At 39.2% G+C, this 62,625-nt stretch overlaps 2 protein-coding genes across 5 annotated transcripts in view; both read left to right on the top strand.

The window, feature by feature from the left end:
* Positions 1-5,382: 5,382 nt before the first annotated feature.
* On the top strand, positions 5,383-28,740 carry fxyd6 (FXYD domain containing ion transport regulator 6). Its single transcript, XM_027013379.3, has 9 exons — positions 5,383-5,656; positions 19,808-19,858; positions 23,485-23,508; positions 23,958-23,993; positions 24,206-24,280; positions 24,452-24,488; positions 24,626-24,675; positions 27,283-27,326; positions 27,528-28,740. Exons 2-8 carry the CDS (start codon positions 19,813-19,815, stop codon positions 27,309-27,311), a joined length of 297 nt encoding a protein of 98 aa, XP_026869180.1. The 5' UTR covers positions 5,383-5,656; positions 19,808-19,812; the 3' UTR covers positions 27,312-27,326; positions 27,528-28,740.
* Positions 28,741-39,932: 11,192 nt separating this feature from the next.
* The window catches only part of dscaml1 (Down syndrome cell adhesion molecule like 1), a 90,952-nt gene continuing 68,259 nt past the window's right edge, over positions 39,933-62,625 (top strand). For 2 of the 4 annotated variants that reach the window (XM_081699934.1, XM_081699936.1), the window contains exons 1-3: positions 39,933-40,109; positions 50,238-50,558; positions 54,842-54,988. In XM_081699934.1, coding sequence (XP_081556060.1) covers positions 40,067-40,109; positions 50,238-50,558; positions 54,842-54,988 — 511 coding nt within the window. In that variant the 5' untranslated portion in view covers positions 39,933-40,066. The remainder of the gene's footprint in view (positions 40,110-50,237; positions 50,559-54,841; positions 54,989-62,625) is intronic. The other 2 variants (XM_027013413.3, XM_081699933.1) reach the window with 1 other exon arrangement.

Raw genomic sequence — 62,625 nt, 5'->3', positions numbered from 1 at the left:
CGTTCTTGGTGTTTCAAGTTAAGTTACTCTCTCTGTTTACTATTGTTATTCTCCTGCTAATGTTATCTTTTGTTTGGTTCCTACATGCTTTCTCTTGGTATTCAAGTTTATGTTGCCTTCTTTGTTGGTATTGCCTTCCCGGTTAATGTTCGTTAAGTTGATTCTGATCTCCTATCCACTATACGTTATTTCTGTGTACTCTCCTAAGTTTCTTTCGTCATTTATAATCCCACGTCGTAGTCTAGTCTCTTTACTCGTTGCTTTGCTCCCTTTAGATTTCTTTCCCTTTCCTTGTTTTCTACCCTGTTTGTTTGAGTGTTATGCTTCCTTGTTATCCCATAGGTTCCCCTTTTAATATTTAGTCTCCTTATTTATCCAGTGCGCACCCTCACCCTGAATGGGCTTCTTATCTTTTTATTTCTAAAATGCTTATATTTACTGTACATACAAGCTTACCCAGTACCAAAATTATGGACACCGAGTTCGAATAAAACAGTTGCACACATTTCCTTGTGAAAGGAACAGTGAATTGGTCAAGGAACTCCAGCAAAAATACATATATCCAAAACATCTGATATGTCTTGTAATATAAAGAACTTTACACTATGTTACTCCACATGTAAACATGGGCTGCAGTGCTTACATTAGGATATACCACAAAGCATGTCCACATACCATGATTGATTTCTTACAGAGAGTCATGACGGCTAATCAGACCCCACATGAATTCATTTAGGTAGATGGAGTAGGATTTAATACACATGGCCAACACACATAAGCAGAGAACAACTGCTTGTGTGCTCCTGCAGAAATGTCAGTTTTGGGGTGACCTCTACCAACAACTAGTGCCAGAAGCATAATGGGAACAGGTGGGAAGAAAAATGAGGACATTTGTGATTGCAGGGGACAATGTAGAATTCCACAATTCACATGCTATCTCAAACTGTATTGCAGCTCATCCAGTAATAGTGTCCCCATTGATTCATTTTTTTTTTTTTTTTCAGTCTGGAGGTGGAAGGTGTATGATAAAATGACTAACTGAAGGAAGTCTTCAGATGTCTCAGCTGAAGGGAATTCCACCCCTGGATGTCTTCAGACATCTCAGCTGAAGACTTCCAGGGGTGGACACCACATGCCAAGTGCTTCTATTCAAAGCTGTAGACTGTAGACTCAGGACTGAAAAGAGTCTGTTAAACAGGACTGTACAGATCATTTTGAAACAGGACTGTAAATATGACTGTAAAACAGGATTGTACAGATTACTGTAAAACAGGAATGTAGATGACTGTAAAGCATTATTGTGCAGATTAATGTAAAACAGGACTGAAGAGATGACTGTAAAACAGGACTGTACAGATGACTAATACTGGACTGTACATATAACTGTAAAACAGGACTGTACATATGACTGTAAAACTGGACAGTACAGAAGACTGTAAAACTGGACTGTACAGATTTATTATAAAACAGGACTGTACAGATTTATTGTAAAACAGGACTGTACATTTTTTGTTTTTGTTTTTCTCCCTTCTGTGTTTTTTTTTTTTTTTTTACTGTATTTGTGTATTTTAGTTTTACACCTTTGGGACCAAAGGCCTTGTGTCCCTTACTGTTATAACACTTTTACTGCACCAAGTCTGTCATGAACTCTTTTTTGTTTACAGTAAATACACAGTCATATCATTCATTCATGATACCAAAAATGCACTCATTTGACACTCAAATAAAAAAAATGTAGTGGTTTCTAGTAAAAGGACAGTGAATTATAAAAAAAACAAAACAATGGATGTTATAGTGTCTTTTGTATGCTGGCAGAATTGACACATGAAAAGTAATGCTGTCTCTGTAATCCCATCATTAGTATTTGACAGTCATTGTGCTTCGATTCTCCTCTTGGACAGAAAACATGTGCCAGTGTTTTGAGAGAATGACTTGATTTTGAGCCACGTTTGTCATGTTTTGATAGAGTTGGTGTATGTAGAGAATTTATTTTGCAGTTTGAAATGTATTTAATGAACAATTATGGTTTTGAGCAGAAACAACTATTTAGCTAATTCTGTGACGTAGGGGTGTTACTGTGTTAAGAGTTTAGAAAAAGTATACACACACACACACACACAAACATATGCACACGTGTTTGCGCACGCGCGTGTGCACATGCACACGCACAGATATTAAGATGCTAAATTAATTCCTCAAACAATGTGTTGTAGTTAATAAGGCCCTGTTAGAGTTATTATTAATATTACTATTATTATAGAAATGGAGTCATACTAAATTGTACTTGTACTCCATAGCATTCTCACATTTTGACTTTTGATTAAGCAATCCTTTATGAAGTGTTCAATCTGTGACTTTGAATGAAACATCTTTAATTTACTGGCTGTAAAATGAATGCAGCACTTTGTGAATGGCTACAAATTTGTCTGATAACATGACTTACGTTATACAGGAATATGATGTGTTCAGGTCAAACTGTAGGAAGCCTGTCATGAGTGAGTTTCCCTCTTTACTGCAGACTGTGGCAGGCCACAGTCCTCCAGAATCATAGAGGGCAGTGTGGCACAGCCTGGCAGATCAGCCTGCACTTCATGGCAGCTCACTGCTTCCCAGAGTCAGTATGCACCACTGCTCAGTAATGGCACTACACTTTTGTCTGCTCAGTGGTGGATTTTTGTGGCCACATTGTCTTCCACGTTGTTCTCCTAGCAGCTCAAACCTGTCCTGCATGGATATCAGACAGCGGCATGTGTATGCTGGCTTCATCTCCCAGAACCAGCTTCAGAAACCCTACCACATGCGGGAGATCCTACTGCACAATCGGTACAACAAAGACACCAGTGACTATGATATGTCTCGTCGGAAGGTCACGAGCTCTGTAGAGCTGTCCAGAGAGTCTCCACCTCTGACCTTATCCATGACTCAAGTCAGTTCCTCTGGCAGAGTAATATGGATATGCACATGCATGGATTAGGGCGTGTGTGGTGTGCACTAATTTTCAACTTGGAAATCCAGGCACAGTCTTCCTGCTTTTGATAAGAACATTCCTGACAGACCAAAGTGCTGGACATCATGGTTTGGGACAACAGTGGAGGATGCAAGTGGAGTACTTACAGTCTACTTGAATTTCATATGAATACTAACCCAGTCTCTGGAACCACTCTGGCATCAAAAAATATTTGAAGAGTTGTCCCATGGTTCAGTAAACAATAACTCACACTCAAAGAAACTGAATAAAAAAATCTTGTGCATATGCATGTTACAGACACTGGCTCTGTGCATGAATTACAATACTGCTTCTTTGCATACGTTACAGTCACTGGCTCTGTACATCTGTGTTAACCAACACTGTCTCTGTGCATGTGTGTTACAGACAAGGGCTCTGTGTATGTGTGTTACAGATACTGGCTCTATACAGTTGTGTTAACTGAAACTGATTCTGTGCATGTCACAAGCTTTGGGTCTGTGCATGTCTGTTACAAACAATGGCACTGTGTATGTATGTTACAGACACTGGCTTGGTGCATGTGTTTTACAGACATGGCTCTGTGCATGTTAGTTACAGGCAGTGGATCTGTGAATGTGTATCACTGTCCACTCGCTCTGTGGATCTCATGAGAGTGGAGGTGGACATCATTAACATACAGTTTTGTAACAGCAGCCATGTCTACCAGGGATGAATTTCTAACCAACATGATCTGTGCAGGTGACATATGGGGTGAACAGGACACCTGACAGGCAGGTTTTTTCGAACTTATTTCCTGGCAAATGTCTTTCCTAAGCAAGCCACTGGGTTCACTGGTCCAGTTGTTCCGAAAGCTTTGCCAAAGTCTGTTTTCCTATGACATGGTCTATTCTGGGATCTGGTGTGTTGTTCCTCTTCATCCCCTTTTCCTGTTTTCTTTAACATATAACACCATCAAAACCTGTGGAATTGAGCTTGGAACAGAGTTAAAATGTCTACTTGATTTTCAGTCAATGCTCAAAGCAAATATAAAAAGTATTAACAAATTTTGTAAAAGATAATGCACATTTTTAAAAGAGGACTCTGTTGGACTTCTGATAGTGTTAAATGCATAGAGCGGAGCAACATGTGAATGGAGCTGTGATGATCTGGTGCTTAGGGGTTAGCGGGGGTCCTGTGGTGTGCCAAGCCAGTGACTAGTGCTGATACCTGGTGGGTGTGACAAGCTGGGGGTCAGCACCAAAGACCAGATATCCTCACCAGAGTGGGCAGCCTCCTGCTCTGGACTTCCAGCATGAAGCAGGTGAGAGTCTGCTCATGAAGAAAGAGCACTAAAGCAGCTCATATTTCAGTTACATTGTGAGCTCACTAACCTGCAGATTCTAAAAGATTCGATAAATGTTTTTCAGTGTACACTATATTTAAACACACATAAAAACACACGATTTGTTGTAGTAGATAACCTTCCCAAAATATGTATGCTAAGCATTGTTTTAAATCGATTTTCTGCTATGTCTTTTACAGAAGTAAAATGACTCTATCCTGTGTGGCCTGGATTCACTCCACCCAGAAAACCATATCACAGCCCTGCTGCACTGGACAATGATCCGTAACAACCAAACAAAGCGGTGTGGTGCTGGATGTGGGACCACACAGGACAGAAACTAATAATACCACCACCCCACATTCGAATAGGACAGTGATTTTCCACTGCACTTATGACATCCACTGGGGAAATGGATGGTGACTTCCATTAATCCTACGGTGCCTTCTGGGGAGCTCTCTCGAGCTTACAGGTCTGTATTTGCAATGCTGAGTGACATGTCAAGAACCCTGTGTTTGTTGCTTGGAACTAAAATGTTTCTTCACAATCTCACTGAAAAGAACACAAATCTTTTCACAAAAGCCTTAAAAACAAATAAAAGTTTTAAAAATATTTTAATCCTGTCCTGAAGCAAAACATTAATTGAAATATTAATATTTCATTAATTATACAATAGGTCACGCAGTGTTATGAAAAATGTTTAATTCTCATATTATTATAAGGATGTGCACAAACAAACCTGTCCGACATGCAGGAACAAACCTTTCCTGCAAAAGTCCATCATAAAATTCTACGTAACTTATACTTATAAATCAATATCACAACCTTCCTATAGCAATGGTACAGAAGTTATTGTTAGCTTTTTCACACCCATTCTCACTAGTAAGACTAAGGTGACTTATGGTAATTACACTATTATGCAAATCCATATCGAGGTTCACTCACACTGACCCACTGGTGGGAACATTCAGTCTGTCTGTCTGTCTGTCTGTCTGTCTGTCTCTCTCTCTCTCTCTCTCTCTCTCTCTCTCTCTCTCTCTCTCTCTCTGTGTGTGTGTGAGAGAGAGAGAGAGAGAGAAAGAGAGATCGGGGTCGGAAAGGGGAGGGGGACATATTTGTAAGAGCCAGCTGTGTCATTCGTAGAGCTCAGAGAAACGTCGCTTGGTTGATATTCAATATTATCTGACATAAGTCTGGGGAAAATCTAGCCGTCACTTACACACCTTTTTTAATTAAATTTTTCTTGCTGTCATACAGTTCACCTACTAAATCTCCGACGAGTGTGCGCTGTGCAATCATCGTCTCTCTGTAGGAAACTGTTTTCTTCATCGTCATTTACTTCTTACACAACTAATCGGAAAACAAAGGTAAGATGTTAGATGGTTGATTGCAGTTTGTTTTTTACACTTGGTCACACATATGACTATACGTATGTTTAGGTTTTGTTATACGTTTGACGTAAATGTATGGATTAATATTTCAGTAGCTAATGAGAACCTGAGGTACTAATTTAGGTTACTACAGTAAGGAACTTATGACAGTTGGAATAAAGGTATATGATCAGTCTTGTGTACCGGCATGTAATCGTAAACATTTCCTCGCAGTTAGAAGCCATAGGTAATGCTTCAAGTCCGCGGATCTGTTTGCGACTGTACCAAGAGGGTGTGTCCGAAACGCATTGTGTGGTCGATGAAGCACCTGGTTAAGATATATTAAAACGATAGTAAAGCCCATTTTTGTAACTGGATTGTTATCAAATGGTTACAAAAGCAGTATTTATAATGGACGGAAACATTTATCAATGGCTCATGAATTGCAAAACGTAAACAGTTGCCGCCTCCTCATCGTAAACTACACTGGTTTGTAAAAATGATGGCGCGCCTGAAATACCAATTCAATTGGTCCTTGGAATAGCTGAGCTCGAGCGCACAACAGGTAGCAATCTCTTTGTGAAGCCTGTAGTTGTCACTCAGCAAAGCATCGTAGGTCAGTCCCAAAAATCGAGCATTTCTCCTGGGCAATTACATTTCGTTATTGGCCATTTCAAGGTAATAAACACTTTCACGACTTGATTTTGTCCAACCATGGGCAGGTCCCTTCAGTAGATGTGCCCCTCCCAGGATTCTGAGCACATTATCATCCGCCATTACATTGACACAAATGGTCTTCTGTTCGATTTCCACTTTCCACGCTACCATAAGATACGAGCTTTCCACCATGCTGCTGCTAGATTTGGGTAATCACCTGGCGGAAGTAGTTGCCATAGTAATAAATGAGTGAAATGCATCTGGCAGCGTGCCACTGAAAGCCTTGTTGTCATGGATACTTCATTGTTGTGATGTAGAGGTTTACGTTTAGCCCTTACTTGGCTCTGATGACATTTTTGCTCGTTGTGACATCCCAGAATCGGAAAACGCCTGACTGACAGCATGGATAAACAAACAAATAAATAAACAAACAAACAAAAACCACCCTCAATCATGCCTTCATCGGAAATAATAAAATGATAAATATTTTACTTAGTTCTTTTTTTTAAGGTTAGTTTAGGCACCTATTCTTATTTAGAATTAGAAGAGAAAGAAGGCGACTAATTTAATGAAATACTGTAGAATCCCTAAAAATGCCCGAAAGACACTTAACTGCATTTCTTTCTGTTAGCCATGTTAACCATAGCACTCTTAGTGCTACCTGAATCTATGTCAGGGGAATAACAAATTGCCCCAAGTACGAAGAGGCAGATTTAGAGCGTTGTAGAGAGGGCAGCATACAGTATGAGATGGATTACTTTGAGAAGCTGTTTGTTCTTTCATTTTTAAAAGAAAGAGCGGCTGTGTGTGTGTGTGTGTGTGTGTGTGTGTGTGTGTGTGTGTGTGTGTGTGTGTGTGTGACTGTGTGCGCGCGCGCGCGCGTGTGTGTGTGTGTGTGTGTGTGTGTGTGTGTGTGTGTGTGTGTGTGTGTGTGTGTGTGACTGTGTGTCTGTGAGTAAGTGAAAGAGAACTCAAGAGAGGCTGCCCCATTTCTAAGATTATGAATATCACACCAACACTTCCTGTGCTTGTGCTAAAACATCTAGTCATAATAGCTGTAATCACAACTCTCCTCTATTCATGCAGTCTCAGCACCAGCAAAATCTGTCACAATGAAGTCTCTGCTTTTCACATATGGCAAAACAGCCTTTCCATATGTATGTTGCTGACACTCAGTAATACATGCATTTTGGATGCCAACGAGACTGTGATATGTAAGACCTTGAGTGGGAGTTGCCCCTGATGGCATTTGCAATTGAATTAGTGGAGTGCTATCTGTCTGTATTTACATATACTAGGCATTACTCAAAAATTATATGACTAGAACATATACATGTGCTGGAATTGTCCCATTTCACCATCTTAGAGGTTAAGTAAGGCAGAGCTTTGATGAAGCCCAAAACTGGCAGACAGTGCAGCCCCAAGTGCCTTTAACAGTTGGTCACACAGCCACCTGCTGGGTCGGGCTGTTCTTATTTCAGAAGTGCAATGACGCCACAATGACAGATTGTTGTTTGGCTATTGTTGGCTCAAGAAAGAGGATTCAGAATAACACAACTGTCTCACACTCCTCTGACTGCACAGTGCTCAAGCATTTGTGCAAGGTTTGCTGCCATCCATGAACTGGAGTTTGTGATATCAGATTCTGCAGCTAAAATCAGGCGAATTCTGACAGATATGCACCAACTTGTTTTGTTAAACTCTGCTAGTGGTTAATATATTTCCTTTTCTGAAGCATTGTGTACTGTATGGGTGTGGAGATGTCTCAGATGGATACTGTGCTAGGAATGAGGGGAGACAAAAGGCTGGAGACTGGAGAATGCAGACCATCTGACTAGAGATTGGAGACTGGAGACTGGAGACCATCTGACTAGAGACTGGAGACTGGAGACCATCTGACTAGAGACTGGAGACTGGAGACCATCTGACTAGAGATTGGAGACTGGAGACTGGAGACCATCTGACTAGAGATTGGAGACTGGAGACTGGAGACCATCTGACTAGAGACTGGAGACTGATTGACGACTGAAAACTGTCTGGAAACTACAGAATGGAGACTGACTGGACACTAAAGATTGAAAACTAAAGATCTGAGGCTATCTGTTTCTGCTTGGAATAATATTACCACCATATTCTGTTTAACACACTTAAGTGTACTCATAATTGTGGCTTGCATGGTTTGTATTTATTCTGCTATCAGTGGTCAATCTTGAGTGGCTGCAAGGTTGCAGTCTTGTCTAAGGTTCAACCGCTGTGACCTTGAGTAGAACCAAATGACACCACTTCTGTATGATGCAGAATAGTCTTGTTCATCTGTAAAGACATTCATCCTATTTCTGATGTAGTTGTTGAGCCATTTAGATGTTATCTGTTATATGACACTGGTACCTCTAGAGTGAATGGCTGGCTGATGAAGCTGATGAAGCTGAAACAGCGCCAGAAATTTGGTAAGTTACACCATTAAAACAGTATGGTAGAGTTACAATGAGATAACTTGTTAGGCTGCTGACAGTGCTCATTATTGCTTGTCATCATTGCTGTTTCCATAAAAATGTATAGTGTTTTTATCCTTACACAGTCCTTATTTTATTGCATTCTATAGTTTTATTTAATAACATTCCTGACAATACCAATTTTTGTTGCACTATAAAGCCCAGTTTTTCTAAATACTGACCCTCATGCTCATATGAATGATCTTGGTCATTACATACATGTCTTTGGTCATGTATTTCCTGTAGTATATGACATTTCCTAATAGCTTGAAAGGTCATACAAGGTGCCAGTCTCCACCAGACTCCTGAGCTTACAGGTTCATTACTGGTGTTTAAAGTATTATATTGCACACAATTCTTCCAGCAAACACTGCCTTCAGTCTTTCCCTGTACCATTTCCATTAATATTTTCTATATTTAACTTAGTGATGTTGAGGAACAGACCACCAACATGGTCAAAGGGTATAAGTGCTCTGTAGAGTTTTCTCACCTCCAGTAAGCTCTTGTAATGGTCAAGACAGTAATGATTGATGACCCCATACCCCTTTAGAGTACTGCCTAATGATGACGTCAGATAAGTCCTGCCATTCTTCCTTTACCTTTCATGTCCTTTTCAATTACTTTGTATATGTGGCTAAAAGCTCTTTGTCCCCTAGATGTGATGAAAGGCTTCTATATGCTCCAGACTCCCTCACCCTCACCCCAATGCTTCACATTTTAATGTGTAGTCCACCATTACAGCCCTCATAAAACCCCATCACGCCTGTAACCAGTCCGATGAACTATAAACTCCTGCATGGACTCCATACGCTTTCTTTATCTTCATGTGAGACATGTACCCTGCCATGTTGTCATGGCTCAAACGTCCTCTATACGTCCAGCATAGTCGCCGCACTACCTAGGTCTTTGGCAGACTTACCACCAGTCACCAGCTTTTTCTCATGATTCAAACTCAAAGGTTTTAGGATCTCCATCTTTTTCTAAAAATGCATTTTTAGAAAAAGATGCCATAGGTGTGTATAAAATTTTTAGTTTACAATGACAACATAAGAAAGATGAAAACATTATCATTTCTGGGTTGCAATATTTGAATAAGACAATGACAATGATACATGAATCCCATTATGCTCCCAACAGGCAATCTTATCCATTCATGACAGATAGTAGCACAAACCCTCTATAGCGCTATGCTCTTGTGTAGAATGAATAGCCAGGATGATGAGCTTAGTTCTAGTCTTCAAATATAGTAACATATATAGCTACTGTATGGTAACATATTCTCTCTCTCTCTCTCTCTCTCTCTCTCTCTCTCTCTCTCGCTCTCTCTCTCTCTCTCTCTCGCTCTCTCTCTCTCTCTCTCTCTCGCTCTCTCTCTCGCTCTCTCTCTCTCTCTCTCTCTCTCGCTCTCTCTCTCTCTCTCTCTCTCTCGCTCTCTCTCGCTCTCTCTCGCTCTCTCTCTCTCTCTCTCTCTCTCTCTCTCTCTCTCTCTCGCTCTCTCTCTCTCTCTCTCTCTCTCTCTCTCTCGCTCTGAACACTACAGTGTTACAGCGACCTCTAGAGTCTGTCATGCAATATGGACACAGCATATTTCCCACTTTCCCATAGTTCTATCAATGCATTAGGTAACAGACCTAATTATGAACAAAATAGGTATAGACATTAACATAACTAACTCGCAATGCAAGCACATTCACAATAATTGTCTTAATGGTAGTCACACTGGAATTGGTTTAACCTTTTTTAGCGATGATTATGTTTTAACAAGATATAAGGCACCAAAGGAGTGAGATATAGAACATTCAGTGTCATCATACTTATTTACTTCCTAAACATCTGTTTGTCAATGTGTCCTGTCTGTTATCTATTATTTGTTTCATATTACATAATTGGTCAAATTAAGGGGAGGGTGTCTGACCCATCAAGGTGAGGGTGAAGTGTGAGGTAACACAGGCCCAGGCGTGTTTCTGTGTGAATGACTCGGCCCATCTGCATTTGACTTAGGTTACTCTGTTAGGGAGTGCTAATTTTGATGTGTGCCATTTTCTTTCCATTCACCAGAGTAAAAGTCCCCTGTCCTACTTGCTCTCTAATTTCTGCTGGCTATGAGAACTTAGAATGTCCTTGAGATTCATGCCATTGTAGTTTAATGCCATTGTAGTTTCTTTGGAGAACAGGTGTGTGTACGCCACATTTAGTGTCAAATTCCTTTTTCACCTTAGCTTGCTGAGTGGACACCCATTTGCACACTACATTGTCATCTCCACTGGCAGGCAGAGGAGTTAGAACATTTAGATGAGTGCTCATTGAACTACTGTTAAGCACTACAGGACTCCAATAATTAATATGGGTAATATGTGGTGTGGTTAATACAACAGTCTTGGTTGACATTTGCACTATGTCACGGGAACCCCCCAAGTCACGTGGTATGACCTGCCGCATGCAGGGGGGTTCACGCTTGTTTGTGGCCATGCCCCCGTGAGGGCACGCACCTGCATGGGGTTAATTATTTAGTCTATTTAAACCCCTATCAGTGCATACCTCACTGATGGTCATTGTTTGTTTGTCATTTATGTTAGCATCCATGTATGTCTAGCCTGTGTACATGTTACAGTCGTTGTTTGTTAGGGTTAAGTGTGTTTATGTTCTCTGTTAATATCATGTGTGAGTGCCAACGTTGTCTGTTACATGTTGTATTATTAAATGTTTCACAACGTCAAGGGAGTCTGTGCGTCCTGTTCCACACCCTGCTGACAAAATAAGAATTTAACTTGATTATTTGTTTTTACCATGTATATGGCAATCAAAATTTTGAATATTAAATCTTGAACACTAGTAGCTAAGTGAGACTTTGTTCAGTAAACATGAAGACACCAATTTACAGTGAATTTTACAGTTAGGGCTGAAGAATGGCAGATTTGATGCCGCTCTTGAGAACTTGGTGGAAGTGTTCAGTTTTCAGTTGCCCCACTGGCCGCTGGGTGGTAATGCCCAATTCCTTTCACCTTCAGGAATGCTAAAAATTAAGGAGCTGTAAACTGTAGGCCATTATCTCTGGGCTCCATGTTGATTGAAATCTGATGTAAGGAACCAATCACAATTACCCATTGCGCACTTACCAAATGCAATAGAAAACTTTGGAAATCCATTAGTGTGAGTGCGTAATGGCAGTCCCAGATAGCCATCTCAAATGGACCCACCACATGCATTGCCAACATTTTCCATGGATCATCTGGAAATGGCCTGGGACAAACTCTTTTGTATGATGACTGACACAGTCGACAGAAAGAGACCGCTGAGTCCCACTTTTGTCACAAAAAAATTCACTCAGCCATTGCTTGGTGACTGTTGTGGGTCAAAGCTGCCATGGTTTGGTGCAGTGAGAATGGTGTGGTGCAATGAGATGTGTTCCACTTCCCTTTTCACCTGGTAGAACGGAAGCAGGGGCTTTTGAAGAGTTGAAGAAAAAGGGAAGCTAAGTGTGGTCAATCTGAGCATGCAGCTCATGCACTGCAGAACAAGACCAGAAAGCAGCAGCAAGCTCATTAGATAGTATATCAGTCAGAGCTGTAGACAGCAGGGCCACGAATCCAGACTCAGTGTCCGGGTCATTCTCGGGAGAAGTAGAAGGTAGATGAAGACAGGACAAGCAATCAGTTGAGCATCATCAGCAGCATATGTTTGAACTGTGACAGGGTAGAAAATGTTATTACTGAGTCAAACAGGTAATGAATAGTGTATCCACATATCTTGACTTACTGCACTGAATGCATATGTGTGAAGTGGTAAATTGTCCAGTTTTCTGAAAAGCTTTGCACTTTGCACGAGCAACAGGGCAGTTCAGAGCATTTGTCAGATATCTGCTTGACATACAATGGTAACAAGAGTGAGCAAAGCTGAAGGGGAGCTTATGGAGGACCCAGTGAGGGGTGAGTGCTGTGTTAGAGGCTTCTGTCTATGACCTCCATCTGCTGCACTCAGTTTAGACTGCACCACAGATAGCAATCCTAGCAATCCACTTTGCTTATTCACTAGAGATATCAATCTGGGGTGCTGTTGTAAGTGCTTTAGCAAACTCTTAATTGCAGTATCAAGAAATTGGCCTATGCCTGGTTGTGCACAGCTTGATTCAGTTCAGCAGTAACCAAATTTGGTTCATTGTAACCAAATTTGTTATGCTCTTGTGTGAAATGAATAAGCAGGCAGGAAGGATGATGAACATAGCTTTATTCTTTGAACATAATAACATAAAAATACACATCTTTCCTCTCTCTCTTTCTCTTGCTGTCCAAACACTACAGTCTAACTGTGAGCTCTAGAGTCTGTTATGTAGTAGGGACACAACACAGTCACTTAGAGTGGTGACACTAAAATTAGGATCTCAACAGGAGGGTTGAGGGCTCAACAGGAACTCTTTCACTTTTTATGTATAGATGTTAAATGCTCATATTTCAGGGTTTTGTAGGGGCTAACATCACAACTGTGCTATAGCTGAGCCTCTCCGATCGCATGACATCACATGTCTGATATTGACGAAACTCTCCAATCACATCACATCTCTGATATATCCAGTCCTCTCATATGAAATTAGATCTCTGAAATATCCATGCCTTTCATATGATATCACTTCTGTAATATCTCCAGGTCTCTATGACATCATGTCTCTGATATAGCCAAGTCTCTCTGCTAATGACCTTTGCCTGTTGCTGCTCTCACATGTACTCTTAGGCAGCTATGATGAAGACAATTCTGCAAGAAGATAGGAAACTGTGAACCTGGTAAAGTGAGACAGATTTACATTTGGATTTATAGGATTTGTTCTTTATAAAGTTTCTTTCGAGTTTTGTTTCTCACCACACTAAAGTCTTTATTTATTACTTAACTACGTTCTGGAAATGCAGAGCAGGTCATAATGAGTGGGCTGATGTGTAACTGGAATTTTTTTGTTCTCTACTGGAAAAAAAAAAAAGTAAGCCTGTGGCAACTAAAAAAACAAATTAAGCGTTTAGATTTGCTCCTAAAAAAGCCCCAGGAGGATGCCCCGGAGGCCCCCACTGCAATCCTCCAATACACCCAGCAGCCTCTGAACCCCCTGATAGTTCCTGACCACCCCCCCCCCCCACCTTCTTCTTCCCCACCTATCATCCCCTGTCACACCAGACAACCTCTGATTCACTTGACATCCTCTGATATACCCAACAGCCTATGTAAACACCAGTGATGTCCTGTTTATTTTTAAGAGGCTTGCACATGACCAAATGGAAGCAATATTATCACAATTTTTGAATTTCCTGTGCAGTTCATGATCTGTAGTCCCTGTCCATGGCCAGGGGTCCATGTCCACAGGTGGTGCTATGGACGATCAAAGTAGCTGTTATTCAACATAACAGAATATACACAGTTCAGCCATAATATTAACACTACCTGCCTAATAATGTGTAGGTCCCCCTCATGCTGTCAAAACAACTCTGACCCATCAAGGAATGGACTCCCAAATCCTCTGAAGGTTTCCTGTTGTGTTTGGCACAAAGGCACTAGCAGCAGATCCTTTAAATCCATGTAAGTCAGCACATGCCTCAGATGCTCGAATGGATTGAGATCTGCGGAATTTGGAGGCCAAGTCAACACTCTTTTCATGTTCCTCAAACCAACAATTTTTGGAGTGTTGCAGGACACATTATCCTGTTAAAAGAGGCCAATTAGGGAATATCATTGCCATGAAGAGGCATACAATGTTTAGGTAGGTGGTACATGGTAAAGTAACATCCACATAAATGCCACGCCATAAGATGTGCCATTTTGGAGATACTCTGTCCCAGTCTTTTAGCCATCACAGTTTGGCCCTTGTTAAGGTCACTCATCCTTTCCCATTTTTCCTGCTTGCAACACATGAATTTCAAGAACTGACTGTTCACTTGCTGCCTAATATATCCCACCCATTGACAGGGGCCAATGTAATATGATAATCAGTGTTATACACTTCATCTGTGAGTAGTTTTAATGTGGTGGCACCTCAGTGTTCACAGAGATCATCCTTAACAATAATATAATTACAGTTTATTTGGCTTAATTAAATCATGGCAATATCCCCAAAAATTTAACTCATATATTACCAGGGTGCATAATTTTCTATATTTACAAGTTGAACAAAATAAGTCTTGATTCTGCCATAAGCTAAAACATATATTTAAACCTGTAATCAGTGAGAACTATAATTTAGTTAAATAAAGGATAACTGCTACTATGTTATCCTTCTTATCATTACTCATAACCATTATTTCCCTTTTTGTTAAAACTAAACAATTTAATAAAATCCTGCAGTATAATTTTTGCATTGAGACAGAAACTTCAAATTTTAAAAACCGAAAAGCTGATGGGTAGCTTGCTGGCTTTACTAAAATGTTGTATATAATAGCTCCGTTAACGTAAGAATCATAAAAATATCTACCTAACCTGTAGGTAAAAAAAAAAAGAAAAGAAAAAGTCTTGTTTTGGCCATAGGTGGTAGCCTGGTTAAGATACGTCCTGCTCTGAGAGTGCAATCATAACACCTCTAATTCAATGGGCTCTTTCCCACAAAACAGTTAGTGTTCAGTGTATGGTCACCTGTATATCATATCCTTAGACACTTTTTTGAGTTTTTCAATACATAGAGAGAATGTAGCTATTGTGTCCTCATGGCTATTTCTGCAGGTCACTAGACCACCGTTGCCTGGATATTTCTCCTTGGTGGTCCACTTTCAGTATTGACACATATACAAATTCCAGCAGCACTGCAGTACCTGATACACCAGCACTGCACCTATTACCATGCCAACACCATGTCAGTGTCCCTGCTGTGTTGAAAAGTTGCACCAAACCAAATATTATACAGTTTATATGCTGTCGCCAACAACTGGCTGTTGATGTATAGAATAGAGGATTGAATAGATAAGGGAAGTATGGAATAGAGGAGTGAATAGATGAGGGAAGTATGGAATAGAGGAGTGAATAGGTGAGGGAAGTATGGAATAGAGGAGTGAATAGGTAAGGGAAGTATGGAATAGAGGAGTGAATAGGTGAGGGAAGTATGGAATAGAGGAGTGAATGGGATAGAGGGAAGTATGGAATAGAGGAGTGAATAGGTGAGGGAAGTATGGAATAGAGGAGTGAATGGGATAGAGGGAAGTATGGAATAGAGGAGTGAATAGGTGAGGGAAGTATGGAATAGAGAAGTGAATAGGTGAGGGAAGTATGGAATAGAGGAGTGAATGGGATAGAGGGAAGTATGGAATAGAGAAGTGAATAGGTGAGGGAAGTATGGAATAGAGGAGTGAATGGGATAGAGGGAAGTATGGAATAGAGGAGTGAATGGGATAGAGGGAAGTATGGAATAGAGGAGTGAATAGGTGAGGGAAGTATGGAATAGAGAAGTGAATAGGTGAGGGAAGTATGGAATAGAGGAGTGAATGGGATAGAGGGAAGTATGGAATAGAGAAGTGAATAGGTGAGGGAAGTATGGAATAGAGGAGTGAATGGGATAGAGGGAAGTATGGAATAGAGGAGTGAATAGGTGAGGGAAGTATGGAATAGAGGAGTGAATAGGTGAGGGAAGTATGGAATAGAGGAGTGAATAGGTGAGGGAAGTATGGAATAGAGGAGTGAATAGGTGAGGGAAGTATGGAATAGAGGAGTGAATGGGATAGAGGGAAGTATGGAATAGAGGAGTGAATAGGTGAGGGAAGTATGGAATAGAGGAGTGAATAGAATAGAGGGAAGTATGGAATAGAGGAGTGAATGGGATAGAGGGATTTATATATATGGGGGTATATGGAATAGAGGATGAGTGACTAATTTTGCATCGCTTTATATTTTTATGGCAAAAGCTGAAGAAATGAGTAGAGAAAAAATGCAGATGCCTCCAGGTGTACCGCATGATGAAAGCATTATAGCAGCATGTATAAAAATGACTAGTTAACCTTAATTTCTGACTGAGAAAACATCAGGAAAAGATCTGAGCACCCTGTAAAGAGGTTAAAAGAGTTTCACTCAGAAAGACTGCTCTGTGTTAACTGTGTCTCAGCAGAAGCAATGACTAAAGTAATTGTGGAAGATCTGTGGGAGGGCCTTCAGTAAATAGGTTCAAAAGTGGCAATTCAGTAATGATGTTGGGGCATTGATATGACATGTAAGGAAAAACAGAAGTGCAGATGCATTTCAGGTGACTAAAAATGTCAGTGCAGTATCTGATCAATGTGTCAGAACAATCAAACAGTTACTAAACAAAGATTTTATAGTAGAGTTTCAGAACATTATCCCTCCATTAGAAATGCACATTTAAGTGTTCACTGAAGCAAGGTTCAAAGGGCTTTATTGTCATTTCAGCTATATACAAGTACACAGCAAAATGAAACAATGTTCCTCCAGGACCATGGTGCAACACAACACAAAACAAGTGCAACAGAGTACACACTACAGGAGTGCAAACTATACGATACAGTGCAAGATGTCAAACAATACAATACAGTGCAAAATGTCATACAATAAATAAATACAGGACAGGAGCAATATACAATGAACAGACAGTGCATTTGACAGTGCATTTATTTTTACCAGTACACAGTACTGGGAATATGTAAAGTGGGTTGTGTAAAGTGTATGTAAAGTGGGTTGTGTCAACATAAACAATAACCAAATAACCAAATAACCAAATAACCAAAATAACCAATAACCAAAGGTACTGCTGTATAGAGTGCATGAGACTTGCCTGAATGCTTAACCCCTACAGTGAGAGAGTGTTTGCTCTGCTATGCTGTAGGGGCATTTTACTGGCATGGTTCTGGTCTGCTTGTCACCATAGTGCGGAGAGTCACTGTAAGTCCGATATTAAGCTATTCTCTTTGGTGACCTTTATCATATATTGGCCCATTTTTGTGCTGATGTGAGTGGTCTGTTTCTGAATGACAATGCCCCTTATCCACAGGGCCAAGGGCTCACTGAATGATTTGAAGGGTATGACTATTGTGTAAGTCATACATTCTGGCTGTAACAGTCACAAGATATCAACCAGAATGAACATCTATGGGAGACTGGACTGGACTGCCGTGTTTGATAGCACTCTCCAACACCAAAACCAATTAGCGGAGTATCCTTTGGGTGACTGGTGTTCCATTTCGGCACGTCTCTGGGTCAGGGGAGAAACATAGGAGTGGCACACTTTTTACTGCTCACAAAAACAAACAGAGGCAACTGCCCCACATCTAGCTTTTTTCCTATGCTCTTCACTTTTTAACAGTTGGATTCAGTTTACTGTGCTCTCACTCTCACTCTGAAACATATCTGGTGCCCCCAATCTGAATCAGCCCCTGGATCACTCAGGGGGTCTGTCTCTCAGCCACGCAGACCATACACAGCCACCATTCTTCTACAGTTCCACAGGCTTTTAGGCTTGTCCTTTAATTTGATACTGTAACGGCCCCAGTGCCGCAGGGCACGGTGCAGGGCGCACAGACTCCCTTGACAGAGACAGACGTTTATTGACTTACAACGCAAACAATGATGGCCCTCACACATAACATGAACGGTGAACATGAATGCACATAACTAGCACAAACAACGTGACCGTTAACAACTGCAACATAAACAATGACTAACAATGATGCACAGATCAACGGGGGGTGAAATACATACAGACACACAACACTAGACCATGTGCAGGTGTGTGTTATCAAGGAGGGCGTGATTACAAACAAGACAATGTGACTTCCAAAGCACGCGGTGGGCCGTGCCACATGACCAGTGGCAAGGGGAGCATTCAGTGACAAATACCTAGCTTCAGAAACAAAAGCTCTCCACAATGATTAAAAAAAAGAAAAATGAAAAAATGTTATGAACTGCACATTAACATAAAAATTCTGAATTATATTTTGCAGCACTGCCCAAAAGCACCAACTAGAAGTATCATACATAGTTTACTTATATACATTAGATTTAAATACTGTATATTGGGGCATAGTACTGAAATTTAGTAGATGCGTAGTGCTGAAATGTAATAGATGAATAATATTTAAAGAACTGAAATGTAGAATATTGCATACTACTGAAATGTAGTAGATGAATATTTAAAGAAAATAGCTAACAGAACTGTATATAGTAACTGTCATTTTTACACACCTCCTGGTGAACCTTGTCAACACATTTCCATGTCCACAGACAGGTAAATATTGTATAGCCTAGCTGGTCTGGCTCTGGTAAATGCTGTATAGCCTACTTGATCATATCAGATATGCAGTTACATTATCAAAGAATCACACAGATATCAAATGCTCTGAGCATTAGCATTTGATATTAGAGCAAGTCAGAGGATGATTCTACCTATCATGATTCTATCAGGTTAATTATATGGATAGGAGATATTCATAACTTCTCCAGGAAATTAAATGGGGCATGTAGACAATCCTGGTACATAGACTTTCTCAGTAAATCTTGTCCATTTAGCACCAAGCCAAAGGGCATGGCAGTTTTCAGTGTCATTTTGGAACTATGTCATCTCTTGTCATATTCTCACTCTGTCACATTGAACTGAATGGATTCTTCTTTTGTTTTTCCCTCTAAGGTGGCATGAACCCTGATTTGCCTGCGGTGATATAAACTAAATGTTTCATGCTATGTTGCTATTTTATGAGTTGCCAATTTATAGTTAGGGCATGAGCAAATAGCTTTAGTAGCTCTCATCAATATGTTGCACAAGAGGTGGAAACACTGTGAGGTTAAATGGTGTTTAGATTTGGCAAAATAAGGAATCTATCCTGCTGACAATAACAGCAAATATCCCAGTCTGAGTTTTCCCTTTTTTTTTTTTTTTTTACTTTGAGTAGCCTCTGCTCATCTGTATATGCACCATTGCAGATGAGTTCTGAGTTCGTAAACATGAGTTCCACTGACAATGACTCTTACTAATATGCTTTCGTTCTCTCTCTCTCTCTCTCTCTCTCTCTCTCTCTCTCTCTCTCTCGCTCTGCAGTTGCCATGGAAACTGTTCTCTTTTTCTGTTCGCTCCTAGTCTATGTGGCTGGTAAGTGCCCCACCCACCCAATGTTGTGTGTCCATTAGGAATATGTGAGTGCACAGAAGGCAAATGAATGGGGTTCATCGTAACACTAGATACACAACGCATACACATATTAGACACATGCACACAGAGTAGCCACTAGACACTCACATTACCTATGGCCTAAAATTAGTCTTTAGCCTGTCATGGTCTTATATATAGGGGAGTTGGTGGATGTGTCTATATGCTAATCTGTGATTTATTGTGTTTGCAGAATCCTGTTTTTCTGGGGTTTTTGTGTTTTGTTTTTTTATCCATTAAATTAGTTAATGCATTTAAATATAGTACCCCACAGGGAAACATCTAACTCCCCACCCAAGTAGGACACGAATGTGCCATCTCTGCACACAATTTCCTTGCTTGCACACGGAGCCCTGTGCAGTAGCAGTAATGGAGTAACCTGACTTGAAATGAGTAAACAAACTTTGCTTCCTATAGGCACAGCGCTCTGTTGGCCTTCTGTGTCTGTAGTCCCTGCTTCCCATCCACCCCATTTCTTTTCCAGTATATTGATATGTCTCCAGAATTCTCCGGAGACCCTTCAGCACTTCCACTATTACGTCCTCTTTTCTTACCCGCTTCCCTGAGCTCTCCTTTCATTCTCTCCCTTTGTGTTCAGTTCCCGCTCCACCAAGTCTACTGAAATTGCCTGGATTGTCTGTCACTTGCCCTTAATTAGTCCCATAGATACTTTTATATAATACACACCTATGTGTCACACTAACACATACACACACATACTACTGATTCATATGAAACAAGGGTGCAAATTAATATGTGAAGAAAAGTGACTTTAAAAAACAAACAACAACAACAGCAATAATAGTAATCATCATCATCATCATCATCATCATCATCATCATCATCATCATCATTAAAAGGATACAGTGTCATAGCTATAAAGCAGTCCTGTTCTATGGTACCCCAAGGCAGGGCTGGGTGTTGCCTCCTCAGCCCAGCTGAAGGACACTGCGTAACTGAGTGGAGCATTTCTTTAGAAGGTCATTTTTCTCTTCAGAACCTGCAGATATTTTAACATGTGATTTTAGCAGCAGAACTGTAATGGCAGGTAGCTAAAAGCTCAAGGCTATTAATTCAGCATTTTGGTACATTTATTACATGTGAAACACGCACACACACCTACAAAAATAATCAGTGGAGTTGACCGTGTAGCAGTGCGCAATGACACATTACTCTAATGTTTGGCTATGCAAGATTCTAGCTGAAGAAAAAGCCAGACCCAACTATCCAAGGCAGCAACTTGTCATTGATATATCCTTACTGAATTATTAACAGTGACATTGTCAAATGATTTCCATTATCTGGGCTGTGTTAATATTTGTAGGGTGGTTTTATATGGAATGTCATGAATGCCAAATAAAGGGTAATGCATAAAAGCTTTTTTTTTTTTTTTTTTTTTTGCAAACTGTTTTTACCTTGAGCTTTTGCATGCTTTAAAATACAGTAATGGTGACAATGCTTTTCACAATTAAGTGCCTTTGCTATGATGAATTAAAAATATTTAGGTGCTGCAAATAAAACAGAAGTATGGCAAGTTTTTCATTGCACTTGGGCAGCCAGGTCACCTCACAGCATTCTGGTTGGCCAAAGATCATTCTGAATATTAGTTTTAATATGATAATTAATAAGATTAGTGGACTTACATATATGTATAGACAATTTTGCATATTTAAGTATTTGTGCGGTAAACACAGTATCTTCCACTTTTCTGTTTTTCCAGTGTGTTCGATGTGGCACAGAAACAGAAACATCTCTTTAAAAAAAAGGAAAAAAAGCCCAGATCCTTCTGATGATTTTCTGATAAAAAGAAAACATTAGTTACGTACAAATCCAAGCAGATCGATTAACAAAACAGAAGGAAGTGTCATAAGTGCATTTTTAAACAGCATACTGGTTTCTCTGAAAGTGCACCAGCATGTCTGGCAAAGGCTCTAGAAATTACAAGATCGCAATATTTCAATATAATATCTGTATTTTTATATATATATATATATATATATATATATATATATATATATATATATATATATATAAAGAAAGTATACTATCTTGACAGTTGCGCAGCATACAATTCTGAGACCCTACTCCAAGAGGCAGGCTGAAAGCTGTTTTTAAATGTTTTAAATGTTTAAGATTTATGATCTCCCCACCTTGCTCAAAGCCCTATGTGTGCCCTATGTACCCCTGCCCTACTCTAGTACAGCTTTATGAACTAAAAAAATATTATTTTCTATTTAATTTTTTTTTTTTATGATTTAGGTATGTATCTATGAGATTGAGTTGAGTTTGAAAATAAGAGATATGTTTATGAAAAGGTTAGCCTGATGGGGATTTTCAGATTTAAAATTCCAAAAGGACATGGAGTCAAATATACAGAATCTTAGAGATGTAAAAATCTGATTTTGCTGGGATTTCACAAAAAAAAAGTTGTGTGCTATAGAATCAAATGCCTTATACTGTAGATGTCTAGAAATATAAGTTTAACAGGTTTAAGAAGATCACTGCAAGTCTAGTCATTTTTTTATTATTGTTGTTAAATTATTGTCTCATATTTGTACAGATTGGGTGTAATCAATAATGGTGCATGAAAACATAAATTCCTTTACCTGGATGCAGTGCAGTTTGGCCCAACCTAACCAAAAGACTAGAAGTGAAAATATGTTCAGCATTCTTAGGGTTGGATCAATTATTGTATGGCAATGTTCTTTTTGTAATTTTTTTCTCACATTTTGGCTGCATTCGAACAAAATACAGAAAGGCAATAGCATGCACTACATTCACGTGTGTGACCTTCACTGAGTGACCTTTTTAGGAAAAAGCAATGTTACTATAATTAATGAGCAGCAAAACTAGCGTTCAAGAAAAATGATTAAGTCTACATTTTATTTTTAGTTTATTTTTAGTTGTGAGATATATATATATATATATATATATATATATATATATAATAGGAGCAGTTGCTTTCATGTATTGCTTTTAAGTTAACACTGAAAATCTTCTACACTTTTGCAACATTCTAGCCAGCTAGCTAACAATGTATGATAGCTCTTGTTTTAAACCCAGTGCTGGTGTTCTATCAGTGTTAATTTCCCCAACACATCTAATATAAATGTAAGTTTGTAAATTAGCAAATTATATCACTGGTTAGTGCCATTTTAACCAACTCAACCTTGGTGAAGTCGTTACAGTTCATGGTAGAGCACAGAATAAAAGTTTCTTTAATGATATTATGCTGATAAATTATTTACAATATGATCAGGTACATGGACTAACAGTAAAGAAGATCATTAAGATTTTAGTTTGGAGTCTTTGAAAGCTACTGCACATCTTATGTCTAATGCTGCTTCAGCAATGAGGAATAGTACGAGAGAAAAGCTGAGAGTGAATGGAATTGTAGGGGCAGAATGATATACACTACTTAGTTTCCTTACCAGCGAGGGCTACTGCTTGGAAAAAATCTATAAAGGCCTTTAACAGCATGTAATGATTCTCTGTTTTCTCTTTCTCACACTCTCATGCTCTCTCTAACTCTGTTTCACATCTTCCATCTATCTGTGTTTTTACCTTAGCTGTATCTGAAGCCGATGCACAAGGTAAAATCTATTTTAGTACTTTTATCTATTTGATTTCTTAACTATGTTTATGAAACATCTTCCAGTATCCTAGAATGCTTGGAGGAGGGTAATACCCACTAAGAGTAGTTCATAAGTCTGTGAATTGTTTTCTTTCACTTCATGTGTAGCTGTCTCACTAATGTTTAAGAGAAAAGGTCTAGAAGAGAAAAGAGCAGTGCAAGGTTCTATATCCAACATGTTCTCAACACAGCAAAGAACCACACACAGTTTAGCGTCAGCACTGCTTTTCCAGTGTGGTTTCTATCAGCTCACACTGTTGCTAGAAGGAAAAGTCAATAGTGGTGAAGGAAAATGGACAGAAGTGTGGCTCTGTACCATCTGTTTTATTTCATTTTATACGTTTATGTCTCAAAGTGAAGATATTTATATAGATGGTATTTTCAATGTGCTGTTTGTTTTTCTTTTAGATGGAAAGGAAAAGAAATTGGATCCATTTGAATATGGTAAGAGTTACATCATGGGGAATATTTGCATGATCTGTACAGGAAGTTCTCAAAATACTTACCTAGCTTTGGAAGGTTTGCCATAATGTTCTAATTGAGAACATCACACAATATGTTTTCACTCTTATAGAACATGGTACAACTTGTGATATGTTTAAGATGTTTTATTTGAGCAATTGTTTTTTATTGATGATATCCCTTATCTTTCCCAGACTATGAAAGTTTGAGGATTGGAGGTTTGGCGTTCGCCGTAGTGCTCTTCGCTCTGGGTGTCCTCCTCATCCTCAGTAAGAAATAACACTGTAGTCTAGAAGTATTTTACTTCACAAGCTGAAATCACAAATAGCATTCAGAAAGCTGGAAAGTATGACTTTGATACTTGGGAGTCTTTCTGCTAATCTATCAAATTTAGTGTGTCTGTTATAATTTAAACTTGTGTGTCTGTGTGTGAACCACAGGCCGCAGATGCCGCTGCCATTTTAACCAGAAGCCCAGGTAACTCCCACATGACTGTGGGTGTACACACTGCAAATAGGACAAAACAGTTTCCAAATGTGTTAGATGAACATGAGAGTTGGGTTGCCTAGTGTCTTATTCTGTGATGTTTAATTCTATATTTATAACTTTCCCAGGGCTCCAGGTGATGAAGAAGCACAAGCAGAAAACCTGATGGTGTCCAAGGGTGAGATTAAACAGTTTTAGTGCCAGATTGCGTCGGCCTAAGGCACTAATCAGTAAAGCAAGACTCAAAGCAACATCAAATATGGACAAACTGCTCTGGCAAAGAGGAACAGTGGGCAGAGCTCACCAACACCACACATTTGTCTGTTTCCATTTACTAAATATAGAAGGAAATGAAGGTTTATTAGAAGATTTATCTCTTGGTATAATGACCAATAATTTTGTGCCCTCAGACACATTTCTCAACATTGTGAGTGAAGATGGCAGAAATATAAGGTTTTCAGCTCAAAAAGAGCCTCTTGCCATAGCCACAACATTTTATTTTTAGAAAACCTTAAGAATGCTAGGTTCCTATTTAATGTAGCATGTAACTCAACAAGTGCTTAAATTAAGTGATTCTTCCAGACATTACTCGGGTTACTTCTGGAATTATATCAGTCATTAAGGATACCTTGACTAAATTACTTTCTCACTCAGCCTGGGCTATGTGCTGTGCTTTTGAAACATAGTAGTTGTTAAGCCTCTGCTTAAGAGAACATATCTGACCTCCCCAACATTTCCAACACACCTTTTCCATTTAAGAATTTGGAGAACATTGTTGCTCTTACGTAGGAAGGAATGGTGTTATTCACCCTGTTTTCTCTAAGCATCGCAGCACAGAATCAGAGCAGGTTAGAGTAGTCAGAACTCCTGTACCTGAGAGCAGGGCATATCAACCATGATGTGTTGCATAACTTATTGGACAGGTTTGAAAACACCAAAACCCAAAGGTCCTTGCTTGGATTAAATCCTGCTTAACAGTTTGTGTAAATGGGGAATATTCAGAGCATAAAATCCTGCAGTGGTGTTCCTTTCATTTTATTTCTTTAACAGAGACAGTGCTCATTAATCAACAGAGAGAGAATATCGAATAGAGAGAGAATAGTGTAAAGAGTCTGTTTTTAAAAAGGCGACCTAAAATAATCAAATAATTTGTCTTAGAGCTCAATGATTTTCTAATAAATCTAAAATCACTTAAATTAAACTTCTTTGGCATATTTTTACATGGGTTCTAAAAGAAAGATTAGAATCAATCCAGATACTCAGATACTTAAACAATGAAACAGGCACAATGTGCAGTGTTTGCCCTGCTATTATAATATCTGACTCTGGAGTTGAGCATGACCGCTGTGGGGAAAAAAATCTATATCAAAGGTTTTGGTTATGTTTAGCTTGAGACATGATCCGTTCAGCCATGTTGTCATATTGCTCATAGCATTGCTACATTTAAAGACATCCAGCTTCTTTGTGCTTTGTGCAGCCGGCTTCTTTGTCCATCAGCAGCAGCTGAATCTCCACATCAGGTCAAACAGAAGGCACATTATTCACATTAAAACTAAATAAAAGGGCCAGAGAACCTTGCAGGACACCATTTGTGTTAAGAGCAGTGGATTTATTAATTATTATTAAAAAGTTTATTAATAAATGTTCTTTGATTTACCATGTCAAAAGATGGCCTATTAATAGCCTGTTTTTGTTGTTTTCTCTCTTTGCACATGTATGCAACAAACATAATGTTGGCTTTTATTTTGATGCTGATGATGAACAGTTATATAATCAGTTTAGCCAGATTCAGCAACACAGCTATGTAAAATGGAGGACAGCTTGGATCACCAGATACTTCCCTCTGGTCTTTGTACAAACTCTGCTCAAAATAACATTCTCAATTTGGGGACTTTGTTATAACTCTTGATGTGTTGTTTGAGCGCCAAAGAAGTGACATTACTAACCTTATATTACACACACACACAAAAAAACTAGTTCATACCTTCATAACCTATAGAAAAGGTTATTTGTTTGTTTGGCTGGCTGCCTCTTTATGTAAACTTTAGCTAGTTGAGAATGCCACATTTGCATTCTCACCAGGAAAAGAAAGCCATAGCATATTACCCAGGTCTTACTGGAGTTGTACTGGCTGACTGTTAAATTCTGCATTAACTGCACAGTGACAGTCACACTTAGGGGCTTAAGGGCAGATCGCTGACATGGCTTTGGTGATCTTTCCATAGTCCATCTCGATCACTCTGTTGTACTAAACCGGGCCTACTGGTAGTCTCTGGTAATCTCTGGGATCACTCTATTCAGATAAAACAGGCCTATTGGTAGTCTCTGGTAATCTCTGGAATCACTCTATTCAGATAAAACAGGCCTAGTGGTAGTCTCTAGGATCACTTGCATTTCCCTGAGAGAAGTTTCTCTTGTATAGCTGCTAAACTCTGGGATAGTGTTTCACAAAGTATTGGGAGTGCAATCTCTATATGTGCTTTTAAAACCAGATTAAATAATATATCTTGTTTAGTCTGGCCTGTAACGAGTTTGTTGTGCCTCTTTGTTACATTTAATTTAATGTGATGTCATTTAATGTCAATGTAATGTTAATTTAATATCCTGCTGCAGTTTTTCTTTTAATTAATGTTTATCGTGTAACTTTATTAGTAATATATTATTTACTTTGTAAAACAAACTTTGAGATTGTGGACTAAAATGAAAGTTGTTATTATTATTATGATGATGTTATTTTTCTACCATTCTGCTAATTCCTCTTTTTCTGTTCCCTGTTTACCTAAAGCTAAGGAAACCCCAAAAGAAGAGAACTGAGACTTGTGCAGGCAGGTAAGAAAGAAGCATGTCTAATGTGCAGATACAGAGAAGAACGGTTTAACCAAATGTAGCTAATAAAGAATACATACTAGCATGGCTAATTTGAAATACTAGCTACTTGCTAAAGACAATACCTTTAAATAGTGGCTATTTATTAATTCTTTGCAACTTCTTGTCTTAAAAATATCCTTTATCATGTCTTTCACCCCACAGACTACTTGAAACAGAAACACATAGCCATGGCTGAACCACATTTTTTTGCGAGGGTGTTGGTGACGTTGATGTTGAGGTCAGTGGCTGTGGGGATGAAGATGATGACGCTGGGTGAGGAACACAGCTGGAGTTAAAGATGGGCCTGTGTCTGTATATAATCCTCTAGTCTTGTCATGTGACCAGTTCCCACATCTGTCTTTTTCCATATGTGCCCTTCTTGCACCAGTCTGTCCAGAGTGAGTTGTTGTAGAGAACCCTACCACTACTACTTGCAGGCTGTTCTTAATGCTAGTTCTCCTGCCCAGCTGAGCTCATGTGATTGGTTTAAGGGAAATCCCCTTTAGTTTTTTTTTTTATTATTATCTTTTTTAGTTGCTGTTATCAATGGTGTGTTACATGTAATGGAGATATGTTAAAAATATATTTGAATATACATACAAAATACATGTGTGTGTGTGTGTGTGTGTGCGCGTGCGTGCATGCACATGTGTCTGTATGTGTGCACATGTGTGTGTGGGGAAAAATGGAGCTTGCAAGACTATGTGCCCATGACTGAAAATGACCTGTTTCCTGACAATTGAGTGATAGTGGATGTGCGCACATACGTCCCGACAATCCGACAATTAACAGCACCCACATGTGAGAAACACAGAAACAGTACCACCACTGTGCCACAGGTGGCACCACACCACTGTTCTCTAAATCAGCTGTACCACTGCCCAGCTCTGTGCCTGCTTATGGACCTGTGATCCACTGTCGTCTAGACACCAAGGCCACAGGAGCACTTCACCTCACCATAGTGCCACTAACTTCTGTCCTCCACTCTCCCATTTCACATGTAGCAATATCCAATCTCGAAATATACATGTCTATTTACAGATGTTCTGCTGTGCAACCAGTTGGTTTTGCTGGAGACAATGTGATTTTGTGTGTGTCTGTGTTGTGCCGCAAATTATCTGTGGTAATAAGCCTGAGAGTTGTAGGCATAGTGGTCAGCTTGAAAAGAGAAAAATGTATTTACTATTTAGCACATTTATGCTGGACATATCTTGAATATATATTGAGTCAAATACATTGCTAAGTATTTTAGAAAATGCCATGTTTATTAGAAAACTAATTATAAATACATACTATGTAAATCTTTGTGCAGCTGTATTGTATGACTGGATTTTGTGCTTTTACATACCAAATAAAGTCTGTCTGTGTAAAGTCAGTCAGAAACTACTTTTTTTTATTCAACACTTTACCCAACCACCAGTGCTCGATGAGTCCTGACTCAGGAATAAGGAGTTCAAAGTCGGTTGAGGATGGCTTCCAGCTTAGGTCTTCATCCATACTTCAAAGACAGGTCACAAAATGGCTGACATTACTCCTGCACAAGAGACATGCATTGTTACATGATCGACTTGTACTTGAGTGATGCTTCTGAAGGTTGGGGAAAACTATATAACAATATAACAAGCAGTTTTATAGCAGTTTAAAGGCCATTCTTTATGGCCTAATAAACATGTGTTTGATGTGTATTGGGATTGGGAGTGCAACTAGATTTATGGCCCCTAAAGATACAAGGCAGGGAGGGTATAAAAGCACACCTTGGTCAACAAGTAGAGGAGACTTTCAAACCAATCTACACCTCCACTAGGACAGGGAGACTTTGTGACCAAGGTAAGTAGAGTGTTAAAATTTCCTACAATGCTTTTTCTGTATAGTAAACAAGTCTTTCTATTCAGCTGTATTAAAGATCTATCCTCTGCCATGTTAGCATGTCTATTCTTAGATAGGTGAAAAGCTATGTTAAATGTGGTCTGAACTAGTGACAGATGGCTGTCTCATTTCTGATACTGCATATTCTATCAAGTCTGAACATGTCACACTTGCTATATCATTCACATATTTCCTATTACTCATTTGCATCTATATATACTCATGTATCTTTGAATAAAGTCTGCATAAAGTCTGAGGAAGGACAACCAAACCAGGTGAGGCATACAGTGGGACAGGTTGGGGAAAGTGGGGAATATTTAATTACCTGGAGAATAATTATTTATACCAAAGGTATGTCAGTGCTATCCATATATCACTGATTTGTAAACTGTTGTCTGGTTGTCTGACATGTCTTGACAAAAATGCTGTACCTACTGCAGGCCTCTATAATTGTATAAATGGATTTTCACTGGAACAAAACAATAACAGCTGTAACATAATATATGAGCTTAATAGCAAAGTATTTAGAGTATAATAGTGATAGAACATGCCAGCTTATCTACATGGTTCCTCTGACTACACAGACAATGTAGCATGTTCAGACACATTATAGATAACAAATACATTACAGATTGTGAAAAGTTACTTATAAGCACGATAACCGCTAAGGTAGAGATACAAATTGCAGCAATATTTAACTTTAAAATGCTATATTCTGTTCAGACAAGTATATGTGTGCTGACAAATTTATTTTCAAACATATAGTTGTAGATTTTTTGGAGTTCAAGGTCTGTACAAAACTCAATTACACAATTGCAAAACACAATTGCCCTCATTAACATTACAGACAAGTGCTGAAAAATATTTTAGACTTTGTGTGTGTGTGTGTGTGTGTGTGTGTGTGTGTGTGTGTGTGTGTGTGTGTGTGTGTGTATGCAAGCATTTCGGTTGTAGGGGTACCTTAGATTTTTTCACACATATAGAGTATATATAATTTCTGTGAAGACAAAATTGCTCTAAATGATATGTAATATAAGTTTGTCTATATCAGTGTGGACAGCTTTGACAATCCATTTTCAGTATATGGTCACAAATTACTAGCTGGTCTGAACATAGAAGTGGTTGTGTAACACCACTAAAGCTGGTCTGAACACTAAAGTAAAGAAATTAAAGTGATTGGACTGCTCTCTAGTATACCTGGTCCTGTGGACTTCAGTCTGTCTTTTTCCCCCTTTATTCCTTTTACTTGCAACAAAACTATCCAGAGGTTTGGTGGTCTGCATTGACACCCACACTAAGAGAGCCAGCATGTCTTCAGAAGGTGGTGAGTTCAAGAGCAAAGTTTCACAGTGTAAATTTAAGAACACGCAAAAAAACAAAAACAATACTCCCTAACCTGATGAAATATAAAGTTCAAATTGCTTTAAGCTGGTAATTATAAATAATAAAATTAATAAGGTCAAATTGGAACATGAAAGGTTCTCCAAAGCTCCTGAGAATAAAAAATTATTTACTGTGAAACTGATGAACAAAGAATGATTAATAACAGGCAAATAACAAATAACAAATAACAGTTTGTCTACACTGTAAAATCAAAGTGCAGACACTGAATTTATAAAGCCACTGGATTAAAAAACAAACAAACAACATATTTTGAATTAAAATTCAGAAATTTTAAGTAGCAAAAAATTAATGCTAAAAAATGTGAGCACTATAAAATTCCACATCTTATATTTTAGTCATTGTATATGGGGTATGAATCACAGTAATTATACTCACGCCACACTCTGAAAATCAGCTCAGCAAAAATTGTTCCTAATGAGTGTTCAGTACAGTTACAAAATTAAATATTATAGCATAGTGTACAGTATTTTTGAAAACCTTTAAAAATACATTGTAAAAAAGACCCTCGGTCATATCTAAATAAATCTGTAAGGAGTGAAATATCAAGAAAACATTATGGATAATGACTGAAGACTGAAACAGAAACTGCTAAAATATCTCCTGATAGAGTGTGTAGTTGCAGTTTGACATGATGTTCACCATCAACATCTACATGATGGCTAAAATGCTACTTTTGTTTAGACAGGCAATACCAGAATCCCCTATAGACTAGCAAATTATTAGACTACTCTAATTTCCAATGCTGTAAATGTTCTTTTATTTGTTGTGTTATTATGACTTGGCTTTTATTAAAATAATACAGTGAATACAAAATGCAACTATTCATAACTCTCTACCATTTTCCATGATCTGTTTTACATATTAGCAGTTGTGGTTTGGTCACATGATTGCTGTGCAGAGCTTAAAAATAAGTCACACACCAAAGTTTCCCCAAGGGAGACCAGTTTCCTCCTTTAACACTGCTGTCATTAAGGTACTGTCTGTCAGCACCACTGGAGAGAAGTAGGCCATGTATCTGCTCTGCCAACTATATAAAGGCCCCAAATCCTTCAGGGAATCACACATAAAATACCAGTTAATGAACAGCACGTTCTGTACACTCCTGCATGGACAGAAACTATCACTAAGCATTCCTCCATACTGCAAAGTGTAAATATAAGTCAGTAAACAGAAGGCTTTCAACCTTCCCTTTCACATTTTTTAGTTTGTGGTGGCATACAAGTTCAAAGCAGACTTGCAGCAATGTGCACAGAGCCATAGCGAGTCAGACACAACCCTCGGGAAAAAAAACGGAATCTACCACCATCTTATAAAACCGAACCAGTACATGGGCCTGTGCTTATACATATATGATATACATGTGTGATTATTCTCTTCATATATCCATGTATTACTGCTGTGAATTGCCTGTTTTTCAGCACCTGATATGGACCCTGATGCTGATTTTGTGTATGGTGAGAATAAATGAATATTCAAATGTGATTCAGTTATATTTCTTTTCTTATTAACTAACACAGAAAGGGATCCATTTGAGGAAATATACCACTTTTCTGCATGTGATGTGTTGCAGACTATAAGACTCTGTGCATCGCGGGCTTATCTGTTGCTACTGTGCTTGTGCTTCTGTCTATTCTGCTGCTGACTGGTGGGTATTATGCCTTTTTATCTTTATGTATTTTTGGGCCCGTCAAAAAATCATAGATTCTGAAAGACTTGTAACTGTTTCAGGCAATCGCATTCGTCGGTGTGGCAAGTCTAAGGTAAGTGTAGTTGCCAAGCCTCATTGTTTGCTTGTTAGATGTACCTGCATTAACAAATGCAGTGTACACGATGACATCTAGTGGTAAGGATTAATGCAGAATATGGATTATAAGGAGTCACACCAAACGCAATGTTAAGCATGAATGACTAAAGATAATAGAAAAATATTGCAATTGTACACGCTTGCATTTTGTTTGCAATTTGCATGTACTAACACTATATTATGCGTTTGTGTTTTGTATGTGTTTTAGCACAGACCAGTCGGTGAACAAAGCTAGATGCTGCACTAGACCTTTTGAAATGCTGACCCTATTAAAAGACATGACATGCACTCAAGGGGTTAATGGAAAATACATTGATAAAATATTGTCTTTTCTTATTTATTCCAAATCTCATTTTTGTGACAGAACCTCCATGCAGTTGAGGTCAACATGTTGCAAAGACGTTGCAATTACACTGACTCTGTAAATAGTTTGGGGTCTCTTGGTCTTGTCTTCTGTACCCATCTTAACTCCGAGCTGGCCTAGTGGCAGCACTACATCTGCAATATGCATTCGTCAGTTTACACTTCAAAGAACTAGAGTCACAGTTTATGATGCACCCATTTTAGTAAAAATGACCTAAATATATATGACCAAAAAAAAAAGACTAAGGCATGAGTTCCCTATTATGCAGCATGTATGCATGTAACGATGTGAGGACATGACTGTGTGTGTATGTGATCGTGCGTGCATGAAAGTATGTGTAAAGCAGAGCAAAACGTTCCAGGGTTTTCCATGCTCTACAACTGCCTAAGAAAGATATATATACTGAAGTGTGAACAGTCTTAATTTAGAAATTATTCACACTTTACTAAATAAAAAGAACATGTTATTATGTGAAGTTGGTTTGGTCTAAAACCATAAACTGGGGAATGGACGAAATGGATTTTTTACGTACCACTGTTTAACACAAGGAGGCAGCAAAGCACAAGCTTTGCTATAGAATTGCAGTTTCAGTTTATTTATTCAAATAAAATGACACGACCAGTAACAACGAATAGCATAAACAAGCAGAATTAATGCGTTAATGTAACTGAGTGGTCCAGAACTGATCTGAATAACTCTTTTCAAAGTTACCTGAAACAAAGTTACTTTCAAATTAGGTTAAGTTAAAGTGTCTTTTAGAGTGCATTTGTTTTTATTCTCACCATTTTCTATTTTCCTGCCTTGTTAAGATACTAGAGTTTTGCTATCATTCTACTGAAATATTACTCCATCCGATTCCATCCCTCACCCACTGAGGTCAAGCTAACAAAGAACAACACGCAGAATTTAAAACAGACATTCCTAAACAGTATTGATACAGTTCATCCATGGATGTAATCTACTGACATCATGTAGTGCAAATCTACTGTAGTGACCGTCACTCTGGAGGACACTTCAGGCAGGGTTACCTTTCCAAACTAGTTCGTAGTCACACGGACATGCTAGCGTTCAGGAAATTGAAGTATTGTTCAGCACGCTGACAAAGCACATTAATCATTGCTTCAGGCCTGAGTTTAATTATTTTTGAATAAATAAGTAATTAAACGCGGGACAGGACCTGTCAAGACATGTAAGCAGCAGGCTCGCCACAAAGCCATGACACCACTCTTCACTCGATCTCTCTCAGACGTGTCTTGGACTTTCCAAAAGTGGTCTCATCTCTTCTAACGGTAGTTTCTGTTTTGCTGTGTTTAGTTTATGCCTCTTTTTTTTTTTTGCTCTTGTTGCATTCTTTCTCAATACAACGAATATGGGTATGACTTTCAAAAGTATGATATCGGACAAAATCTGCGCAAGCAAACTAAATTATCTGCATTATGAGGGCTCCGTGTCGATTACCGCTGACGCACATTAAACAGGATAGCGGCGCTGAGTTAGGACGAACACTGGGCCATGTAAAGACGTCAGATAGTCAGCAGTTTTACAGATAAAAGAAGTTAAATAGGCTTCATTACGCTATAGACTACATTTAACAGAATAACAATGCGAAATAACCCAACTTTAAGCAATAACCTAAGTGACAGAAACAAACAGTATTATAGAGGCCTCATATGTGCACATGAACACTCAAATCAGCACTTGCAATGCAAACCACTGATGTGGTTAACTAGTTTAACCTGTTTCGAGAGAGCCTATTTCATTTGTTTGGGATATACGTATAAACGCTGGGGCGTGGGAATAAGGATAACATCTTTGCACACGGGAGGAGAAACGGAAATTTCAGTTTTGGCTATCTTGTAGCTTTAGGCTACACCGTGTGCCCGGCCGTTACTTGAAGACTGCATGGAAACATCGTGGTAGTTACGGTCCACTGCTTCGTCAGGTGTGCCGTTATCGGTACTTAATCCTCCACTAGAAGTCAGTAAAACTCATTCGATCAGATATTGCGTCTGTTTGTATTTTCGCCTAGCGATTTTACCGATAGTGTCGGGCTTCAACGGAATTCTTTATAGGTATGTGATTGTATCAAAGGGAAAGAATCGTCCTGTTTTGAGGATGGATGTATTTCTGGGGAGTTTGTGTGTGTGTGTGTGTGTGTGTGTGTGTGTGTGTGTGTGTGTGTGTGTGTGCGTGCGTGCGTGTGTGTTTGTTTTTATATATATATATATATATATATATATAAAATTTTGTTAAATAACCTGTCAGCAGCTAGTTCAGTCTAGAGTTTTACAATCTAGGTTGTTGAAAATATAAATGTCAAATATTTGAAACTATCGTGTTAAGATATTAACATTTTAACACTTTCATTTCTTCCTTTATTAAACTAAGCCCAGTTTCACTCCATAGAAACTCACTCTACAGTGACATAAATGTGTGGAGGTAAAAATAAATAAATAAATATATAGATGTGCATATATATATATATATATATATATATATATATATATATATATATTACTTCACTATACCTGGAATAGTGTGAACAATATGATAATTATACGTTAAAAATAATTTACTTTCTGTTCCATGTTTGCTGCTTTTAGGGTTTGCATTCAGAATTTGGCTAATTCCAGTTGGCCTGTTTCTGTGGTAGCTCTGGCTTCCTCCTGCGGTAGGGCGCTCCCCTCCCTCACGGACGCCTTCTCTCTGTTTCTGCTGTCTGCAATGGCGAGAGATCCTTGTAAGATAAACACATGAAAAAAAGGGGAAGATTGGATGGAAGATGGGAGATCTGCAAAATGAAACAGCCCATCCCCCCATCCCCCTTCTCTTTCTCTCCTTCCCTCCTCTCGTTATCCTCCCTTGCTCATTTGAATAAATTAACACCCCCCATGTCTCGCTTCACCACCTTCTCTTCTTCCCCAATCCCCCCCACCCCCAATCCACCCCCCCCAATGGACAAGCTGGTGTGAGGGAGAGAGATCCAGAAATATCGTCCTGTTTCTTAACACACACACACACACACACACATGCACGCGCATACACACAACCACACATCATCATCACACATTCATTTTCACTCATGCACACAATCACATCATCCTTAAAAATAAACACAGAAAACATATCTGAAACCTATCCAAAATGTTCACATTTTTTATTCTGCCCTCTTTTCCGCGCACAAATGTACACCAAAATACACACTCACTATTTTTTTCCTCTTGGTGCAGATTGGCACTTACCAACACGCATGCGTGCTGGGTTCCAATCCTCCCTCTGCGGTGTGACGCTGTTCGGTGACTCATTTGACTAATGCTGAAGAGCTTAACATGGCGTACTGTACAGCATCAGTCTACCTAATTACCAGCGGAGCTGCAGTGCTGGCTTTGCCAGCTCTGAGGAGACCTGGGCGAGGCGGGCACTGCTGCACCGCCAGCTTTCCACCGCAGCAGCCCACGTTCTGGGCGTGCCTTGTTTGGCGCCATTTTGGATCTACTCAGCTGCAGTTTCCATAGGGTGGTGTGAAAAGCAGGCATGCTGCAGGGGGAGCTGGGAGACAGAATGCCACTCAGCCACCATTATACGCCACTGACATGAGCTTGGGCTGAAACTGCACTGCACCTCTGTTCCCCTTTCACCTGTGGGTTCCTGGAGAGCATGTGCACAAACCCCCCTGCCCCCCCTCCCCCTTTTATACTTACCCTTGGTGACTCTGCAGGGTTGGAAGGGTGAAAAGGGGAATGGGCCTCTGCATTAATACCAGATACATTAGCGTTAATATGATCCCACCATGTAGTCATGGCCTGGGGGGGGGGGGGGGTGTGTGTGTGATTGTCTGAGTATTAGCATTACCATTCTCATTAGCCCACCCATTTCAACCCCCCCCCCCCCCCCACTTCTCTTCTCTTACTCAATCGTGTCTTTCTCCAGGCCAAAAATGAAAGAAAAGAGTTTTTTTATGGCTATACCCCTGTCCCTGCCTGCTGGGTCATTGTGTATTTAGATGCCCTGCTGGTCCCATATCTTCTGATGCACATCAAACGTGTCATGTCTGTTAAGAAGGTCTGGCAAATTTACTGCACTTGAGCATATATTATTAGTTAAGAAATAGCTGGTAACCCTCTGAGGTCTAACATGTCACTGGCAAGCATTTATAATATAGAATATAATTTATAATACTATATACAGCAAACTACTATATATTAATTACAATAACAAAAACACCCCTGAACCTCACAGCATTAAAGTAGGTCTTTTGAAGAACTTCTAGGTTCCAGGTAATTACTGAGAAAAAATATCCAGGTAATTTATTTCTGGTAAAAACTATATATACTGCACATTTAGTACCATTGTACATATGCAGCTAGACATAACCACAAAATAAGTGATATCATTGTTTTCAATTTAAAATGTTAATTTCAAAAGTTCCACACTTTCAGCTGGAATTCCACTGGCTTCATGGAAAGTTTGGTTTTATATAACCTTTAGGTCACATGTCTGTTCAATCCAAATTCAATCCATATTCCTGCTGAATCTGCTGTTTTCCTTTTGATACAGTTTAGAAGAATAAATCATAACCTTAAAACATAAATTGTGTTAATTTATTAAGACATTCCAATTAATTTTATATGTAAAAACAGGTGGGAAGGCACTTTAATTTTGTGGCATGTATTTTGAAAACAGTAAAATTAGATCTATAATGCAGATCATTGAACCTATATAGGTTGTGACTTTAAGCTTTTTGTCCTAAATAGAAAATGATTTTTTTGTGGCAGTGCACCTTAGTCCATCACAACAAAATATACAAACCCCTCTTACATTAGATTTACATGAGTCTTAACAACAGAAACAAACCCCTCTTACATTAGATCTACACAAGTCTTAACCATAGACAATGGTTATAGATCTAAGCTTTTGCCATGACTGATGAGCAATAAGTGTTGTCAATAGACTTGAATTATTTGAGTGCAGACCTGTCCTTTTCCTTTATAAGAAAGACCAGTGACCTCAAATTTGACCTTTTAAACACGAGTTTCATTTACTAAACTGAAACCAATATGAAAGTCTGTTATAAGATTTGAAATATGAGTGTCTGTACCAGTGGTGTAGCTTTCACTTCAAATGGGGGGGGGGGGGGGGCAGTACTCACAGCGCCCAACCCTAACACGTTATATGACAGTTTGAGCAGGAATTATACCCCCCCCCCCCCCCCCCCACAATATGCCTATGGTCTTGACCCACTAGTAGGTCTTTGGCATGTGAGTATTAAAATTCTTTAACTGATTAAATTTGCCTATTCACCTATCAACAGGTGATAATTTGTAAATAAATAAATAAATAAATAGATGTTGATTTGCAAATTAACTAAATCAGAATTGGAAAAGGGGAAATGTACTTTTCTGTAATTTTGACATATGCATATATGTAGTCTCTGTGTTGGTGAAGTAAAAGACTATGTAAAACTAACCTTATAAATACAGGCACAGAAGACGTTTCTTGTTACATCAGGATGTTCTTCTCATAGTGACATTTTGTACATGTTGGTAAGAAGTGGGGTATTTCTGCTAAATTCGTGTGAGTCTGTGCATGTGTGGGAGAGGGAGGCACTGTTCCTTCCTCCATCCTTCCACTTGTTACATAAGTGCTGAAACAGGCGGTGGGAGCTGGAGCAGTACGGCAGATCTGCTCCGCTCTTCTCCATGCCCTGACAGTTCTCTTAAGGAGGGGTTCACACCCACTGGGTCATCATACATGAGTAATTCATAATTATCACAATTGCTTAGCATGTATCTTTAATGAAACATTCAATGTCTAAGGCAAACCATGTTCTGTCCTAGTTGTCATTTACATCTTTAACCTCACATACGTGTGCAGTTTTGGTAGTAAAAGATATGATTTAAGAAATTTTATATAACAACTAATGCAGTCAGCTTCAAAACATTATTTGAATTGGTTAGGCTGCAGAAAAACAAAATTTCCTTCATCACCTCAAATGTTACTTGAGCTGATTTACATTCAGTAAAGCTTGGATTACACTGCATGTCCATTTGACCAATATGTGAAAGTGAGAAATAATGACTGGTCTACGCAAAGACCATATTTATTAGCCTAACACTTCCGCACATTGCGAGGTTCAACGGCTAAGAGGCGCGCATGACGAAGCGGGAACACTCAGGGCAAATGGGGAATTATTTTTCTTTTCTTTCTTTCTTGGACCGTATAGTACAGGGAAATGTTATGTTAGATACCTTTATCTGCTAAAGTTTCCTTTCTGTCTTGGGAAGTTTACAGTTTACATGAAGAATATACTAACTACGCAATGATGTACAATTTAAATTTGTTTTCACAAGATTTCGGCGAGGTAGGCTACATGACTATCGTGTCTACTGCGTGCAGTTTATAAAGTAACTTATGACTTCGTCATATTTCAGTATCAATGTGCTCACTTTTTTTTCTACGTTAGTAAAGTACCCAGTTGGGTAATAAAGCTGAATAGTAGTCATCTGACTAGTACCATCGGATCAGTGGTGTCATCTGTTGGAATAAGCCAATTCTGGAAACCGTAACATAAAAACAGATAAAGCAGTGCGTTCAAAATCGACACTGCAACTTTTGCGCGCCTTTCGCGTGCGTGCGTGCGTGCATTTTCGGGCAGACGTTCGCGTACCCAAGCAAAGTGTGTCAAAGTTTATAAACATAGAAATGAAAAAAATAAAATAAAACGTCTTTAAAATTGCTCTTATGAGAAGAGATTCAAAATAAGGTTTAAATATATTAATCGTGTACATGTCTCGTAAAAAGGTTATGGTTCACAGGCGATCCGTAGTTTCCGCTGCCATTCACTCCCACTCTATGCAATACAAAATACACCTGCCTGCAAGCACGTGTGTCTTTACTCGCACTAACACATATTAATTCAGTCGCCGTTCAAAGTCCCCACCCCCAACAACAAAACTGAGTTGTCCTCAGCGTGCGCTCTCTCGCGCCCCGTGCCGCGCAGTGCCGTACCCCTTCATCCAGTCGCATCATTAGCCTACCGAAGGAGGGGCTGCTTGGATGACGGTCCCGCGGAGGGGAGGGAACGAGAGGAGGGACCAAAGCCTTCCCCGCTTCTCGGCGCTTGCGAGTCTGGGACTAGGGCTGGAGAGATCGCCGGGGAGCATCGTCACCACTCCTGCACGGAGCCTCGCCTGGCCGTATACTGCGCCTTGCACACGTCGGGATTGCAAAAAATTCCAGAGAAATATACTCGCTATTTATGGCATGTGGCTGGTAACATTACTCCTGCTGTATTCTTTTAAAGAAGGTATGTGCTCGGTTTTAAGCGGTTCCCCCAACACATTCATTAATCAGACGCGGTATAATTGCTAAGTTTATATTTCTCCAAAACTGTCCCCTTATGCATTGCTGGCTACATAATTACAAGTTTAATGCATTAATACATCTTATCCAAAGATAATTATATCAAGCTACTGTGTTTTCGAAGGGATACTCTGAAGTTTCCATTCATAGATTACTGATAAAACTTTGTCCAAATTGGCTGTTTGGCAGTTTAAGGTTTAAATATCGTTTCATATTTCACTGTTAAACAATAAATGTGGTCTTGTGAGGTAGAGACTGGTTTGCATGTTCCAACATGCTCGCTCGTGACGCTGTAGATAGGAGAGATGAGCGTGATTTGTATGCACGATATGAATATGCAGCTGAATTATGAATATGTAAGACAAGGCGCGAGAAAACATTTTTTTTTTTCATATAGTTTATGGACATTTGCAGCTTTCTGTTGGATTTCTGGAACGTATTTTTGATCAAAGTGGAGTTGGTTAGTAAAGTGAGAATTTGATTGCTCCCAGACCACTTTATCAGTGGTGAGAGCTGATGTGCTAGAACAGGAGATGTTATTTCTCCCTGTTTGTCGCATTCGATTTGTAAAGCTTATTCTGTCCTCGTCCAACGATCAGTTTAAAGCAATTGCGTGTTTGATAATGGTTGAGTAACAAACGTTCTGCTTTATGAGACTATATATTTGTGTGAGAGCATTAAGTCATATGAATATTTTTCCCTAGGAAAACAACAGCATATGCAGCCTCATTTCCAATTAGCGGTGGTGCAATTAGTGGTCCTCCATTTTCTGTGCCAACAGATTCCTCATTTGTTAGTGCTGATAATGACTTTGATATGGCAGGAAGATTAATTTAAACACCTCTAGCATGAAACAACACTGAAGCACTTTATGATTGTTGCATTTTTTTTTGTTAAAATTGATTGTCATTATTAGATTTCTCAACAATTTTGTCTTTGCTATCGCCCCTCCCCCTCCATGTACTGTCCATTTACCCAAAAGATGTGTGCTTAATATTTGCTAATTTTTCTATATTGCTATATATTACCTGTTTACTGTCATAGTATGGCGATACAATATTAATTTTATATGTGCTGTGAAGTGTTTAAATTATTTGCCTAACAACATCTTAAATTCAAACTCTATTTCTGGATCTTGGGAGGTTAAGTTCACTGTTTAAACAAGTTATGCTCACGATTTCAGGTTGCTGTTTTTTTGTTAAACAATGATGATACCAATACCGTTGAACCGTTTTTATAAGTTGCAAGGCTATCGGTATTGAGACACCCCTCCCTCCCCATCTCTATGAGGAAGGGTGAATTTGGGCGTAAAGTGTAGTGGAGGGATATGGGTGCAGAGGACACAAAAAATCTTGATTTTTCCAGTCTTTTACAGTGGAAATTATTTAAACATTTTATGTTATTTTAGGTTTTGTGTAGTGTGTAAAGAATATTTTGCCATGTTCATCAAGTTCTGTCGCGGTCCTAAGAGATGTAAAACGCACATAAATTATCATTTATGCATATGCATTAGGACTGCGTATTTCTTCTAGAGGGCCGCGCCTCCATTTTTTACTTTCAAGGAATATTAAAAATCGGTCGTTGAAAGCTCTCCGCAGCACTTTTAACAAGAACTCTGTGTACATTTAATAAGTCATTCCTTAGTTCCCATTCATTTTTACTAATGAAGAATATCGTCTTGTGTACTTTCGACAAGGAGAAGTTGCACACCTGAACCCCTTACAGGAGCGGGAGGAGAGCTATATCCATCCTAAATTGTCGTCTCGAGGGTAGAGTTGTCGTTAAATGGAAATGAATTGGAATGAAATGCAAAACCCACCTAGGGGTGCTGCGGTATTGCTTATGGAAATTTCCATTTTTATTTTCATCTGGATGTAAATTGTGGAAATTGAGTTTCTGAAATAATAATAATAATAATAATAATAATAATAATAATAATAATAATAATAATAATAATAATAATAATAACATTCCGTACCCTAATTACTGGTGCATTTTAGCATCTGTGTAGTACAGCCTATCCCATGATGTGGATAATTTTAGCACGAGCTTTCTTGTTGCCAAGCTGTGGTGTGTTCAGGCCTCAAATCTGTCAACACTCCCATACAGATGGGAGATCGTAATTATTTCACATTTAAACGCTTTACGTTTGTTTTTTTCCAAATAAATTAGAGTAAGCATAATTTGATGTAATTGAACAAATATACAAATATGTAATGATTTGTCTTTCATAAATGATTATTTAAATTGTTTATTTTTCGTCGTTTCATCAAAAAACCGCGTTAATTTGAATTCAATGGCAATTTTATTTCATAGATAGCGGGGAGAACGACAGACAGAGAGAGAGAGAGAGAGAGAGAGAGAGAGAGAGAGAGAGAGTTTAATATTTATTTTAAGGATCAGCAGTCGGAAGGTCGTCAAATTTGTGCGGTGGCTGCGATATTATCCAGTCTGATCCGATTTTCTGAACATTTGCCTGAATTAAAATGTGACTGAAAATAGGTTTCTACGTCTAACACATCAACCTTTTCTTTTTAAAATAAAAAAATATTACTACAAATAATAATAATAATAATAATAATAATAATAATAATAATAATAATAATGTTATTGTAGCGTTGTATTCGTCTTCTTGTTTAATATAAAAAAGCATTAAATCACCTAACTCCTGATGTAGGACCAAAGCTCTTGTTACCGTTCACCTGATAGAAATGTCACGCCTGCTCATCGTACATGTAGATCCCTATACAGCCTTCCATTCGCTTGGCCCCCCATCGAAACTTGCGAAATTTCCTTCCTTTCTCTCGTTGTCCCTTCCAAATCCCCCTGCTCTTCCCAGCTGCGCAATTAGTAGCGAGCTCTGCTGCATCCCCCATTCCAAAAGTAAATCAGGTCATTGGCCATAAGGACTCCATTTATTTCTCTCAAAACGACACCCCCCCCCCCCCCCCCCCCCCACTCCGAGTTTGATCACTCAAAGAGAAAGTATCCTCTTACATCCTCATCAGCGAGTGGTCTGTTCGTGCACTTTTGGATTTCGGACGGTACACGCTGTGTTTATTGTCAGAGAAAAGGTTGTTTGGTAACCTACTGGTGTCCTCTCTTATTTTAACTGGATGAGTGTAACATGATTCAGTATCACTACAGCTCGATTTCCTTGCTTCTTTACAGTTCCTGATTATTTTGTGCTCATAATTGTTAGTTCCTTGCTTTGCTTATTGCGATATACATTTCATAATATCGTGCTCTATAGAATAATGTTCTATAGTATACTTCTAATTATCTGTCTTTTTTTCTTTTCTTTTTTGACGTAAGATAATAAGATAACCTTGCCAACTATGGCAACAGTTATTAACACATTTATTATGAAGTATCATTTATAATCCGCCCTTCATACATCCTTCAACGTTTTAAAAAGTGCCAGGCGGGGGCGGGGGTGGGGGCTAACATCTATGGGTCCGATATACAGTTCATGCCTGGTGTATGTCTGAAAAAACATTTGCCCTAATTATGAAAGACGTCGCCTGATTTTAAAATCAATGGAATACCTCATGGCATTTGGGTGGCATTTTCTTTACACACGTACACCTCATTGTTCTACCAGCTATTGTTGCTTACGTGGGGTCAAAATTAACGTCTTCATTATCACTCTCGAGCTGCAAAAAGCGTCTCGCTTCAACGGCAACCGGTGTTTAGCGGAGCCTTGCCGGTAAGTGAGCAGCAGGTGAACAAACATTCGACCCACACGGAGCGGTGCACGTGCACGCCACGCCTCGCTAGTGCTTGTCCATCCAACTGGCTATCACGCGCAAAGCATCTTAGTTCACAGGCAGCCACGCCGACTGCCCTGTTAGACCGAATGACTTACTACAAGTATGCTGACTTCATCAGGGCCTGTTTTCGATTTGAAGTAATATTTTGGTATTTGCTTACTAAATCCAATCAATATTAACAGAAGTGTATGGTCTACATGTTGGTTCTTTTTATACCTCACTTTACTTTTTCTTTTCTTTCTTTCTTTTTTTTTTTTTTTACAAAAAAAAATCAAGTAACAGGTAATGGCGCGGTGTGTAGTAGTGATGAGTTAATTGTGGCACAAAGTTTCAGAATGTTGACTGATTTGTTATTCCCGTGCAAAATGTGTTTTCCAATGCTGTGCTGAATGGGATAAACACTGGAACCAAGCAAGTGGACATTTGGGAATGAATGCTTAAGCAGCAACACCAAGTATCAGTAAACAAAGAGTGGATCTCTCTCTCGCTCTTCCTCTCTCTCTCTCTCTCTCTCTCTCTCTCTCTCTCTCTCTCTCTCTCTCTCTCTCTCTCTCTCTCACACACACACACACATCAAATTGTTTACTATGCATAAACATACAGAAGGCCTATATATACCTATCATCCTATCTACCTAATATATCCAAGATAAAATACCTGAGCATTCTACAAGTAACTTTCAGAACTGCCAAAATTCCCTTTTCAGGGTCAGTTTTGATAGTTTTATTATGCTAGTTTACATGCATGATCATTCTACCTGGATCGTGAAGAATGGACATATTATAACTATATTTATCCACATTCTAGGTTGGGCAGATATGAACACTTATCTCTTAATCTGTTATATATATATATATATATATATATATATCTATACAATATGTATCTATTAAATGAACGTTAGGGACTAATATGACTGATTATGAAAATAATCATGTCATTCATGTCTTTCTGGATTAGTAAAATTGATGATTTGAATGATTTTTTACTGACCTTTGTATGTTTGAATGCATGAATGTGTATCTGGTTTTGTTTCTGTGGGAGAGGTGCAAGAAAGGCAGAAATGCTAGCATGAGGAAGTCTTTTGGGGGCAGGGTGTGAATGTGTGTGTGTGTGTGTGTGTATGTGTGTAAGCAAATGTAGATGAGAAACAGAGAGCTGCATTATGCATAGCGGTTCACCATAGGCAATATCCTTGCCTCTTTACCATACATATTCATACACCATTTTCATACTGACTGCAAAAAATATATATAAAATGTGTAAATGTGTCTGCATGCACACAAGCCAGAAGGACTAGAATAAAGGGGAAGCCAAGAGAAGGAGGTTTTAGAGTGAAAATGTGAAAGAAGGAACACAATAGCAAGTAAGTGCAATAGCTTTTCTTAAATGGCTGTTTTTAGGGGGGAGTCGGGTATTGTGCAGTTTGGGTTGGCATTGCCATCAGTGTGGGTCCTCGGGGGGTGGGGGGGCAGGCTGGCATCCCCTGTTTCTCTCCTCATTTGGTGTTTGTGCATATGGCAGGCAAAATGGCGGGTAGCTATAAGACTTCGTTATCCGTCTGATGAGAGAGGATTAAAATCATAGCACTGCACTCTGGGATCTCCTGTTTGCATCTTCCTTCCCTCCTCTCTATGTCTCTCTATGTCTTTCCTCTGCCTGTGTCTGCACACAAGCATGCAGCCGGTCTGCCTGAAGAAAGAGAGTATGATTAGAAGCACTGTGGAGTTTTAAGGCTTATACTGTTCTCAGGCGTTCTGATGTCAAGTTTAACAAAACTACAAATGCAAAAGTTTAATAAGAGGTTTTCAAAGGTTTCTGTACATGGTGGGATTTTATAAATCACCAAAGGATTCCCTTACTCCATAGTGGGAGGATTTGTTACAACCGTGGACATTACTCAGACAGAACATCAGACAGAGGTCTTTCAGTCATATTATGTGGTGCACTACAAAGGTAATTTAACATGCAACTCTGATTTTTACGGGTGTTTACCACTGACCGCTGTCATAGCTCATAAAACAGCTTCCAGAAATCTTTAAAACACCAGTCATGAATTATGAAAATACAACAGCTATGCAGTGCTAGTTCTGATATTAAAAGCAAAGTGAATATTAAATAAAGATGTTATTTATTGAATTCCTGCTAAAAACGTATCTGCCAGTTTTAATGATTCATGGTACTTTATAAAGCGCTTATGCCCTGTCAAATAGACTACAGGTCCATAACAACATATCTTGTATTTCTGTTCTGAAAGTGTGTGTGTGTGTCTATGAAAGAGAGAGATACAAGTAATACTATGGTTCCTTGTGCACTTAATGATGCTTTGTTTTTGGCTGTGTTTGGCAAGTTCTTTTCCATATTTTCTACTTTAGCATCACTGCATGCAACCTCAGAGGTACACTGCACATTGCATTGTACTGCACATAGCAAATTAACATCTAACAGTTATACTGATATTTTAACAAAGACAAGTCTTCCAACAACATACGGAACTATTTTACTGATTCATGTTCATTTGAGTCATACAATGCATAGTGATTTTGTCACTACTCAAGACATTTAAATTAGGCATGGACTCATAAGACACTGAAGCCTGTATAAACACAATGTCATGGTCAGTCCCTCCCAGCTTCCATGTTCCATGTTTTCTCTGTCTGTGTATTTTAGTTCCATTCCTTAGTTTCATTTTCTCCACCCCTCATTTTATTTTCCACACCTGTCCCTTGTTTCTAGCCTTGTTAAGTTAATGTATTTAAACCCTGTCATGTTGCCTGTGTCTTGGCTGTTCATTGTTTGTTTAGTTGTAGTGAGGCTCAGTGTTTGGTTGTATGTTTGAATATTTTTGTATGCCTGTAAGTTTGTACTCTGTGTACCCTAGTCTCTGTTTATCCTAGCCCTCGTGTTTCCTAGCGTATGTTATAGCCTGCTTTCCTTGTTTGTCTTCATGTGTTTATTGTTTTATAATGTATCCCCATACTCTGCATATTGGCTCTATGACACTAGACTACTCAAACGTCTACGACTCTGGATTTGCCCCTAATAAATCTCACTCTTCTCCGCACATTCTTCCGCCTCCTTTCCGCTCCCTGTTACACACAATAATTCAAATTTTATCCTAAATATTTTGCTAAATATGTTAAAATACGCATTATTTTGAACTATTTTTATGCAGAAGGATGAGCTAAAAATCCAATGAATTCCAAATCCACACAGACCACCTCAGACTGAAATCAGTAAGCTATCACGTTTGACCCTCAGTTGCTGAACTGATTTGTGTCTGTTTAAGAATTAATTTACTGTACAGATCTTAGTTAGCCAGTATTTGATCACCTGTGGCACTACCTGCAGTAACATCAGTAGGTGGGAAGAGACCTACTTTTCTCCAATCTCAATAAACCCCTTTCACTCAGAACATGGGATAACACTGGTCCCTCTCCACATGTGCAGAACCTTACCCAGACCCCCACTATGAGATTATAGATACTGCAATCTTTATTATGGGGGTTAATGCTGTAGGCTGTAATCTGTGTAGGCAAAAAGGGTGGGAAGGGGGGTAGGGGTAGTGGGTGAACCAACTGACCTGATTTTCCCAACTACCAAAAGGACTGTCATGATATGCAGTTTGTTTTGTTCAAATCTACTTTTAGTGTTTTTCATGCAGGAACAGTCCTCATTTATATTTGATGTTACAATACAGTGTATTGTATTTGTATATTTCACTACAATTTACAGGATAAAATTCCAAAAGGGCTGTTAATAACAGAATGTGTTTACATTTATTATCCATGTATTTTGTGCCTCAGGACTAGAGCTGTTTTTGGAGCTGCAATCTGCTGGAGTCCTGTAACTGTCCATGGTACTGACAGGTTTCTCCCATTAGCTGTGTGGACTAAATTCCATTTCATGTAGTCCAGAAAAAAGACCAGTCTAAACTTGATGTAGATAACTTTTTTCCATGTTTTAGATCCTGGCCAGGCTTTAGTCTCATCATTTGATTGCAGTCTAGACCGCATCTCATCCACACCTCCTCTCATCTCGCCTCATCTTACCTATGCCCTCCATATCTCACCCCCAACACCATATCCCCTTGCCCCATACCTCACCCCCACACCATCTCCCCTTTCTCCATACCTCACCCCCACACCATCTCTTCTTGCCCAGTACCTCACTCCTCAACACCATCTCTCATTGCCCCATACCTCACCCCCCCAGCACATAACTCACTCCACCCAAACACCATCTCCCATTGTCCCGCTGAGGTGGGAGGGAGAGAAATTACCTTCACTGCATTGCTTATCAGCCTGGGGAGGATCTTTGTGTGTTAAATGTGAAAGGAGATTATATGGATTTAACTCTCTGTGTCTGCAATATACATTCCAATCATATAATATATAACCTTTAGTGTTCTATGGAAATATATACATATGTGTGAGAGAAAGAAAAAGGGGAGGAATTTGAATCTCACCCAGTATAATCTTTCTTTTTTTGGATTTAAAATAAGTAAATAAAAAGTTTATAATAAATTAGGCACAGTTGTACACATATCTGTGTGTGTGTGTGTGTGTGTGTGTGTGTGTGTGTGTGTGTGTGTGTGTGTGTGTGTGTGTGTGTGTGTGTCTGTCTGTCTGTCTGTTTGTGTGTCTGTGTAGTCACTGAGGGGTGGTCCTCCTGTTGTCTTTTATGCCTTGGTTACATGTCACCACCAATATTTTAAACACAATGATAATCAAAAAAATAGGGATAATCTGGGCATTGTTGCTACCAACCTGATTGGGGGCATTAATTAAGTGTAATTGCCTTAGAAGAAAATTCACTTGCTTTGGGCTTGTGTCATCCTTGGCTCACAGCCAGAGCTGAGCTAAGCAATTCTCTGAATACAAAAAGACATGGAACTATCCCATCAGAGACTATAGCACATGAAAGCACTCTGTAGGTACTGAGATAGTGTTTCTAAGACATTGTTATGAATGATGGGTTAAACCTCAGTTCTCACTGTTGTTAAACTATTTTGTTAAATGTTTGTTTAATGGATCTTTAATAGATTGGATTAAATGATATATTACAACATTAACTGCCAGGTTGGTCAATTCAAACCACAGTAGGGATATCATGGCGTATTTACTGCCATATCAGATGGAAGCATTCCGAACAGCTTTCACTACACATATATTAGATTACTGTTTTCTTAATGTGTGCACTGCCTTCAGGGTGTTAGTATTTTTGGCCTGGGTAAAGATAGCTGGTGTTCAAGGTTTAAGGTTTTTATTTTCTCCTACATTTGACTATGTTTTGCAATACTGTAGTTGTTAATATGACTGCACAGTTCCGGGAATTTCTATTACTGCTTTGACATTAGCAAACGACATCACAACATGCCTCACTATGACATCACAACAGGCCACAGTTTAATGCTTTCCGTTCATACACACACAGCTTTTATTCACATGCTATGACCTCACTAACTCACTAACTAGTCTCTAGAGCAGTGATATTGGCTTTCGTATACACCCCTGTCCCAAAGTGGCACACCAAAAAACTCCCAGGTGTACCATGCATTGTCCGTAATTGAGAGCAACTGGCTGTATTTTCAAGAAGATGAATTGCATGATATGAGCACTCCTGGAGGAGTGCAGACTAGTCACATAGTTGAGTGAGATCTTTTAAACAGTAATGTTGGGTCACATTAAGGTATCCCTTAATCCCTGAAGAGTATTACGATGTAATCTGATATCAGTTACCTAAGGAATTGGACAACCTTCTCTATATTTTTGTTCAAAATGAAAAATCATTGTGCACTCACATGGTTAAGTGATTTTATGTACTTTACAGTAGTGCACATTTGTATTGTGTTTTACTAATCTCTGGGATATGAAGGCATGACAGAGCATGCTTCACAGATACATGTGCTCTCTTCAGAAGTGAGAGCAAAGCAAAAGTTGTCCAGCCAGAGGGTCAGGAATAATGCAGAGATGGTTCTTAAAGCCCAGGGGCTTGCATTGGTTATGTTAATGAACATTGAGTCTGCAAAAGAATTTGCAGTTTTAATATACCAACCTAAAGATGCGTTAAACCAGATATTTCTAGGACTTTGCAGCTTTTGACATTTTGCAAGCAATTACTTCTTTGTTGTATTTTAACAAATGTCATGAGATGTGCTTGCACAGTGATTCATTTTAGTCAAACTGTAAACCAAATTTAAATCTGAATTTTACAAGGTCAAAATCAACTAAATCAAACAATTAAAAAATTATAAAAATGTTTTAGTGACCAGTTCTCTCAACTTCTCGTTTCAACAGTGAACAGCGAGGATGTGGTCTCGACGCGGCTGTACTTTGTGAACGCTTCCCTGCAGAGAGTGACCTTCTCCAGCTCGGTGGGGGTGTCCCTGCCCTGCCCTGCGGGAGGCGCCCCCCATGCGCTCCTCCGCTGGTACCTGGCTACCGGCGACGACATCTACGACGTGCCCCACATTCGCCATGTGCACGCCAACGGCACACTGCAGCTCTACCCCTTCTCCCCCTCTGCCTTCAACAGCTTCATCCATGACAATGACTACTTCTGCACTGCAGAGAACCAGGCTGGCAAGATCCGCAGCCCCAGCATCCGTGTCAAAGCAGGTGATAAACCTGTCTATCAATCCAACTGTCCATATATCCACACATCCATCCACTTGTCCCTCTATAAACCTGTCCATCCATATATCCAACAATCGACCTGTGGATCCATCCATCCATCCATCCATCCATCCATCCATCCATCCATCCATCCAACCACCTGTGCCTCCATCCACTGATCCTTCAACTCCATTCATTCTCCTATCCATCCACCTCTATCCATACCATACACTCATCTGTCAATCTACTCATCCAGCTATCCATCCTGAATCCAATCACTTTTACATTCATCCACTCCATTCATCCACTCCTCTATCTATCCACCCATCCATCAACCAATTCATGTACCCATCGGTCTTCCTCTTCATCCATTCATGTATCCATCCATCAGCCTGTTTTTGTCTTCATCCAAGTAACTGTCTGTTTACACATCCATCTCTCCTTCTCTATCCACTCATTTCTATATCTCTCACTCCATCCATGCATCCATTGTTTTTTTTATGTAATTATTCCTTGATGAGGCTATCATTCCATTGCATTGACAATGGGTTCAGCAGTAAGCCATTTTATTAATTTTGTTAATTTTACCATTACTGTTTTATATTGTGCTAGACAGCGCTATGTAGTAATTAAATTCCCATTTGTATCTTCAGTTCAAGGTCATCATTATTACATTAGGGGCCATATTGTAAAGTCAAAAGAGCAAAAGTAGGAATGAGCACTGGGGCGGAGGGCTGGCATATGACGTTAGCTGTAGAGCATGGGTTTTGAGCTGAACATCTGCAGTAACAGCAAAACTAGTGGCGGCCATATTGCTAACCTAAATAAGAAAGCAAGTGGCACATGGGCGTCCCAGCGGCCGGCCTGTTGACCTGGCTCCTTTAAAAAGCAGAGAGCAGACGGCCATGTGGCGCCATAGACAGTTGGTTGAATGACCCTCCGATTCAGTGCCAAGGTCATGTCTTGTGAGCAGGAGCTGACCGCCCAGTAACAGCGAGGGATGTCCACATACACACACACACACACACACACACACACACACACACACACACACACACGTATGCCAGCCTGTGCAGAGCCAGTGTCCCTTCTGTCTACCAGCCTCCATCTGTCCTACATGCTAGAGTTCCCATCTCACACACACACTTACTCACCTAGACAGTGTGCACATGTCTACCTATTGCAGATTTCCCCAAAATAAGAGAGCTTGTCCTATTATGAAAAACACCTGCTTTAAATGTAACATGATTGTTATTTTTACAATTAAATCTATCTTATGCAGTTTAGCATTGAGTCTCGGGGGATAGAATGAATTACCTACAAACCAGTGACAAGATGGGGTGACTTTGGCCTTGAATAATTACATTAATTAATCAATTAAGTGCTGAGATGCTGCAAAAACACTGTTAGACCTGGCAACCCACACAGAGCCTCATGTAAGCCAGCACTATGGAAGAGAAACTAACCAATCGGCTCCGTCACATGATGGTTGCCATGGCTACAGGAGAGGGGAGGGGCAGGGTGTGGCGCAGTGTCTCAGGTGGCAGTGGAGAATGATGACAGTTGACAGCTCATGGTGTGACACCCCCCCTTCTTCCCATCCTTTCCCCTCGCTCCCCCTTTCTCTCGCCCCTTCTTGCTTGTGCTCTCTTTCTACCTGCCTCGTTGTCATCCTCCTTTTTATTTCACCCACTCCTCTACATGCTGATCCCGTGCCAATAATAGCACAGGCACCTGTGTGGATAGCTTAACATTTATGAAAATCGCATCATGTGGGCTCTTTCTTTCTCCCTCCCTCTCTCTCTCTCTCTCTCTCTCTCTCTCTCTCTCTCTCTCTCTCTTTTCTTTCTTTCAACCATATCTTTCATTAAAAAATTACATTGTCACCTAAGGAAAAGCAGCAAATATAATTTTCTCGTTCAAACATTTGCTCCTTTTTTGTCCAAATGTCTTTCTCAGTGAAGAAAGGCCACTCATAAATCATTTCAGCCAAACGTAATCTACAGTCCCTGTTAAAACAAATTTATAATCTACAGTGTGAAGAAAATCTTACCATGGTTGTACATAATATAATTTGTCGTGCTAATATTCATTAACTGAATTATACAAAGAATACAATGGACTGAAAACTGCCAACACATTTTCTGGGACAGTGACCCCCATCACCACAACCTATAATGCATGAATGAATGAATGATTGAATGAAGCAACGAAGAATTAGTGAGTGAGTAAATGAGTGGTATATGTAATATACAGGCAGACAATTAAATACTTAAGCTCCAATATTGTGATCTGTAAATCTGACTGATCAGTCAGCTAGTATAACCTGGTCCAACTATGATGCAAAACTTGATAATTGAAAGTGGGCTTCACCTCACAGTACAGCCTTACTTATAACCAAGCCCAAGCTACCTGACCAAACCCTTGTTGAGAAACGTTGTATAAAAAAGAATTACAGCCTCTGTAAATAGTTAGCAGGAATACAACCTTTTATAGAGGCTTTTGAGTGGATTTGGGGTTAACTGTCACGCACAGTGAACTTCAGGACCCAATGGCAAACACAAAGTACGTGCAGAATAGCCGGCAGGTGCACCGTGTACATCCTGAGTCCATTCTCTCCCTCTCTCGGCCTTTGTCTCGACTACCCGATAGGTAATGTTTACTTTTATCCCCGTGTTAATGGGCCCATCCATTCATGCGCTGTTTTATTGAAATCTGTCATTTTCTTTCTCTCTTTCCTGCATCATGTGTAATGAATAAGTAAGCATGGTATTTGGTTACTCTCAAGTTAATTATTTAAATGACGGTGATACAGGATAGGGTCCTCGTGATGCACGAGAAATAAGAGGACGCGCGCCAGACTGTGTTTTAGCTCGTTTCTAAGCAACGGACGAACGCGTTCGGGCATCGGTAACATTCAGATGATGGTGCCCATACGAATAGAGAAGTAACTAAGTAAAGGATACATTTTAAATGTCTAAAATTTATTTGCTATTGTTATTTCTTTAAATTATATAGCATGACATCTATTTATTCCCGGGATACGGGTGTGGTCTAACCATTTAAACTGAGTTTTCGATGGAAATTAAATTAGTCAATGGGACTACGTCAGTCATATTGGATGACTGACAAGACACATAACCAATCAACCAGTTAATAAATAGGCCGTGGAAAGCAAAGAACGGGGAGGTTTTATCGATCAGTTCTATTGAGTCAAATCCCATCTGCATCATTAAAAATGTGCTTTCCTACCATTGGGGAAAACGGATCTAGGCTACTCAGAAAATGTTGAGGGCTACACTTTGCGCATAGTTAGACTATATATCGTTGGAGTGTAAATACTTGCCGATCAGACAAGGACACTGGTTCCAGTCTCTGTGGGTGACACTGTCGCCTGGTAGAAACCATTATTAATGACCAAGGAAATTCGCCTGCAGGCCAGGCGTTAATTATATCAGGGTTGGGGTTGGGGGTTGCGCGTATTCTTGGGACATGTCCCTCCTTTAAAAGAAACGTTCTCACTGTCGAATTACTCATAAATCCAGTTCCAGTGCTACTGAATCTTATGTGAACAGTAGAAAAACGCAATCACATTTGCGCAGAGATTTTTGTAAATGAAAACGCACATGCACCGGCTCCCGCAAAGAAACGACGGAGAAATTAAATTCTCTAAGTAAATGAATGTTGAGGAGGAAAACGAAATTCAGTGGCTGCTCTAATTCACTTCTGTTCCCCCGCTACCCTTTACTGGAGGAAATTTTCCTCGTTCGTAAACAGTGTTTCTAAAGCGTTTAGATTCCCTCTCTTTCATCCGACGTTGATTTGCGCGTCAGGTTCCGGCTGTCATGCGTAGAGAATGTCGCTTTCAGGTCGAGGAATGTTTCTGACAGCTCCAGAGGCCGTCTGTGCCGGCGAGCTGCGCTGTCCGTAAGTATTGTGCGGGTTATTTATTAAAAGGGCACTTCTCAAGATCCCCTCGCTGACGGCATAAAACTTAGTAAAGCCGAGAATCCCTCTTACAGTGACATGGCATATTCTGAACGTAAATAAACTACTCAGAAGGACGTCTCTTTCAGATGTTTAAAAAATATTCAGTTGTTGGGACTTCTCTTAACCACCACAGGAAAATTTCAGAACAGGCTTACTTCTTTGCCATAACCATTTGTAAAATAAACATAAATACAAAATTCTACCTTTAGAAAGTGGTAAATGGTAATTTGAGAAAACAAAAATGATTTCTGGACTTGATTTCATAACTTCTGCCTCTGTCTCCTGCTGTTAAACAGTGTTCAGGGAGCCGTACACAGTTCGCGTGGCTGACCAGAGAGCCATGCGGGGCAATGTGGCTGTCTTCAAGTGCCTCATTCCCTCTGCTGTGCAGGAGTATGTCAGCGTCGTCTCCTGGGAAAAGGACACTGTCTCCATTGTCCCAGGTAGGACTTCCAACCTAAGCTATTTCAGGTGCTGCTAACACACGCCCTTTACTACTGCTCCAAGACCAGTTTTAATATGCTTTAATATGGGGTTGTTTTTATAGGGCAAAAGGGCAAACTGGGGTTCGGGGGGGTTTATGTATAAATATATATATATATATATATATATTTAAAGATATACAGTACATAAACACTGGCATACAGTAACCCAGGATTTATGTTGTTGAATATTGGCATACTACCACAACACACACACACACACACACACACACACACACACACACACCCTGGGCACACCCTCCTCACACATATGCTTAGAAACCAATAAATATAAATAGATGTACTATAGTACTATACACAAATTTGGAAGTGAACTCCTAAATGGATTTTGGACATCACTGTCACATTTGCCCTTTTATTTAAATGTTTTGAATGTTTATTCTAGATGCATGAAATGAGTCCTATTACAATGAAGTTCATCCTGTATTTTCCTGCCTTTCCTGACAAGCTAGGAGACCTTGTAAGCTTCATTACAGTTTGGGGGAACTCTGTTAATCAGCCTTAATTCATTTTGGCTGTTTTACATGTCTCCCATTTTGTCTGAATAGAGGACAGCAAGCAAGAAGAATGGTCCAATTAAACAAAATGGAGCATATGAAACATAAGAATGCCTTTTACTGGCAAACCTGGAGATCTCATTCTCATAGGACTCTCTCTCTGTGTGTGTGTGTGTGTGTGTATGTGTGTGTGTGTGTGTGCGAGAGAGAGAGAAACAGAGAGATATGAAAATAGGCAGCAATACATTATTGAAGGGACTGTATTTGTATGTATGAGTTTTTTTTTTTTTTTTTTTACTTTAGTATAAATTTGGAAGGATTCAGATTGTGGTAGCCTGTATGTGCAGCTAGTGGTAACTCTATATCTATGGGGCCCACATGTCCTACATCAGGTGTGTGGATGTGTGTGTGTGTGTGTGTGTGTGTGTGTGTGTGTGTGTGTGTGTGTGTGTGTCTGTATGTGTGTCAATGTGTGTGTTTGTGTGTAAACCCTTGTCTCTTGTTTGATTGGAAAATCAATAGGTGCTGTTGATATACTGTCCAGGTCAGGTGGTATTTATGCTACCCCCAGCCCCCACCCACCCACCCCTCGCTTAATCTTTCTCTATGGAGGTGTCCTTTGCACTCACCAGTCCAGTTCAGACATTTGCAGCACATGACTGTGTGTGTCAGGTGCTCAATGTCTGACTGTCCCAGGGAGGAGATGGGTGGGGTTGTTCTCTTATCAGATATCTGTCTGTGTGAGTCATTAGGTTGTGTGTGATTAGGAGTTAATGAGAAAGTTAACATACAGGTGGTGTGTGTGCATGTGTGTGTGTGTGTGTGTGTGTGTGTGTGTGTGTGTGTGTGTGTGTGTGAACATTATTAAAGCCACAAAATTATTGATTTTTCCTCCAGTCTTTTTTGTTTTGTGCTCGACTGTGACTCGATGCTTAATTAAGTAACTGGTTGTTTGATAAGTTAATAGAAGGTCACACTTACATTCTCTGACACTATTTGACACTCTTTCATTGATTTAATTTGATAAAGCAACAGATATGGTCAGAGAAATCTGAAGAGTCTGGACTTGCCTGGGACCAGGGCAAAGCTTTGCTATTCTGTATAAAATTAGTTTTATTCTGTGGTATGGGTGAATGCAGTATTCAGTTCTGATTGACTGATGGGGTGCATTAAAGCCATGTAATGCACAGGTAGTTTCAGTCAAGATTAAGCACCTATCTAAACTCATTGGAGCAACATTGACAAAAAGTTAAAAGTAGCATAAATAGTCCTTTCATAGTGAATTTGTATTAAACTTTGTATGGCATAAATAGACCACAAAAGTAATGTTAACTAAATAACATATATTGTCAATAATAATATGGTTAGACTTTTTTTTTTTTTTTACTATTTTATGCCTGTCATCTGTGGATATCCTCTAGCTATCATACGTTGTTGGTCTATTGACAAGTAGAATTAATAATGGAGGTTAGTCTAAGAAATGGGACTTTAGAATTACCAATGGATAAAATAGAATTAGTATAGGCAATGTATGACTGTGTATCTAAGCAAAATATGTTGACACAGTAAGAATCTGGTTGGGTCCGTTGATTCATGAGCATCAAATTTAGACAAGCTAATAGACCTCTGCAGTGTTCTGTCAGCCACCAACTGTTCAAGGTCACTGGGCTTGGTGTTACACCAATTTTTAACTGTTTTTGGTAGAAGAGATTTTGTCCCTCAGGTCTTCTTTTGGCATCCAGTAGTTAACTATATAGGATTTCTCAAAGCAGACATCCTTCAGGCCTCTGGATCCCTTGCCCAACCCAGTTACAGTGTCAATTTGGCTATGGTTGTCTCTAGTCTTGTCAAAATACCAAAACTAACTTATGGTAGAGTAACAGAGAAAGGTCCAGATGGGCCTTGAATGCTTTGGTTTTGTCCTATCATAGTTCCTGAAATTCAGTTGATAGTTGTGCAATATGAATAACTGCTGACCCCAGTTGGAACACTCATTGTCCAAAGTAGGGATAGTTACCAGCTAGTGGCCCTAGTGAAAGTGCTACTCATTGACAATATGGGAACAACTGCCCTGGGCACTGTTGAGTATTTTGTCCAGTGGCTGGCTCTTTATATTAAATTTGGACCAGATCAACCTGCGGTCTGCCAAGTGTTTCTCTGCTCAGGTATTGGTGATACAATTAAGATTTTACTGGCAGGTAATAATATAATCTGCTAAGTTCTAGTGTTTGGATTGGTGGTGAATCCAAGAGGTTTTGAATTTGTTCAGTTGGAAGACAGGGTTGGTGATGACCAGTTGGTGCTCAGAGCAAAATGAAAATAGTCTGAAACCAATGTAATTTATTTTGGCAACTCTATGCCCTACAGTGCTCTGCCAGTGCTTAGCCTCATTGGAAATGTTTTCAGCATTCATTGTAGAGGTAAAGGTACTGACCAGTGTAACAAAATGGGTTCCATAGGGGATTTTGAGATGTTAGAGAGGAGTGTGGTCTTTAATGTCAAGCTGACACAATGTAGTCTACAGGAGTCCCCTGGGACACCCTTCCGAGCAAAGGTATATCCCCCACTGATCCCAGTTAAGTCTCACTGGGGGATATTTTCTCAATCAAGGCAGTGATAGTTATGTTGTATCTCCTGAACCCACAGGTAAAGAGGCTGTTTATCTGGGAGGCCCTATGTTCCCATCCTGGACAGAATGAGTGGTTTTGCATGTTTTATCACTGCAGAATGCTTTGATTTGTCTTTTCTAGACATTTCCCTTATATGTAGTGAGCAGTGTGTTCTGTAAATAGGACTCCACACAAGAAGTTGCCAAAGACATATAGGAACTCACCAAAGGAAAATGTAATTCAGGTTCCTATTCTCACCATGACCATCAGAGCTCAAATAGTCTCTGTGTAGGACTCAAACTGAGGGCTACTAGCATGTCAAATGATCTTCTATCACCTTGTTCCATCATAAGAGTAAATTTAGAGCAAAGGACTGTATGGCAAAGCCTCAAATGTACCACAAATGTAGTTATTTAACCAAGACACGTTTAGTGTCCAGTGTTTCCTTTATTAGCTTTGCACTGGAGCAACAAGGTATATCTAGCTAGCAAGTACTGAAATCAGTTTCAGCCAAAATCTTGTCCATAAATTCATGACCAAATGTTCACGTGATTGCCTCAAACTGTGTTCAATTCTTTAGTAATGTCATGAAGAATTGATATCGAACACGTAATATCTTTTAGCAGTTTATAAAAATGTAAAAAAAAAAAAAAAAAAAGTATTGTACAGTTGAATTCTTTCATTATGCAAATGGTCCATCTTGAAGATTTAGGTCTGCATGTACAAATGGAAATGATAAGGGGTGGAATGGCCACCCACACCTGTATATTCAGTAAATCCTCCAATACTAATTTTATAGCATTTAGCTGACACTTTTATCCAAAGTGACTTACAATTATGACTGAATACTACTTGAGCAGTGAGGGTTAAGGGTCTTGCTCAGGGGTCCAACAGTGGCACCTTCATAGTGGTGGGACTTGAATTGGCGACCTTCTGAGTACAAGTCAAGTATCTTAACCACTGACCTTTTTGGTGTTGAGCGGAATCTCAGGTAAAAAAAAAAAAAAAAAAAAAAAAAAAAAAAAAAAAAAAAAAAAAAAGCTGCTAGGTTTTGTATAGTGAAGTTTGCATAGCGAATACCTTCTCAAATAACTGATTGGCTGGTCCAGGTAAGAACTTTTTCAGGAAGCTAGATCTCTGGGACCAAGGTTGGTGGTCACTGTCTTGATTGGTCACTATCTCAGTTTGTTCGGTTTTCTCTGTTGCCACCCATTATGCAGTATGCATCCAAATTTGTCACAGTGATGACATCTAGTCTCCATACTGTCATTTCCAGACAGTTTTCTGAAGTGCAGAAAATACATTTTTCTTTATCTATTTATTCATGCAATGTTAAGTTTTATTGTTGTTTTGTTACACGTACAATAATAAGGTAAACTGTTCAAAATAATGTCATCTTTGAATTTGTCATGTGTATGAGTGAAAATATGGGGAGAACTAACTAGCTATAAGGCTGTTACTTAGCTGGACATAGCTGGCTGGCTAACTAACTAAAAACTCTCAGGTGGGTATCTGTCTGATTATTTAAATTCTAATAGCTAATTGGTGAAGGTAAATGCTAATTTTAGTTGACTTTTATACAACATAGGTGTTTGATGCTGTATTAGTATTTGATTTCAGGGTTGTTGAAAATCTAATTGTTCCATTAGATACTGGGACATTGTGCACATTTGATATGACAATGTTTACATGCTAAGTGCTTTTATCTCTTACAATTAACTTACTGACAAACATTATTCTACATTGACACACAATGTTGTCACAATATTGTGACAGCACAAAATGCCTGCTGGGGACTCTGCTGGGTATTCTGGGTACACTGTTCTTCCTACAGTGAAGTTGCAATAAGCCTCATATTAACCAACCTTTTTGCAGTATGAATATAATTAATTACTTATTTACTTATTTAATTACTTATTAACTGATCTGAAATAAAAAAGAAATAGGCATGAATGGCTTTGTAATATGAGGGGAGAGTACTAATAGGAAAACTAGCATGATCATCAACGGGAAAAAGTATTGTCAGGAATAAGCCAATAAACCAGGTTAGTTTGTACCTTTTCATAATTCCACTACTATGTAAAAAGTCAGAGGGATTTCTCATCATTTACTCCCCCCAAGCCCTTCCTTTCTCTTGGAGTCATGACTCTCCTTTATCGGCTGCTCTCTCTTCACTACGTGTGTATCTTCATTGTTCCTCAATTACAGTGACAGCTCTCCTCCCACCACACGCGCACACGTTCACGCTTAAATCCATGACCATGTGCTCTTCATTTTTTACCAATACTTCCTTCTCCTCCTTTATCTTCCAGCCTGCCTGAAGTTACCGAAGGAGGAGTAACATGAAGGAATTTGAAATTCATTTGTTCTGTGTTTTCTTCAGCCCCTTCATCCACATCTCTCTTTCCATTGTGGTGTAACACAGTTCATTTGGTTATCGTTGCAGAATATGAGGCTTTTGCAACTTTACATTAAACCTACATCTGTAGAAACAATGTAGTACTGAGTAAGCTGGGGTGTTGTCCATGCTGACATGAAGTGTGAATCACATTAGTGTATCTGGCACGTGCTCACACAGCCGCATCCTTTCTCATGACTTTGCACTGGAGGCACATCACTGTGTGGCCTGGACTTCTGAATCTGAAAAGGGCTGTATGTTTGCACTATACGGTAACAATTTTAAGGTGACCCTAATATAGGCATCATTTTAACCCTAATAAATGATAAACTTGTATGGATAAGGATATTTGACAGGCATAGAAATATAGTGTTTGTGTAGCAAGGAACTTTGGCAGCTTGATTTGAGCTTTAATTTAAGAATCTAGTATTTAAAATGAACTTTTTTTGAAGATAAAGAAGACAAAATAGTTTGGTGCCCTACATTATGGTTATGCCTAGTTTTAGGATTAGTCTTATACTTATAGAAGTTAGGTTAAGTTTAGCTTTAGTATTAGGCTTAGGTTTTAGTTTTAGGTTTTAATATTACAGTTAGTTTTGGTTTTATAATTAGGGAGTCTGAGATACACTAACAGGTTAGAGCTTGTCTCTCACATGTATACTAATGGAATTTGTTTTGTGTGTGTGTTGTGTTTGGGTGTATTTGTGCGTGACAGTTTATTAGCATTATTCTCCTCTTACCCTCCAAGATCAAATCAATGTGAGGTTTCTCTCATTTCCATGGCAACAGATTCAAACCCTCAGTATGCATGAGGAAGGTACAAGGAGGGACTGCTATGCAGTTTTGATTAGTGTATATCCATGGTACCACATGGCACAGACAAACTTGTATACAATTATACACACATGCACAAATGCTCACCTGCAAATGTTTGCATGCACACACACATACGCACACACACATTTAAACATATAATGAGGAATTCTAAGTTTAGAACAGTATGTTTATGGGTATGATAATGCAAATAACCGTGTTACATTATTATTGCAAAATGAATGCTTGCAAACTACAAACATTTTGGTTTGTACAAATACAACACTCATCAACAGAGAATGTTTTTGTCAGAAGAGCTCTGACAGTCTCATGCAAGGGATTAGGCATAGCTAGAAGGCTGGACGTTTGCAGAGTTTTCTGAGTGACAAATAGGCCACTTTATAAATACAATGACATTAAAGAAGATTGGAATCTCTCATTATGTATGTAACTCATTATATCTGCATGTAAATGCAGTTAACAAAGCTAAACAACTTCAAAAAAGTATGAAATCATTTCCATAGAAAATAACCAAACAAAATATAATATTGTTGAAATTAAGCCATAAAAACAGCTCAGGCATTACTGACAGCATTAAGCACGTAAGAAAACCCTTTTCCATCTTTTCAGACTGCAGACACACAATAACATTTAATGTTGTTTTCAGTGGAATTCTCCTTTCAGAAGTGCATGGTCCTCATACTTCTGCACTCACAACAAATAGGTGACATACCAGTACGTTGTCATTTTAACCTCATTTTGACATTTTGAACTGAGATTATTGATGACAGCGCTGTGTTTGCAGCTCATTACACTTATGTTTCTACATAGATTTTATATTTGTTGGGCTATATCTTACCCCACATATTGCATAACACAAAACAAGCAAAAACACCCCGTTGAATAGTTTAGAATGACACTTTAAATTTGGCTATATCCTCTGAGTGTTTCCTTTCATTCTGCCGAATGCTAAATGAACATGCTGGGGGGCACCAGGAAGCATACCTTTCCTTACCTTTTAAAAGTCCTAAATCAGAGGTAGGCAGTAATATCTGCAAAGGGCCTGCCTGCAGATTCCACTTGTCTAATAGGTTGTTCTTGTTCTCCAATCAGATCATTAATTGTACATGGTGAAGGGTGCACAAGGTGTCCTCACAGGTACAACAAAACCTGCCGCCACACTAGTGTTCTATGGCTAAAATTGCATTACAAATTGGCCTAAACAGTTGAATCCTAGCAGGTCAGTTTTCTTTGGTTTGT

The sequence above is a fragment of the Electrophorus electricus genome, chromosome 17, assembly GCF_041902795.1.
Source record: "Electrophorus electricus isolate QZ-2024a chromosome 17, ASM4190279v1, whole genome shotgun sequence".
Classification (NCBI taxonomy): domain Eukaryota; kingdom Metazoa; phylum Chordata; class Actinopteri; order Gymnotiformes; family Gymnotidae; genus Electrophorus; species Electrophorus electricus.
Note: the sequence above shows the minus strand (reverse complement) of the source record. Positions and strands in the feature narration are given on the sequence as shown.

Bases quoted from the DNA above. Each gene is read 5' to 3' on its own strand.
- fxyd6 (XM_027013379.3), top strand. From the start codon at position 19,813: ATGGAAACTGTTCTCTTTTTCTGTTCGCTCCTAGTCTATGTGGCTG. The intron at 19,859-23,484 runs GTAAGTGCCCCA...TTTTTACCTTAG, and splicing joins GCTCCTAGTCTATGTGGCTG to CTGTATCTGAAGCCGATGCA. The intron at 23,994-24,205 runs GTAAGAGTTACA...TATCTTTCCCAG, and splicing joins ATTGGATCCATTTGAATATG to ACTATGAAAGTTTGAGGATT.